At 39.9% G+C, this 72,089-nt stretch overlaps 4 protein-coding genes and 1 non-coding gene across 8 annotated transcripts; 2 read left to right on the top strand and 3 right to left on the bottom strand.

Annotated features, from left to right (window-relative positions):
• Positions 1-10,050: 10,050 nt before the first annotated feature.
• Positions 10,051-10,132, bottom strand: TRNAS-GCU. Its single transcript has one exon. It is a non-coding gene; the product is annotated as a tRNA-Ser (tRNA).
• A 65-nt stretch (positions 10,133-10,197) lies between these two features.
• Positions 10,198-23,837, top strand: LOC121970655 (E3 ubiquitin-protein ligase RING1-like). Of its 2 annotated transcripts, XR_006108997.1 has the most exons (3): positions 10,198-11,277; positions 11,413-11,456; positions 23,629-23,837. XR_006108997.1 is itself a non-coding variant. In XM_042521491.1 (2 exons), exon 1 carries the CDS (start codon positions 10,288-10,290, stop codon positions 11,233-11,235), a length of 948 nt encoding a protein of 315 aa, XP_042377425.1. In that variant the 5' UTR covers positions 10,202-10,287; the 3' UTR covers positions 11,236-11,277; positions 23,629-23,837. The 2 variants fall into 2 exon arrangements, 1 of the variants encoding a protein (XP_042377425.1); XM_042521491.1 differs by lacking the exon at positions 11,413-11,456 and having other exon boundaries at positions 10,202-11,277.
• Positions 23,838-24,763: 926 nt separating this feature from the next.
• Positions 24,764-26,322, top strand: LOC121970656 (activator of 90 kDa heat shock protein ATPase homolog 1-like). Its single transcript, XM_042521492.1, has 3 exons — positions 24,764-25,743; positions 25,835-25,914; positions 26,003-26,322. The coding sequence occupies exons 1-3, from the start codon at positions 24,829-24,831 to the stop codon at positions 26,094-26,096; spliced, it is 1,089 nt and encodes a 362-aa protein (XP_042377426.1). The 5' UTR covers positions 24,764-24,828; the 3' UTR covers positions 26,097-26,322.
• Positions 26,323-28,680: 2,358 nt separating this feature from the next.
• On the bottom strand, positions 28,681-31,576 carry LOC121970657 (replication protein A 70 kDa DNA-binding subunit A-like). The gene is made up of 2 exons (XM_042521493.1): positions 31,176-31,576; positions 28,681-30,598 (listed from the first exon to the last, which is right to left on the bottom strand). The coding sequence occupies exons 1-2, from the start codon at positions 31,433-31,435 to the stop codon at positions 28,951-28,953; spliced, it is 1,908 nt and encodes a 635-aa protein (XP_042377427.1). The 5' UTR covers positions 31,436-31,576; the 3' UTR covers positions 28,681-28,950.
• Positions 31,577-33,672: 2,096 nt separating this feature from the next.
• On the bottom strand, positions 33,673-48,239 carry LOC121970658 (endoribonuclease Dicer homolog 2a-like). Of its 3 annotated transcripts, none has more exons than XM_042521496.1 (22): positions 48,060-48,239; positions 47,796-47,973; positions 47,608-47,700; positions 46,516-46,650; positions 45,062-45,146; positions 44,920-44,984; positions 44,620-44,760; positions 42,971-43,093; positions 42,770-42,902; positions 41,330-41,423; positions 41,065-41,254; positions 40,820-40,980; positions 38,508-38,726; positions 38,166-38,392; positions 37,002-37,276; positions 36,486-36,895; positions 36,302-36,405; positions 35,759-35,955; positions 35,430-35,639; positions 34,809-35,219; positions 34,340-34,618; positions 33,673-34,233 (listed from the first exon to the last, which is right to left on the bottom strand). In XM_042521496.1, the coding sequence occupies exons 1-22, from the start codon at positions 48,152-48,154 to the stop codon at positions 33,883-33,885; spliced, it is 4,176 nt and encodes a 1,391-aa protein (XP_042377430.1). In that variant the 5' UTR covers positions 48,155-48,239; the 3' UTR covers positions 33,673-33,882. The 3 variants fall into 3 exon arrangements, with proteins under 3 accessions (XP_042377430.1, XP_042377429.1, XP_042377431.1); XM_042521495.1 differs by having other exon boundaries at positions 47,587-47,700; XM_042521497.1 differs by lacking the exon at positions 47,608-47,700.
• Positions 48,240-72,089: the final 23,850 nt, after the last annotated feature.

Consider the following 72,089-nt stretch of genomic DNA (forward strand, 5'->3'; position numbering starts at 1 on the left):
TGCTTGTTATTATATTAGGATTAAGAGCACACACTTCCATAATAACTGAGGTCTTTGTTCCTTTATAAAGTCAGTATAAAAGGAACAACCTCAAATGGTCCTACTCAATACACTCTAAGTGTACTAGTGTAATTATATAGTTAAGATAAACTAATACCTAATTACACTACGACCTTCCAATGGTTTGTTCCTTTCCTTCTTGGTCGTGAGCTACTGTTTATAATTTATAAGGAACCGATAACATGATCTTCTGTGTGTGACACCACACACCATGTTATCTACAATATAAATTAATTGAGCAACTACATTTATCATAAATGTAGACATTTGACCAATGTGATTCTTATTTCTAGATAAATGTTTATACCAAAAGCTAGGCTTTTAGTATATAATCTAACACGGGGTGCCCGGAACTATCCGAGGCGCCCGGACCAGCCCAGGGCGCCCGGAGCAGTCCGGGGTGCCCGGAGCAGTCCGGGGCGCCCTGAGCAGCCTGGGGCGCCTGGAACCTGAATTTTGACCAGATCGAGCTTTGACTCGATCTGAACGTTGGGGGATAAAATTTATCCCCCCAGGGCGCCCGGAAACCTTCCAAGCGCCTCGACCAAGGCTATAAATATAGCCTTGGTCCAGAAGCTTTGAATCAACTCAAAAATTTACATTCCAAACACTTGTGCGCGTCTGTTCTAGTTTAGCTTCTGTCTTTTGTGCTTTCACTGCTGTAAGAGGCTTCTCCGCCTGAAGGAGATAGTTTAGTGCACGTTCATTTCTTGGATTAACAACCTCCTTGGTTGTAACCAAGTCAAGTTCTGAGTCTCTTCTTTCTGCTTTTTATTTATTGCTAATTTACTTTATGCAAGTGTTCTGTTGAAAGTTCGAGAAGGGTCTTTGTTGTTTTTTTACAGGCTATTCAACCCCCCCTTCTAGCCGGCCCAACGGTCCTACAAGTGGTGTCAGAGACAAGACGCTTCAGGAGGACTAACCGCTGAACGAAGCAACGAGATGGCCGGATCTAACATCCACCCGCCAAAATTCGAGGGGGACTTTGCAAGCTGGAAGAAGCACATGGAGGTATTTTTCGGTACCGATTTTGATTTATTACTAACAATGGAACTCGGTTTTGAAGCTCCCGAGGGAAAAGCAAAAAATCAATGGACAAAGAAAGAGCAGGCCGAGTACGTGGCAAACAAGCAAGCAGAATTCCATCTACTAAGCGTACTTCCGCGACAAGAAGTCTGTTGGTTGCTACTCGGAAAGCCTAGAGGTTCCACTGTACAAAAATTTTGTACAAAGGTCTGAACCTTTTCCTAGCTACCATGTGTTCTTTTAAATTAAATTTTGGATCGCCTGCGGAACTTAACACGTTTGATCCAAAACTTAATCTATTTGTTCTTTTAGGTTTTGACTTGGATCTCCTGCGGAACTTAACACGTTCGACCCAAGTCACCTTAAGTTATTAACTCCATTAAATATTAATTTCCATAATTGGTTCCCAGTACTGACGTGGCGAGGCACATGGCCTTCTTGGATATGGGAGCAACCACCACCGACTAGACAAAACCTTTTATAGAAAGCTAATATTTAATTTCCTAAAATAACTTTAGGTTAATCGAAAAGAACAATCAAATCACAAGGACAAGAAAAACAAAAGAACACTATATCGAAAACAAATTCGAAACTCTAGAATCGTATGCCTCTTGTATTTAATATTATTTCCAAAAATAACTAGTATGATGCGGAAAGAAAAATACTAGTTATACCTTTTAGAAAAACCTCTTGATCTTCTACCGTATTCCTCTTCTAACCTCGGACGTTGTGTGGGCAACGATCTTCCGAGATGAGAAACCACCAATCACCTTCTTCTTCCTTGCAAGTTTCGGCCATCAAAACATCTTCTAGGATGAAGAGGTTCGGCCACCACCACCATGCTCCAAGGGATGCTAGAAACGAGGCTTGCTTTCTCTCCTTCTTCTCCTTCCTTGATCCGGCCACTAACAAAAGCTCCACCAAGAGGTAAGTTTCGGCCAACAAGAGGAGAGGAGAGAAATAGGGCCGGTCACACCACCAAGGAAAAAAGAGGGAGAGAAATAGAATAGAGTCGTTAGCCTTGAAGCCTCCTCTACCCCCTCTTTTATAATCCTTGATCCTGGCGAATAAGGAAAATTTAATAAAAATTTCCTTAATTCTTTTTCCATTGAAAAGGAAAATTTATTTAATTAAAAACAATTTTTCTTTTCAATTTTGCAATGGCCGGCCACACCATAAAATCTCCAAGCAAATAAAATTTTAAACACCAATTAAAACTTCCTAATTTGTCTCCAGAAATTTATAAAATTTCTCCAATAATTTAATCCCTTCATGATTGGTTTATAAAAAGGAAATTTAATAAATTAAAATCTTTCTTTTAAACATGTGGATAAAAAGAAAGTCATCTCTAAAAATTAAAATCTCTTTTAATCTACAAATAAGGAAAGATATCAAATCTTTTCTCAATCTTTTGTAGAAACTAATAAAAGAGAATTATTAATTTTTAAACTTTCTTTTAAATCATGAACATGGTTAAAAAGGAAAGTTTTCTTAAAATTTAAAATCCTCCTTTAATCAACAAATAAGGAAAGATTTCAAATTTTAAACTCTCTTTTAAACATGTAGATGATTTACAAATAAGGAAAGTTTTTACCAAAAATTAAAACCATCCTTTTAAACTACAAATAAGGAAAGAGATTAATCTCTTCTCTTAATCTTTTATAGAAAGATGTAAAAGGAAATTTTTAATTTTTAAACTCTCTTTTAAAATCATGATATCCACATAAGAAATAATTTTAATAAAAATCCTTTTAAATATTCTAGTGGCCGGCCACCTAAGCTTGGGACCCAAGCTTTGGCCGGCCACCTACATGGCTCATCCACTTGGTCTTGGCCGGCCCTAGCTTGGGTTCCAAGCTAGCTTGGCCGGCCCCATTGAATGGGTAAGAAGGTGGGTATGCGGTGGGTATAAATCTCTATATACTAGAGGCTACGATAGGGACCGAGAGGAGGAATTGGTTTTGGTCTCCCGATGAAATCAAGCATCCCGTGTTCGCCCCGAACACACAACTTAATTTCATCAATAATAATTCATTCCACTAAAGAACTATTATTGAACTACCGCACCAATCCCAAATTACATTTTGGGCTCCTTCTTATTATGAGTGTGTTAGTCTCCCTGTGTTTAAGATAACAAATGTCCACTAATTAAGTAAGTTACTGACAACTCACTTAATTAATATCTAGCTCCAAGAGTAGTACCACTCAACTTCATCGTCATGTCGGACTAAGTCCACCTGCAGGGTTTAACATGACAATCCTTATGAGCTCCTCTTGGGGACATTCTCAACCTAGATCACTATGACACGCTTCCTTCTATAATCAACAACACACACTATAAGTGATATCATTTCCCAACTTATCGGGCTTATTGATTTATCGAACTAAATCTCACCCATTGATAAATTAAAGAAATAAATATCAAATATATGTGCTTGTTATTATATTAGGATTAAGAGCACACACTTCCATAATAACTGAGGTCTTTGTTCCTTCATAAAGTCAGTACAAAAGGAACGACCTCAAATGGTCCTACTCAATACACTCTAAGTGTACTAGTGTAATTATATAGTTAAGATAAACTAATACCTAATTACACTACGACCTTCCAATGGTTTGTTCCTTTCCATCTTGGTCATGAGCTACTGTTTATAATTTATAAGGTACTGATAACATGATCTTCTGTGTGTGACACCACACACCATGTTATCTACAATATAAATTAATTGAACAACTACATTTATCATAAATGTAGACATTTGACCAATGTGATTCTTATAAATGTTTATACCAAAAGCTAGGTTTTTAGTATACACTCTAACAAAGTCAACCGTGTCGGCACCTACAACTCGGCAAAGGAGCTTTGGGAGAAGTTCCTTGAACTACACGAAGGAACATCCGAAGCCAAGCTTACGAGACGGGACTTACTTCGTAACTAGCTCACCAACCTCCGTCTTGAAGAAGGTGAAGCAAATGCACATCTACACTCGAGGATACAGGAGCTCATCATCGGACTTTCGAATCTCGGAGAAGAGGTAAGTAACCGAGATTCGCTCAGGTACGCTTTAAATTCCTTTCCTAGAAACTCAAAATGGGCATCACTAGTAGATACCTTTTACATTTCAAAAGACCTAGAAAAATTTCTTTAGAAGAATTTTTCTCGACATTTGAAGTGCACGAATCAAGATACGCAAGTTTGAAGGAGCCCAAAAACAACGTCGCCCTCAAAACATCTAGAGACGAACTTGAGTCAGAATCTTCTCTCGACGACGAGGAAATGGTAATGATGGTAAGATGATTTAAGGAGTTATACAATTCTAGAAAAACTAACCATCCACAGGCATGTCAAGGACAACTGCCCCAAGCTGAAGAACAAAGACAAGGAAAAGGGTAAGAAGCTTATCCAAAAACGAAAGGCCCTGAAGGCGACGTGGGATGATACGTCGTCCGAATCGGAAGTCGAAGCATTCTCCGGACTCGCACTGATGGCGAGTCATCAAGACGACGACTGCGATTCAAGCTCTTCCGAAATGAGCATCGAGAGCATCGATGAAGGGGGAGACACGCCGGAAGAAAGTAGCAGCTCAGGGGGAGAAACAGACAACGAGATCGACAAGGTAAGTCAGGTACGATCTCTTCCTCCCGATAAAATGTTTAAGTTCGTTAAACTTTTAACAAAAGATTGCTGCAAATTAGAAAGTGAAAATAAAAATTTAAAAGTAATTCTAGCTAAGTCTTGTCCCTTAGAAGAATTAGATAAATTAAAACTAGCAAATGAAAAATTGAAACTTGAAAATGATAATTTGAAAATTCAAGTAGATAACTTGAAAAACTATGCATGTTCATCTAAAACCAATGTTAGAAGATTTAATAATTTAAATTGGTATTATAGATATCACCAGGGATAAATTAGGAATATCTCTAAAAAATATGTCCCTAAGAAATTTTTAATCAACCCAGTAGGCTGGAACCTTTATTGGGTTCCTAAATCTTGCTTAATCTAAATATTAATAAAAGTTAGCGCTTTCAGTGAGAAAATTATACAATGAATTTCTTTATGAGGCTTTGTCTAAGGAAGTGGTTGTTGCTCCAATAACCAAGAAGGCCTAGTGCCTCGCCAGGACCTGGAAGCCAAAATATTGAAATAAATGTTTAATTAACTTACTAATAAAGCATTAATACAAGAATTAATTAGTACTTTAAAAAGGTTATTCAAAACATTTTATTTTAGAAATTTACTTACTTATAATTTTTTTTCCCTAAGTCTTTTTTTTTTGTGCTTAAAAATTCTCAAAAATTTAAGTTAGGATTTTTTTTTAGGTTTTTTCTTACTTAGAAAAATTCTCAAAAATCATTTCTTCCTAAGTTAAAAACTTTTTCCTGAAACTAGAAATCTCAGCTTAAATTACTTAGAAAAATTTTCTAAATTTCTTAAAAACTTAGAAATTTTTTTTAGAAATATTTTTTCTAAGTTTTTAAACCCTTAGATTGTGTTGGTGCAGCGGGGATCGGCAAGAGGGGGGTGAATTGCCTGCAAGTAAAAACTAAACCCTCCTCAACCAATTTAAACTCAAATAGATGCAATAGCTACAAGATTAAACAGAACTAAAGTATGAACAGAAAAGGAAGACTCAGCTATTTTAACCTGGTTACAACCAAGAGAGTTGTTAATCTAGAGCGATGAAAGGTGCAGCAAGAAACTCTTTCTCTGAAGGCGGAGAAGCCTTTTACACTTTGAAGAGCACAGAACTATTGCTTAACTAGAGAGTACAAGAGTTGAATTTCGTTCATTTTTTCGTTGTATCTAAAGCTGCCCGAGACCCTCTTTATATAGGGGTTCTCGAGCTTATCAGATCACCTGATCCTTCGGGATCAGGTTTGACTCGAGAGGGATCAGTCGACCGAACCTGATGTATCTGCCCATTCTTCCGTCCAGGTACAGCTTCTGTGGATCGAGCTTAGGTTCGGTCGACCGATCCTTTTGTTCGGTCGACTGATCGACCAACGGTCTCCAGCTGAGTTGGCCCGATCAAACTGCTTGACTTGGTCTCTGGATAAACTTGGGTTCGGTCGACCGATCAGCATGTTTAGTCGATCGATAAGCTCTACCAACGTTCAGCCTCTGGCGTGGCATCTGACATATCTGCTAAGGTTGGTGTCTGATAAAGAGGGGTTCGGTCGACTGATCAAGGGGTTCGGTCGACCGAACCGTTGACAAGCCAACTTCCTGTTGACTTGCTTCGGTTCAGCTCCATGGGTGATTGCGGCCTACCGGAATAGGGCTCACCCGACCCTAATTCCCGGCCTTCTCCTCGAGCAGGCTTCCGTCCGGCTTCTCGTCCCTCGAACACCGGGCACGTTCTTCTCGCTCCACCGGAGTACTCTTCCGCAGCTCTCCCGTCCTTCAGATGCACCGAGCCTGTCAGCTCCCTTCCCGTGTCGTCCTTCTCGCCAGCTGCGTCTTCCACTCGACTTCCTGCCCTCCTAAGTTCCTGCACACTTAGACACAGGGATCAGACAAACATGACCTAACCTAAACTTGGTTGATCACATCAAAACTACCACGGGGTTCAACAGATTATTTTTTCTTGGAACCCCATTTTTTTGTGATCAAAGGGGGAGAAGGGAAAGTATAAGTCTAGGGGGAGGTAGATAAATTTTTTTTTCTTTTCTATCTTTTTGCACTTAAATTACAAATTAAGTTAATTTACTTAATTTTATTTTATGTCTATTTTAACCCTAGCTTAACTTGGATTGATCACACCAAAAAGGGGGAGATTGTTGGAACCCCAAGGTTGTTTTGGTGTGATCAACAAGTTAAGTTAGGTCCTGTGTGTATTTAACCTTGTGTCTAAGTGTGCAGGAGCTTAGGAGCACAGGTAGTTGAGTGGAAGACACAGCTAGCATGAAGGACGGCAGTCCGAGGGACGAGGTGCTACGGAAGAGTACACCGGCAGACGAGAAGGAAGCGTGCGCTGGTTCCGAGGGACGAAAGCCGGAGCGGAAGATTGCTCGGGGAGAAAGAGACACAACTAGCGAGAATGACGACACGCGGTGCGTCCGAGGGACGAAGACTGCGGATGAGTACGCCGGTAGACTAGAAGGAAACACGCAGCGATTCCGAGGAACGAGAAGCCGGAGGGAAGCCCGAGAAGACCGGAACTTGGGTTCGGGTGAGCCCTATTCCGGATAGCATAGATCACCCAATCAAGCGGATCCAGAGAAGAGGACCGGGACGAAAGTCAACCAGAGTTGACTCAGCATCCGGGGCGCCCAGAATTGTCTGGGGTGCCCGGACCAGCCCAGGGCGCCCGGAGCAATCCGGGGCGCCCTGAGCAGCCCGGGGCACCCGGAACCTGAATTTTGACTAGATCGAGCTTTGACTCGATCTGAATGTTGGGGGATAAAATTTATCCCCCCCAAGGCGCCCGGAAACCTTCCAGGCGCCTTGACCAAGGCTATAAATATAGCTTTGGTCCGGAAGCTTTGAATCAACTCAGAAATTTACATTCCAAACACTTATGCGCGTCTGTTCTAGTTTAGCTTCTGTCTTTTGTGCTTTCACTGCTGTAAGAGGCTTCTCCGCCTGAAGGAGATAGTTTAGTGCACGTTCATTCCTTGGATTAACAACCTCCTTGGTTGTAACCAAGTCAAGTTGTGAGCCTCTTCTTTCTGCTTTTTATTTACTGCTAATTTACTTTATGCAAGTGTTCTGTTGAAAATTCGAGAAGGATCTTTGTTATTTTTTTACAGGCTATTCAACCCCCCCTTCTAGCCGGCCCAACGGTCCTACAATAAACACATATGTTTATCTCAATACATCCATCAACCTTCATTACAAAAGAAAAAAACAACAACTTAGTATCATCTCTAACATCGAGAGCTTTCAATTGTTGTTGTATCTCGTCTAACATCCCTGCAATCTTTAAACAATGGGTACGATGCTCATTTACTAACTCTAACTATGCATCCATAAGTTTAGCTAGCATCATAGATTGATTGAGTTTACTAGAACTCGAAGCAGCAATTGAGCTTGATGCAAATGTTGAGCTCGAAGGTTTCTTCTCAACACCAGTAAAGGTGATAGCTTGTTTCTCTTTGTATGTAATAAAGACTATTACTACTTATCACTAGTTTTACAAGACTTGTGTACAACTCCGCTAAATTTGTTAACTTCAATTTGTGTTTCTTCCCAAGTGCTATAAATGTCAAGCTTCCATCCAACAAACAAAACATATGTCTTACCCTATAATTACAACAAAAGTTTCCCAACTTATTTCTAAAATACAATAACTAATCAAAAGTCAAAATTGAAATAAAATGTCTCACCCTATCCAAACTTATTTACTCGGCTTCCTTCTTCTCCTACTCAATTTTGATGATCACAATGTGTTTTCTAGTCCACTTGTATAAGGGAAAAAAATCACGTGAGAAGAATATGCTCATTTCGTTAATTATAAACAACGGAGTTAATGGAAAGGATATATTTAGACACATTTAAAAAGATAAGGAACATATTCAACCCTTGAAATTCTTTAGGGATATAATTGGGACACAATTGAAATAATAGGAATTTAATGAATGATATCGTATATTGATAATCATATCTCTTCAATTGAAGAAGATAAAAATACAAACACATTCATAAAATTACAATTTAAACACCAAAAGTAATTTTATTCAAGCTAGCAGAATTGACACCATAAAAATTGGAACAATTTACCCATTCATACTATAAAGTACAAATCCTAAAAATTTTGGAGCATTAAAATGCTTAAATTGGGTACATTACTCAATTTATTGATAATCATTATAAAAACTCACATATCTCATTCATTTCTTGAATTGAAAAAGATACAATACAAACTCGTTCATAAAATTATAGTTTGAACACTGAAACCTAATTTTATTCAACCTAACAAAATTGACAATTCCTAGGAACTAAAGTTTCAATTTTTTACACCATTTTACAAAAACATACACTAACAATAATCTTAATTTTATTCTACAAACAATAATAATAAATCAGTCAAAATTTAGGGTACCTTCTACTCGAATACGTCTGTTTTTGCCTTTGAAATACAATGCAAACCACTTCTTCACGTTAGTTCTTTGGTTGCTCCAATTACCATCTTCTTCTTCAAACCTGACATTCGTCGATGATTCTTGAGTTGAAGGTGAAAGTCGGGTTCTATACTTAAAAGTAAAAGTCGGGTTCTACAGTCTCTCTGATTTTTGCCATCAACGTTGAAGGAATTGTTTTGGACGGTCGAGGTGGAAGTCAGGGAGGGAGTATACACTGGAAGTCAAGGGAATATAAAATGAGTCGAAGGAGTATAAAATGAAAAAAGAGGACAATTTGATAAATTGAAACAGATTAGAGAGTTAAAGAATAGAAAAAGATTTAGTCAGAGAGTGAGACGCATTTTGTCTGACCTGAAGACTGACGAATGAGCTAAAATTGCAGTTAGGAATTTAAAGATAATTTATCATAATTATAAATACATGTACTATAGATTCCGTTAAGTACTTAGCCGTGAGGGGCACAGGATCCTACTTAGTTACCTACTATGATATATTTTAAATTTAAGATTATTAATCTTAAATTAGCATAATTATTTAAATTAATTCCAATCATTTGGACCTTTGCAAGATTTTAAATACATTCCACACGAGTACCTATCAGTAATACTTGTTTTGATTATAATTAATTTTAAAATTTTACAATGTATTAGTTTTAACATAAAATCTATACTCAAATTTAACTACATCAAATTGAAAATTGAGTATATAAGTAAATTTACATAAAATCTAATTATCTAAATTGTTAATTTTAAAAGATTTATTATGATTCTATTGTCCTTTAAATCTTTATACATTTTAAATTCTTTTATTTTTCAATCATACTTTTTCCGATGTTTTTCATTAAGTTGAACAGTTGTGGAAAAAATAAATAAAAAACTTCGTCGCCTGAGAGATTCGAACTCTCGCGGGGAAACCCCATGTACTTAGCAGGCACACGCCTTAACCACTCGGCCAAAGCGACGCTGTTGTTTCTTTTGCATCAAAATAATACAAGTGTAGTGATTTGTAGCTCTTCCACTCTGTTTCCGTCTTCTTTTTACCAAATCCACGAGACCAAAATAACAAAGGCGACGACGAAGAGAAGAAGAAATTGGGACGGAGAGCGGAACCGCCGCCATGTCTTTCGCCACTGTCTCTCCGGCTACCATCGACGGCGACGCTCCTCTCTGCTCCTCCGTCATATATTGGTGCCACGAGTGCGACATGAGCGTCACCCTCCTCCCCTCCCAATCCCCACTCATCTGTCCCGACTGCTCCCGCTCTGATTTCCTCGAGGAAATGGAGTCTACACCCACCCATCTCCCCTCTTCATCCTCGGCCCTTTCTCCCCCTCCCCAATCCCTCACCGACTCCGACGATGACGATGACGACGACGACGCCGGATCCGCCTCCGATCCAGACGACCGCCACCGCCTTCCCTCCTCTCGTGCCGATCGCGTTCGCCTCCTCATCGGCCGACTCTCTGAAGGCAGCGGCGATGGCGACGACTCTCTCCCTCTTTTCCCGCCTCCCGCTCCTGCTCGCTCCGGACCCTATCCTGCCTCCGCCGCATCAATCGAAGCTCTCCCTATCGTCTGCATCTCCGATGCTCATGCGACCTCCTTTCCCTCTTGCGCGGTTTGTAAGGAAGATTTCGCCCTCCACTCTTCCGCCCGTCGCCTCCCCTGCTCGCACCTCTACCACTCCGATTGCATCGTCCCTTGGCTTTCCCTTCACAATTCCTGCCCCATCTGCCGCGCGCCGCTCCCCTCTCAATCTTCTGGTGGCGCCATTTATGGAGACGATGACGCGCTTTCAGCGGCGCTCAGTGGGGCCGATGATGACACGACGGTGCTGACTGCTGCGCTGTGGCAAGTGAGGAGGCAGCACCGGCTTTCGTTCCCGGTTCAGCCTGCTGCATCAGCAGCCATGAACGCTGTCCTCTTTCAGATGGAAGAGGTGGATGATGCGCTAGTTGATAGTGTGGAGACGACGTCATTGGAAGGGCGTGGAACATCCATAGGAAGTGGGACGGATGGTGACGACACTATCATCTTGCCTGAGATTAGGGAGAATTGTCTTTAGCACGTATCCTTGACAGCGATTATTGTTGCATAAATCCTTGAGGTATGATTGTTTTGTTACATTCTCATTGTTATGATCATATTTTTCTCACAAAGGAAAGTGTTTCTATGCAGTGCAGCTCAATTTTGCATGCTTACTATCTGTTATTTTGATTTTGTGCAATATTGTTGTTGTCAGTTCAAGATGATCACAGGGCTTGTTAAACTGAGAATAATATCTTGGTATGCCATGATTCATTTACTACATCCAATGATTATTTTACAAATTCTTGTTGGATTGTTTAGGTACATGCTTAGTCTAGTCCTGTAGCAAATGTACAACAAGCTTCACTTGTCCTCACAGAATATTGATATAGCACTTTTAGACAAGTGTTGGTGAATCCATTGTGAAGTTGAAGATTTTTAGTATTTTAGATTATGTTTATAGTAATCAAAATTTTAAATGGTTAGCGATTCAGTTTCAATTCTCTCACTTTTTGAACAATGAGTAAAAATTGACTCAGTGTTTGACAAGTTTCTATATATGATGCTTGATGACTGCATCTTATGCTTGCACCTTATTTATTAGTGTAAAATTCTAATGCGACCCAGCATCATATTGAAATGATCAAGTAGTTACTTCATTAATTAGATGATCCACAAGTTGTGTTCAAAATATTGCCTTAACATAAGTTTAGGAATCAAAACTTTGTAGAGAATAACTATAATAGCCAATGCTTGTGCTAATGGCATTAATTTCATGAGTGAAGGCTCATCTGCCTAAAACAAGTAAGCATTACTTGAATGCTTGTTCTAAGAAAGAATTCTTCAAATTGTGGTCTTTATAACTGAAGAATCAAATGACTTAAGAGGCGGGCGTCTGATTGTCATGGTTGATCATTTGTATATTATGCTGTGTTGGCATTCAATTTGAATACAATAAGATCACTTTGTGCGTAATTTCATCTTTCATATTTTAGTATAGAGCGAAAAATGTTTCTGGACTGAGTTTATTGGTCCCCTATATATCCGGCTTTTTCACTCATCCGTATTTAGTGAATCACCCTACCAATATTTGTTTGCTTGCTACTAGCAGTTAGACCCAACCCCGGGCCGGATCCGGCTTGGACTCGGCCCGGGCTCGTAACTGGGTCAATGTGACCCGGTTTGCCTGGCCAAATCGGAACTAGCTTGGCAGGTTGCCGGGCCGCTTTTTGTTCCAAGGGGTCAAAAATCGACGAACCGCCGGTTCGGATCGCTGGTTCGGCCTATCAGTTCACCCCTAATTGTTTTTTTGCCCATTGAAAACCAGTGGTTCCCAGCCGTTGAGGAGGAGGTAGGGGTTTTTTTAGGTATTTTTTTTTAACGGCTAAGATCATTTGACCGTTTTTTGATCAATGGCTATGATTTAGTGTTCGTTACTATCCAAATTCTATAAATAGAGAGTTCATTTCATCATTTTCACGCACATCTTTTCTACTCTTAATCACAATTTCGCATTTTCTATACGCTTTTGTCTCCATTTCTACGCACTTTCGTTTCCAATTTTCAATTACTATGGAAGGAGGCCATGAAGGTGCATCATCTTGAGCTCGGAAGCAAAAGAAAATAGTGAATCCGCGGAAGGACCCCAATGTTCAATCCACCTACGATGAGATCGAGCACCTTTCGAATTCGACACCCGAAACACAACAATTACTTCTAAGATTTGGAAAACTCTTCCTCTAAAGTCTTCTATTTTCACTAAACATTTTGAGAAGGTCACTCTTTCGTCGGGAGAATTGCGTGCAAAATGTAAGCCATGCAATGCTTCTTACAAATTCTAAGCTGGCAACAGCTATGGGTAGTTTAGACATGTAGAAACGAAGCACAAGACGGAATATGGACTCGACCATTCTTAAACACAATTATCTAGATTTTATTCAACTAGCAGTAGTACTAATTCCGGTTTATTTTTGTATTCGGATAATAAATTAAGAGAATCATTAGCTAAATTTATTTTCGTAGAACATCTTTCTTTTAGTTTTAGATCTAAATGCACATTTGAAGATTTTTGTAAATAATCTCTTAATCCATGTGTTAAATGTGTTCCTAGGATTACACTTACTTGTACAATTAAAAAATTAGTAAAACAAGGAAAAAAGAATTTAATTGATGAATTTAGTAAATTAGATAATAAAGTTTCTTTATATTCCGATATTTGGAGTGACACATTCGTATATGGGTTTGACTTGCCATTGGATCGATAACTTTTGGAACTTTGAAAAAAAGATTGTTAGCTTATAAAGTTTTTGATGAATCATATAATGCTTATAACAGTGCACAATTATTATGCTTAATTTTAGAAAAAGATGGATTAACTCATAAAATATTTTCAATATTATTAAATAATGTTAGTTCCAATACCGCTTGAATAGATCTTCTAAAATTTGTTTGTCAACCTATTATTGGTGGTTTATTTTTTCATATTTGTTGTGTATGCCATATTTTAAATTTATGTGTTCAAGATTGATTAAACATTTTAGAAAATTATATTAAACCCATTAGAATTGCAATTTTTTATTTATGGTCGCATCCATCTATAATGAAACAATGGAGTAGGTTTTGTAAAACTAATGGAATGAGACTTAAAAAATTTTCACGTGATCTACCAACATGTTGGAATTCAACTTACCAATTATTACAAGATTCATTTCAATATAAAGAATTATTATGTTCATTTTATGCACAAAATACTAATATTATTATATGTTGGGACCGAAATGTAGCTATAGGGGGGGGGTGAATAGCTCGTCGCGTGCTCGTGGTCGGCGTTGCTTGTTTCTTCAAGGATATGCAGCGGAAATACAAGAAACAACTACAACAATGCTAACCAAATGGATTTTACTTGGTATCCATCTCACAAGAGGTGACTAGTCCAAGGATCCACGCACACACACACGCACCTCCACTAATAAACACTCCTTTTCGGTAACTACCGAAGGCGGAGAAACCCTACAAGACTCTCAATACAGAAAGAAAGGAAAGGGAACAAAAGTATAAGCAAAGCTTACAATGAATACAAGAGACCCTAACCCTAGCTTTCTTCTTCTTTCTTTTGATCCGCCTCTTGACTTGGAAGAGCCTCCAAGAACCTTCAAGAACTGGCGATCTAGAGCTTAGAAAGAGCTGTGGAGTCGCTGTCGAGGATCTGGAGTGAACAGTGCGAAGTCTACCGAAGGAATCGAACGCCTGCAGCTAAATACGACGCCAACGGTCGGATCCCGATTGATTGGATTGCTCCCAATCAATCGGGGAGGCTTTGGATCGATCGGTTGATCGATCCAGAGCGCCTTTGAGCTCTCTGGAATGGCTTGGATCGATCGGCTGATCGATCCAGCCTTTATTGCGCGAAATTGCACCTCCCAATCGATCCACTTATCGATTGGGAGCTCTGGATCGATCGGCTGATCGATCCAGAGGCATTCTGTGCGCGAGACATTTCTTCCCAATCGATCACCTGATCGATTGGGAGGAGCTCTGTCGTAGGGACTCACCCGATCGATCGGCTGATCGATTGGGAATCATCCAATCGATCGTCTGATCGATCCAGATGCTGGTTTTTGCCCAAAACCAAGTCCTAAGTCCCCAATCCAACATCCGGTCAATCCATGACCTGTTGGTACATTATGCCTAGCATCTGGTCACCCTTGACCTGCTAGAACTCCCTTACCAAGCGTCCGGTCAATCCCTTTGACCCACTTGAACTTCCACCAGATGTTTGGTCAACCTTGACCCATCTGGATTTCCTCGTGCCAAGTATCCGGTCAATCCCTTTGACCTACTTGGACTTCCCAACACCAGATGTCCGATCATCCTTGATCCATCTGGATTTTTCTTGCCTGGCTTCACTCACCAGGACTTCCCTTCTGCCTAGCTTCACTCACTAGGACTTTCACCTGACTTCACTCACCAGGATTTCCAGTCTACCTAGCTTCACTCATTAGGTCTTTTCTCCTGGCTTCACTCACCAGGTCTTTTCTCCTCTGCCTAGCTTCACTCACTAGGACTTTCACCTGGTTTCACTCACCAGGATTTCCAGTCTACCTAGCTTCACTCACTAGGTCTTCTCTCCTGGCTTCACTCACCAGGTCTTTTCTCCTCTGCCTAGCTTCATTCACTAGGGCTTTCATCTGGCTTCACTCACCAGGATTTCCAGTGTGCCTAACTTCACTCACTAGGTCTTTTCACCTGCAATCTTTATGTATTGTCAAACATCGAAACCACAACATCAAGACTCGAGCTTGACTCAATTCAAGCTCAGTCAACACGGTCAACCTTGACTTGGGGAATATTGCACCAACAATCTCCCCCTTTTTGTGTTTGATAATACATTCTTTAAGTTAGGCTAATCCCATAGCCTCAACCTCCTTCATGTCACTAGGTAATGAAGACATAAGTTAAACCTTACATTCTCCCACTAAGAAGGCAAACTCTCTCTTAGATAATGAAGGTCTAACTTAAACCCTACATTCTCCCCCTATTGGCACACATCACAAACATTCCCCATCTTTGGGCACACATCAAAACAAACTCTTCCCCTGAAGAGTTACTCACCGTTGTTCACAACTTCACTCGTTGTGATCAACTCGATAATGAAAGTCTCATACCTTTCATTTTTCTCTAACCCTACATTCTTCCCCCAATGTAGGCAAATGCCTAACGTTGAGCATTTTTAACTTAAACAATGGAGATATCCACTCTCCATTGTAAACAAATGCTCAACCTTGAGCATTTCTACGACAGAAGGTTAACCACCTTCCAAGGTGTATGAAAAATAATTTTCACGTCCTTAAAGAGTAATTCCCCCTAAAGACATGGTCGTACCTTCTGTCATTGCACCAACAATGTCTTGAAATCCCTAAACCTTTAGGAAACCCAAATTTAAAAGTTTTGAAGTTCAAAAATTCAATATTGAAACCAAACCTCAACCTAAACTTCAATTTAGTCTTCCTCAACCAATCCATCCTTGTTTTCAACATGAAAACACCCTTTTTATGTATACAAATGTATTTTGATGGGTTTGGAATGGTTACCTAGACTAATCATGGTTCAAAAATGCTGAAATCAGGCTTTCCCAGTCAAAATTAGCAGCTTCGATCGATTGGAGTTAGGTCCCAATCGATCGGACCATGCTGAATCGATCCACTGATCGATTCAGATAGTGTGGATCGATCGGTGGGTCGATCCAGCGAGCTTTTGCTCGCGGGATTTGCCTTCTCAATCGATCGCCCAATCGATTGAGGCACTCCAATCGATCGGGTGATCGATTGGAGTTCTGATAGTTGCTGAAATTCCATTTCAGTCAACTTCAGAAACCCCTAGAAAATTTTACAAAAATCCAAAAATTGTGAAAATTTGTGTAGACATTATTTAGGACATATATTATCATGGAAAAATAGTTTTATAAGAAAATACTTCATATTTTCAAAGATTGACACAAACTTGAAAACTTGTAAAAACTTTAGTGTTTTCTTCAAGTTTGTGCTCAATTATCCAATCATGATTACTATCAAAAGATAGTCTTCACCAAGGTTTTCCAAAAACATTTTAAAATGATTTTCAAAACCAATATCCAACCTTGTTCCTTGGGCTCAATGCACATGACTTGTACATTAGCTTTCCCAATGATTGGAAAACACATAATTATGTGTTTTGATGATTTTAAAACTCAAAAGAATGCACTAAATCAACATCTTGAGTTTTGTTCATCATCCTAACATCTCACTTGTATCTAATGTGCACTAAAACACATACATTTTTGAATTATAGACATCCACTAAGAATGCTACTTGTTAATTAATGCCATTAGTCCTTAATAAACAAGGAATTAAAATGATGCATGATGATGTTATGACATACATCAAAAAGAAATAATTTTCAAAAGAAAATTTCCTATAACTACATGATGTATGGATGACGTGACATGGTATTTTTGTGTTTTTCATAATAAGGCATGAGTGCAAACACAAATAAATAAATATGATGTCATAGCATATGATGGGCAAGTTAGCATAGATAAAATACCTAGATTACCTACCTAAGTATCCTTAACCCTTAGCTAGCTTAAAAATTTAAACCCTAGATTGCCCACTATTTCCCAAGAAAATGTCAAAAATCAAATTTGACATTTCTTTTGCTTTTCTTAATTTGTGCCAATTTACATTAAGCATATTCCTTTAAGTTTAGCACAATTTACTCTTTTAAAGAGTAATCAATTGACTTAAGGCCTAAATTGCCTTTAACTTCCTAAGAACAAACCAAAATCCCAACTTGGTAGTTCTTATGATTTTCTCAAATTATGTCATTTAAAATTTCATCTAATTTATCAAAATATGACACATTTTACTCTTCCCAAGAGTAAACCCTTTATCCTTTTCATTTTCAAAGGTTAATAATAACCTTGAAAATGCTCCTTGAGTGTCAACTTCATCATGATTGGGTTAACTACCCTTCCACTTAGAGTTGACACTCTCTAACCCATCTATGGGGTAGAGAAGATGCTCCTAGGAACCCAAAACCTATTGGCGCTCCTTGGATGCTCTAGGTACTCACTAGGGATAACTTCCCTAGATACCTTCCTAGTGACCCTGTTTGGCTTCTTAGAAGCTTTGGTCATATTTTCTAGGTCAACTCTAGGGATTGCTTCCCCTATGACCTTCTTTGTGACTTTCTTAGACTTCTTAGAAGTCTTAGTCACATTTGTTGTTGCAAAGATACTTCTAGGGCTAACTTCCCTTGTATCCTTGACTTGACCCTTAGACTTAGAGTTAGTTCCATAGCTATATGGAACCCTATGATAGGAAATTACATCCTTCTTGGCCTTTGATTTGTATCCCAAACCTCTATGGCCATTGGATGACTTTGATACTCCTAGCCCTAGATTTTTACTCTTAGACCCTTGTGTTTCATTTTTGATTTTTCTAAGGGTCTTCTCTAATTTATCAAGTCTTGACCTCAAGACTTGATTTTCCTTCCATAATTCCTCAACCATAGATTTTTCACTAAAATCATGACTTTTCTTTTTCTTAAGCAAATACTTAGAATCCTTAGGGTTCTTGCCTAAATTTCTATCTACCTTTCTAAACCTAGGGTGAGAGATTTTAGCATGAAAAGCTACATGATTTTCCTTAACTTTATCATGCCTCCTCTTTTCATGGTAAATAGCATTGAAATGATATAAGTTAGAACTAGCATGCTTTTTACCATAATTCAAAGGGGTAGGCTCAATAAAAGTTACCTTTCTTTTTACCTTGGAGGCTCCCCCTTGAGTTGAGCTTCCTCCTTGAGCCTTGACCGCCGTCTTCCTCTTAGGGCATTGACTTCGGTAATGCCCCTTTTGATTGCAAGAGAAGCACACAATGCGCTCCTTGCTCTTTTTTGTTGTGGGGACGGTCTCCTTGGGCTTCTCCTTGCCCTTTGGTGCCACTTGGCTCTTTTTCTTGGCCAATTTAGGGCATTTGCTCTTATAATGCCCATGCTCCCTACACTCAAAACATATGATATGATTTTTATTTTTAATTGAAACATTTATACCTTCCTGTGTAGGGATGATATCTTCTCCTTTTGATCCGGAGGTAGAAGCTTCCTCTTGTTTCGAACTTGATACTCCTCCAATAGATTTGTCTTGACTTGTGGAGGTGGAAGCTTCTTCATCCTCTTCTTCTTTTGACCCAAATGTGGAGGCTTCTTCATCCTCATCTTGTACATGGAACAAGGAGTATGCTCCCTCCTTGCCTTCTTCATTGCATTCCTTTGAAGATGAAGCTTCTTGGACTTCCTCTTCTTCGAAAGTTGAGCAACTCTCAACTTCGGAATTCTCCTCCTCTTGGTCTTGCTCCAATGAGTTACCCTCTTTGGATTTTTCTTAGATTGGTACAGTGGAGAGGGTCTCATGAATAGTTGCCAACTTGCTCCAAAGCTCCTTAGCATCCTTGAATTCTCCAATTTGAGCCAAAATGTGGCTAGGCAATAAGTTGTCCAAAAGCTTGGTCACTTTATCATTTGCCTCGTTCCTTTGAATCTGCTCTTTGCTCTATTTGCTTTTCATGAGAACTTTTCCCTTGGAGTTCTTTGGAGCTTCGAAACCTTCCATGAGAGCAAACCATTGCTCTATCTCCACCATTAAGAAATTCTCGATCCTTGATTTCCAAAGATCGAAGCTTGTTGAAACGTATGGTGGAGCCACCCTTGTGTCAAATCCAAGTCCATCTTGAAATTGCATCTTAAAGTTGAGCTTCTTAAACTTCCTTGACTTTGATGAATTTGCTCCAACTTCTTCACCCTCTAACTTTGCTTGTTTTGTTTGTCCCTTCCGGCGATGATTCCGGTGAAGAGCGACCTTGCTCTGATACCACTTGTTGGGACCGAAATGTAGCTGGGGGGGGGTGAATAGCTCGTCGCGTGCTCGTGGTCGGCGTTGCTTGTTTCTTCAAGGATATGCAGTGGAAATACAAGAAACAACTACAACAACGCTAATAAATGGATTTTACTTGGTATCCACCTCACAAGAGGTGACTAGTCCAAGGATCCACGCACACACACACACCTCCACTAATAAACACTCCTTTTCGGTAACTACCGAAGGCGGAGAAGCCCTACAAGACTCTCAATATAGAAAGAAAGAAAAGGGAACAAAAGTATAAGCAAAGTTTACAATGAATACAAGAAACCCTAACTTTCTTCTTCTTTCTTTTGATCCGCCTCTTGACTTGGAAGAGCCTCCTAGAACCTTCAAGAACTGGCGATCTGGAGCTTAGAGAGAGCTGTGGAGTCGCTGTTGAGGATCTGGAGTGAACAGTGCGAAGTCTACCGAAGGAATCGAACGCCTGCAGCTAAATACAACGCCAACGGTCGGATCCCGATCGATTGGATTGCTCCCAATCGATCGGGGAGGCTTTGGATCGATCGGCTGATCGATCCAGAGCGCCTCTGTGCTCTTTGGAATGGCCTGGATCGATCGGCTGATCGATCCAGCCTTTATTGCTCAAAATCGCACCTCCCAATCGATCCACTGATCGATTGGGGGCTCTGGATCGATCGGCTGATCGATCCAGAGGCGTTCTGTGCGCGAGACATTTCTTCCCAATCGATCACCTGATCGATTGGGAGGAGCTCTGTCGCAAGGACTCACCCGATCGATCGGCTGATCGATTGGGAATCATCCAATCGATCGGCTGATCGATCCAGATGCTGGTTTTTGTCCAAAACCAAGTCCTAAGTCCCCAACCCAACATCCGATCAATCCATGACCTGTTGGTACATTATGCCTAGCATCTGGTCACCCTTGACCTGCTAGAACTCCCTTACCAAGCGTCCGGTCAATCCCTTTGACCCACTTGAACTTCTACTAGATGTCTGGTCAACTTTGACCCATCTGGATTTCCTCGTGCCAAGTATCCGGTCAATCCCTTTGACCTACTTGGACTTCCCAACACCAGATGTCCGATCATCCTTGATCCATCTGGATTTTCCTTGCCTGACTTCACTCACCAGGACTTCCCTTCTGCCTAGCTTCACTCACTAGGACTTTCACCTGGCTTCACTCACCAGGATTTCCAATCTGCCTAGCTTCACTCACTAGGTCTTTTCTCCTGGCTTCACTCACCAGGTCTTTTCTCCTCTGCCTAGCTTCACTCACTAGGACTTTCACATGACTTCACTCACCAGGATTTCCAGTCTGCCTAACTTCACTCACTAGGTCTTCTCTCCTGGCTTCACTCACCAGGTCTTTTCTCCTCTGCCTAGCTTCACTCACTAGGGCTTTCACTTGGCTTCACTCACCAGGATTTCCAGTCTGCCTAGCTTCACTCACTAGGTTTTTTCACCTGCGATCTTTATGTATTGTCAAACATCGAAACCACAACATCAAGACTCGAGCTTGACTCAATTCAAGCTCAGTCAACACGGTCAACCTTGACTTAGGGAATATTGCACCAACATTATATATTTATTTTCATAACAATGGAATATTTGTATTAGTATTTGTGAAATTTTCAAAGTATTTAATGATGCAACCAAACAACTTTCCGGTGTTTATTGTCCCACTGCTCAATTAGTTTTAGAAAAGTTTTCTAATATAGTATTAATTTTAAATGAATATATTAATAATGAATCTTTATCTTCCTACATATTAGCAATGAAAACTAAATGGGAAAAATATTTTTATTTTATTCCTAAAATTTATTTAATTGTATTTGTTTTAAATCCTAGATTTAAATTAGAAGTTTTATGAGAAATGATAACTTTATATTATGATGATTTAATTCTAATTAAAGATTTTTCTTCTCTTGATCCAGTTAATATTATATATAATGTTAGAATTTATTTATATGATATTTATAATCAATATTTTACAAAATATGAACACAAACTAATATTTTTGAAATACAACAAACTACTAGTAATAATTTAAAACTTCAAAAACACAACTTTTTTTTTATTAAAAGAACAGGTAAAATATCCACGAGGATCCTCAAGTTCTATACAGGAATTTGAGAATTATTTTACAACTTCTTTTGATTTTAATGAAGCAGATAGCGAAAATTTTGATATCTTAAAGTGGTGGTCACATAAGACCCAAAGCTTTCTCATCCTTTCCGTAATCGCCAAAGAAATTTTAGCTTGTCCAGTGTCAATTATTGCTGTGGAGCATACGTTCAGTGCTGATGGCAACATATTAGATGATCTCCTGACTCATTGAAGCCCAAGCATTGCCCGACGATTGAACCAGAGCCGAGAAAAGCATCCAAGGAATGCAATTTTCAGATGACGAAGTTGAAGATTTTGATATCGAAGAAATGAATACAACAGGAACGAGAAATGGAAGTGAGTGACAACGTCACTTTCAAATGTAAAACAATGAAAATGTAAAAGAACTATGTGGGTTTTGATTCCCCTATGCCTTAAGGGGATACATAGGCAACTTAAATGAGTGCAAGCCCTTTTTTTAAATAAATTTAAAATTTAAAATTTTTTAATATAATAATCTTGAGCTGTGGCGAAGTGACGAACCGTGAAACGACAGTTTCGTGACCCGTAATCGTCTTGGGCGGTTAAGGTTAAGGGTTAACCTGCCAAGAACCATCAAACCGACCGTTTTGACCATGACCCGTAATCGTCTTGGTCGGTTGAGGTTAAGGGTCGACTTGCCAGGAACCAACGAATCGGTGGTTCCGAACGTCGAACGCATCGAACCGTGGTCAGGTCTAGTAGCAGTGATGCATCATAATATTTCTGGCAGGGTCTCACATGGAATATTATCATCTCAAGTCCAATGATGGTTTCAATCTTGTTAACTCATGTTAGCTCTTGTTAGCCTTTGAGTTGGTGGGGTGTCCACTTTTGTCTATTGTTTTCTATTGTAGACCATCAACTTTTGTTGCCTGTCATAATTCTACACATCTCTAGATGTTCTGCTTGCCAATTATTCATATGATTGCTATCTTCTCTCCAAGCACCATTGAAACCTGTCAAAGGACTTCACAAAGTAACTAGAGCTATACAGTGGTCTGACCACTATCATCCCTGCTTCCTGAGCATTCATAAAACCTATTTCAATTATTTCAAAATTTTCTAGATTCGAAATGTTCACTACACTTCCCAATGGTGGTTTTCTTTATTTACCTTTGAGAATTGTTCTGCTTCCTCTTCACTAGCCAAAAGATCTCCACGATTATGGATTTTTGCACAATCTGCATGAAGCCACTGGACTGTAGCCATCTTCCTTCCAAATGGTTGAATCTTCCATTTGGAAAAGAAGCTCTTGCATATGAGCATTCACAATGGTAATGCCTTGTGTTTTCCCCAGACAAGTTTATGTTATATATACAAACAAACTGATGAATGTGATCCTACACAAATCATGTTGCTCTCATCAGGTGGTTAGGCCAGTTAAAGAGCCAGAACAAAGTTAAAATGCTATACATTTGAGAGCTGGATTCTTTATTGAAATCACTGATCCTATTTCTTGTACCTTTTGATCGAACCATGTCCTCATCTCATCTGTAAATCTGCTACATCTGATGATGTGGGAATGCTAGATGGGTCATTCGCATATGCATCAGAAAAAGTAATAGGCAATTTGGAATTTAATGCAATCATTTCACATGTCTCTTAATGTGCTTGTTAATCTTTTTCAACTTCTTTCATGGTTGCATGAATGCAAGGAGACTGGATAGGGATAGCAGCAAGAATTATAAATGATAAGCAATTCACATGTGTTGTATGTTCCTTTCGCCTTCTTATTTCCTAAACTACTATAAATCTCATGTGTAAATACACAATTTTTGATAAGTCTGCATTTTACCACAGTGATTTATCTATATTTTCTGTGAATTAATTTTCAGTTCTCACCCTGATTACCTGTACAATGCAGTCTTCTTTACTTCATCAACCAACAAGTACTGGAAACTTCAATATTTGGAATATGTACACGCTCGTGTTGTATCTTAATGACGCAGAGGCCAAAGAAGAAGACGTTCGCAGTAATTTCTGATACAATCATTACTGTAATCTGCCTAATAATGTTTTTTTGCTATTTAGTTATTGAATTCGTCCCAAGTTATAAACTCATTTATAAGCTTATATTCTCCCTGTATGGTTGTGAATCTGTGTTTACAAGCTCGCAAACAAACTTGCCTTGTTTGTTTCCTTGTCTAGAATCTCTAGATTGTCGCAAAAAAAAAAAAACATCAGAAACTATAACCTGTCGCTCCCCTTCCAGATTAATCGATTATTGTCATTTAGTTGCTCGAGCTCATCTTTATCGACAGGGTAAAAATGACTTTGTATCCTTTCAACTTTCCTTCCACTTCATTTATGCCTGCCTTTTTTAATTTTGAAGGAATAATAAAATGATCTAAAATTTGAAGATTTAGTTTTTAGTTTTTGTCGTTGGTTGTTGTTGATAAAATAATTTAAAATGCTTCTATAGAACAAGCAAAAGAAAAAACAAAGATTGACATTGTCATATAAAATCGTAATTCAGATGGTAGAATAAGACGAAATGCATAATATATAAATTAAAGTTCATTATATCTCTACATTTATTGTCAGATATAATCTGTAACCGTCCGTCTTAGATTAAAAAATATTTTTTAAAGTTTTTTTTTTGGAAGTTTTTTTTTTTTTTATCTATTAGGGTTTTTCTCGTTCCTTTCTTTAAAATTATAGTTTTGAAAATCTATTTGTTAATGGTCTACTGAATCAATGGTTTAAAAGACGATTCAAATCAACAAAATATATTCGATATAGGCAAATTATATTTGTGTCACTAAAAAATTATATATAAAAATATAAAAGCAATTATATATCTTTTAAAGTAAATTATATATAATTAAAAATAATAATTATTTAAAATTAAATTACTTTTAGAAATTAGTTTAATTTATATAATAAATGAGTTAATTTATGACGTAGCTTGCCAATGAATTTGCGCTATACTGTTCTAGAACGTTCCAATCGGAGGGCTCTAGAAACACCAATCCTCCGCATAAATATACCCGGTCTCGAGATCCTTCTCCAGATCTCCATCGAGCGATTGGTGGGCTTTCCTTCAACCCTAATTCTACGACCCATGGCGAAATACGGCGAGGGCGACAAGCGGTGGATCGTCGAGGAGCGCGCCGACGGCACCAACGTCCACAACTGGCACTGGACGGAGCGCAACTGCCTCGAGTGGTCCCGATCCTTCCTCTCCTCCCACCTCTCCGGCCTCACAATCCTTGACGGGGAGGGTGGGCTTACCATCCGCACCAAGGCCCTCGACAAACTAGACGGTGACGCCTACGTCAATATCCGCAAGGGCAAGATCATCCCCGGGTACGAGCTCTCCCTTTCCCTCGGCTGGGAGGGTGAGGCCTGCGACGCCGCCGATGGCAGCGCACCTCCGCTCCTCAAGGTATCCGGCACCGTTGAAGTTCCCTACCTCGCGGATGAGAACGCTGGGGAGGACCCTGAGGTTAGAATCACGCTCCGGGACGATGATGGCCCGATTGGGCGCCGGATCAAGGACGCCTTCCTGGCTAAGGGCAAGCCGGTGATCTTGGAGAAACTTAGGATTTTTGTGGAGACGATGAGCAAGGGCGGCCCTGCAAAGGACGAGCTTGAGGCGAAGAAACCTCTCTCGGTGACTGCCAAGAACATCCCATCGACAGCTCCAGCAGCTGCAGCAAAAACTCCGGCGGCCGCCGCTGTGAATAATGCAGTGGTTGCACCGCCCAAGGAAAAGAAGAAGAATAAGGAAGGTTTCAAAAACATATCTTTGACGGAGAAATTCTATTGTAGGGCGAGGAATATTTATGAGATCCTGATGGATGAGAATCGGTGGAAGGGATTTACACAGAGCAACGCAAGGATCAGTAAGGAAGTTGGTGGGCAATTCAGCCTCTTCGATGGATCAATCACTGGTGTCAATGAGGAGTTGCAGGAATCTAAGCTGATCGTTCAGAAGTGGAGATTTGGAAGTTGGCCAGATGGACTTTATTCCACAGTTAGTGAATCCTTGATACTCCCTTTCTTCGATGTATCTGTTTGCTTGCGTTTGATTTCTGTAGCTGATTGTATACATTTCGTTCTTGCAGGTGAGGCTGACTTTTGAAGAACCTGAACAGGGTGTTACCATTGTGAAATTGACTCAGACAGACATTCCGGAGGAAGATAAGTAAGCTTATTTTCTCAAATGAACCACCATTTTTTGTTTTCTACAGTCTTCTCTATCTTTGACATTGCATATTTGATCTTGTTTGAAGATACGGGAACGCAACAGTTGTGGAGAACACAGAAAGAGGATGGAGGGATCTCATCTTTCACAAGATACGTGGTGTATTTGGTTTCGGAATGTAGAAATAGCACTTTTCCTTCTGCTAGCAAGTTGCAATGTTGTTATTTCTTGACGCATTCTCATTTTATCACAAATTGATGCATGGTCTTAATATGATTAGTTGTTATTTCACTCGGAGATGGTATCTAAACATGAGACAATATTTTTACTTGTTGCTCAGCGTCAATGTACCCTCGGTATGATATGAGAAACATATTCTACACTGTAACATGTTAAACTTCCACTGCATTTTGATTTGTGGTTTAAGTATTCTATTGCTTTTGTAGCCTAATTCTTGCAAGTGATCTTTTTATGATAATTCCATGTTTGAATTTGGTACGAAATCATGTTCCTCATGTGAATTATGATTTCCAGTTTGTATTATGAGATGCCTAGATAACCAATTAGAATTATTGAGATAAGTAGAGAGGCATTCACTCCTCTACAACAGAAGTGTTTTGAAGCCGACAGAATGTGTTCCTAATAGTCCATTCATTATCTCTAAACATGTGGCTAACTTTAAATGAATGCAAATCTTGTAAGGGTGGATAAGCTCTCTATCTATAAATGCCACCCTTTTTACGTTGCTAAGATAAATTTATTGATATTCACAAAGTTTGATTATATCGGATTAATTATAATCAGTAAAATTTTGAATAGTACAGTATTTGTATGTTACGGTTTCTTTAGTGATATTATTTTCTTTTTTGCTCCCAAACTTCAGGAGATCTTTTAGGGGTTCGATAGAAATGTGATTGACTTTAGGAGGACATAAAGTGCTGTAGCTCATACTATAGAAGTATGTTGTTGATCTTGATAGTTGATTTGTGATTGATCACATTGTCATCGCGAACAAGAAACTAGTTGTTTTGTATCAGAGATGGCATTGCCTGTGTATACATTATTCTTGTGTCCATTGTATCATGATATTTTAAGATAATTCATTAAAATATCTCTAATGTTTCAATCAATTGTCTTAATTATATCCTTAAAAAGTTTTCGGGGCTATCTTGTTAATATATCTCAAATAACAGAATGAGTATGTGTTTCGTTGTCCCCTTCGCCGTTCCATTATAATACGTGTCTCCGAGATAATGTGTAAATAGAAAATCAATACCCAAAAATTTATGAGCATCATCTACAAAGTAATTAAATAACAAATATATAACTAAAATATTGAAAATGATAGAAAATATCAGACTGGGTGAATTCCAATATACATTTACTTCATCCAGTCATCACAACTCCAAAAATGTATAGCAACAAAAAAAAATTGTTAAAAATAAGATTTGAGGAACAAATAACAAATAATTTGCTACCTGTACAATACAAAATGTTGGAATTTAGGAATAAATAATAAATAATTTACTACCTTTACAATACAAAATGTTAGGATTTTGAATCCAAATTAAAATGAATTCAATGCCCTCAAATTTAATAATCAAATTATTCATTGTTTGACAAAAGTTTTCTAAGTTGAACAAAAAAAAACAGCTCTCAATCTAGCAGATGAGCAAAAGAAGAGAAAGATGAGCACAAAGAGTTGAGTAAATTTTCCAACTTGTTCACTCCAATTTGGGGAATCAACAAAAAAATAAGAAGAAGTTCATTTACGGCGGTTGAATGACATCATTGCAGCTCTCGGCATCATCGAGGAAAGTCGGAGACTTGTAGAGAAATCAAGAAGGGATTTGAGAATTAGGGCTCACATAGATAATTCGTGTGGCGATAGACTTTTAATTGAGTTTGTAAACCTGAGAAGCACATACTCATTATATTAATTATAAGCGATGAAGTTAATAAAAAGAATATATTTGAGATATATTTTTGATACATGCAGTCCTTTAAAAAGATAAGGGACATATTTAAAAAAGATAAGGAGCACATTCTTTAAGGATATAATTGAAATACTATTGAAACACGATTAAAAATTCTTTAAGGATATTATTTTTTGGAGCAAAAAGTGATAACAACCTATATCTAGTCGGGAGAGGTGATAATGCTCATCTCATACAATCCCGTATCATCAATCTTCCAGTTGAATATAGATAAATAAATTACGAAGAATATTTTATCTTAACATAAAAATTCTTTATACTTATTAAAAATTATAATTACTGATTGTGTCAATCCGGCGAGGCATCCTCATACGCTCTTTAACTGTATATTGTGTTGTCAGAGTGACACAATTGAGGAATAATTAAATTTTTTTAATCGTAAACTGTGTTGTGCCATTGCAAAGAATAAGGCAACTTGACCGAAGGTTATTTCGATTTTCCTCTTGTTCTCTAATCTTTATTACTTGAGCTTTTGTTATAGTGTTTAAAGCTTATCAGGCTCCTTTCCCTCCTTATTGGCAGTAGACGAGCCAACACTTATGGTTATAAAATTGAGAAAAAGGCAACGAAATTTCTTAAACAATTCGAAATCACTTCAAAAATGGATAATAAATTTGACTAATAATGAGTGAGACCGATAAGATTTGAGGTTTGTTATGCGTGGTAGGAAGAGTTGATACCTGTGATCTCAAATTGTTAAATTGAGGCAAACTAAATCAATCTTACATTCTACTCTAAAATTTCTTAAAAGTTTATTGACAAATACGAGTACAACAGAAGGTCACGTTCGACATTAACTTAATTGCAGGTGAACTCTGAAAAAAATGTCATAATAAAACACAGATTTTGAGTACCATAATAAATGCCCCTAAAACATTCACTTTGGATTATTGAATAAAATTTTACATATACAAGACCACAATGAAGAGCAGTTTCTGCTGAGGATCCTCTAGAAAACTCAATGATGTAAAGAATACCTTTCAACTGCCAATAAAGAATCGTATGATTAATGTTCGATCAGACTAAGAACCAATGATCTCTATGTGCTGAGCTTTCCTATCAAATCAAGTAGGTATTTGCACTCCGTGGAAGGATTAACTTTGTCTGCCTTCACCACTGTTACTTTCACTTGCTGCTCATCCCCATAATGCTCTTCCTTGATTTTGAGCCTGAAGACGTACTGCTTAAAGAGGCATTGTTGAATGACATCCCCAAACCTCTGATCGTTGTGTTCGCGGTGCTTCAGCTCATAGAGCTCCCTCGCTGAGCAACCAATGATCTCCACTCCAGACTCCTGGAAGGCTGTTACCCAAGTTACTCCCGTATGGTCCTGCATTTGTAACTGAAGAAGATAACGGTAATCACATTCATCGAATTCTTTAGCACATCGATCGCAAGACCACCTTCCGCTAGGAACCTTCATCACTTTCTTATTGCACAGTCTGTCACCGATCATTAAAGGGCAAGCTGTGTAACAGAAATTATCCGTCTTTATGAATGAGATGCTGGCTTTAACTGTCACCCAATCGGGTTTATTTCCTCTTCCCAAACCCTCACCTTTGATCTGTGATACAGTCTTTCGGCAATCATTCGAAGGGAGACCGGGCATCATATCTCTCGAAATTGAGTTGCTGGAAGCATCCTTTCCCTCTCCATCAAACCATTCTCTCAAGATATGAGTCTCAGGAAGAATAGGATCGATAAAGAGTTGGGTAGAAGAAATCGTGCCAACTGACTTACCACTGAAGTCGCTTACTTTTCCTGCCTTAACAGCTAATACAGGAAATAAACCAGAATCAAGTTTCTCTTCTATTTGTCTACCTTCTCGGTTGCAAAACTCCCCCCATAGAGTTATCTCAACACTAAGAGAAGATAGATCCTTCAAGTTAAGAATTCTTCGTTGTGTTTCCATACCATTCTTCCTTAGTATAGGCACTGAAGGGTTAATAGATGTAACAATACCAATAACATCAGCAATTGAATTGTTCTCTGCATTCTCTATATCACTTATTTTTCTGAAATTAAATTGTTGTGTTGGAATTGAACCATCTTCGTCTGGACAGAGCTGCAAAGTAGTTGTTGCCTCTAAAAATATTTCCCAATGATTATTGAGGTGGTTAAAATTTTTCTGTGCGGGTTTTAGACTTCCTTTGGATAGTAGGTAAACCTTTCCAACCTCTATAGATTCGTAGAATCGATCGACCACAGCATTGAAACAAGTTGCACGAATCTCTCCTCCATCTGAATCAAGAAGGTCAAAGGAGAATACTTTACCATCTCCCTTAGCATTATTATATCGGCGGACCTCTCCTTTTGCTGTCACCCGTGCTTTGATCGCCCATCGACCTTGATAAGGATTCAAAGCAGCTATCGGAATTATCCTAGCAGGCGCTTCATTTTTCATAATTGCCCCATGGCTCTTGTAGTTGGGAGGTGGCTGGTATGAGGATTGGAGGTGTGCATTTGAACTCGAGCTTTTGTTGCAAGACTTCATAACAGAGCTGGAAACAAGCTTTGCAGGTGAGGAAGAATTTGTAGCCTGATTGAAAGACTGATCCCCGGAATACCCTATACTGAGACTATTCGAAAACTCGGGATTGTCTGATACGATCTCCGGAGGCAGCTTAGGATTCCCAATTGTCTCAGAGTCTCTAATTAAAATCTTCATGTCCGCGATAACAATAATTCTGTACAATAACACACTTATGTTTTTAGATATGAAAAATCTCATAGAAGTAAGATGCAGAATCATGAAATCTTCAGTACAGATGTATATGACAATAGGGTTTTGCATACTACTAATGTAATCTATGGATAGAGGAATAGATAGAGTTGAACATAGTAAAATAAAATCGAAATATTTCTTTGAAACTACTCGTTCACAAATTTCCTGAAAAGCTAATGATACGGTGTTCTTTCAAATTCTTCAGTTGGAAAGTTACCGAAAAGCTAATTACAAGTTGTTCTCTTCATTGGAACAATAGGATCGTTGTGCTTCTGCAATGTCGATGAGATGAAATAGAATCAAAATCTACCCTTTTGATTAGAGGTTGATTCAATCATCAGAAAAAGAATTTAGGCCTAAATTTTTCATAAAGTTCTCAAAGAATCAAGAATGAGGGTTTCATGAATTAGTAACTGCGTCGAGTCTCTAAAAATCCACTATGGAAATGATAAAATCATGCAGAAGGACATCGATTTCATCCAAAATAAAAGAAGCATTTTTTTAGAGTATGCGATCGAAGAAGTGATTATTGGACAAACCTCCGGTTCTTCACGGTGCTGCAGACATACTCCAAGAGCCTGACGACGGAGCCAACCCCCACCGCGCCGCTCTCAGCGACCTCGTTGAGTTGAGCAGCCAACAGAGCTTGCTGCGCCGCCGAACCATCGGAAACCACCGCCCGGTACCGCTCCTTCGCCCCCGTCACCTGCTTCAAATCCAGCAACTGGACGACCGGTTTCAGGTCGAGCTTACCGCGATTAACTTTCGCGATCGCGTTTACCGTCAACCTCACAGCCATTCCGCACTCAAGCTCCCGCCCAACCGCAATACTATATCCTTGACGTTCCGATCGGTCATAACACACAAGATCCTACGAAAGAAATGCGCTTTTTCCGATCGGAGAGCGTAGACAATTGGGAATTAGGGTTAGCGACTCTCCAGAAAGTCAGACCTCTTCAAGTTATAAGAAAAATAAATAAATAAAATAAAAAAACATAAAATTTAGTTCCAGAATTGACCTTTTAACTTTTGTTTTCCTTTTCTTATATTTATAAAATCAAGTATACCTGAATTAAATTCCTCTCTTTCTCGATTATTTAGATGGTCTAAAATCATATATTTTTTGTTTAAGATTTAAATGATAGCATTTTTGGAAAAACAAAAACTTATGATTTATTTAAGCTCAAAACTAGATTCTTTAAACACTTAAATGAAGTATTTAAGAACCAATATTTGCTTAGTCTAGTGATATCGATATGTTTGCTGTCGCCGGATTAGAATTAGCTCATCTTTAATATAGGAACATCTTGAAGTTAAAAGACTATAGAAAATCCTATCGAAGGCGCCTTTATTAGAGTTGCATTCGTCGCAACATAAACAAAAGTAACAAGCACAAGATGAAGAAATGGTATCGCAAAATTGCTATATCAATGAAAGAAATTATTAGTGTAATTAGCAACCAAAGTTTTAATATTTGATAATATAATTAAGTCTTGTTAGCTTGATTAAAGATAAGTCAAGATTAGAAAGGATAAGTCATAATCAAAGGTAAGGCAGGTGAGAAGTCTACTAAATAACTAATCCTAACTGGAGGTTAGAGGTTAGGCAAGGATAAGTTCTAACCGCAAGTTAGGCAAGTGAAAATCTATTGAGTGACTAGTCATAACTGAACGTTATATAAGGAAAAGTCCTGGTGAGTGAAGTCAGGTAGTTAAAGCCTTAATGAGTGAAATTAAATAGTGGAAACCCTGATGAGTGAAGTTAGACAGTGAAAGTCCTAGTGAGTGAAACTAGATGATGGAAGTCCTAGTAAGTGAAGATAGCTCTAGTAAGTGAAGTTAAATCCTAGAGAGAGAAACTAGGGGTCAACGGATCAATGAATCTTGAAAGTTACTAACACTACTTTACCTTACTGTTTTATATCTAATGTGCTGACTCAGTATTGCAAGTAAATCTTAATCGATCAAGCTAATCAAACACTAAGCAGGACTAGAGAAAGTCCAAACAAATCTGAAGGACCAAATGTTGGCAGGTAAGGTCAGATAAACAATTAGAGGACAGTGATGTAGTGAGGACGAGTCCCAGTGAGACTGTAAGTGCTGATCCAATTTAAATCAATTTTGAAAATCTAAGTTGATACCAAAATTAGATCCTAGTCTTCGTAAGACATTATCTAAATTATAAATCTTATTTTATTATGTGCTAACTTTATTTTACCGATTATTTTTTTATTATTGAACTAACGTATCTTATAGAAGTTAAATATAAAAAATAAGCCTTGAATAAACAATGCTAAAGATGTCTCGAATAATTGGAGACGTCGTGCCTCAGTTAAAGCACTAGAGGCATCTCGAATGAATAGAGGTGCTCCAGAGTGGATAAGCTGCAAGGATAAAATTCTAACGTTGGAAGTGCCTTGGGTTACTAGAGACGCCTCGAGTTGAAACGCTGGAGGTGTCTTCATATGATTAGAAGCACCTTCAAATGGATAAGCAATGAAACATTTAGACAAGATCAAATTTGATGGAGGTGCTTGGTAGACATTGGAGGTCCTATATAAGAAAGATTTGACCAACTTTTTGTATATATCTTTTCTACAAGCTTCAACAATCATTTTGTTGACTGTCTTTGTACTACTGTACTACAACTCTAATACACCCAACTAGTAGAGACGAACAAACACCAACACTCAAGCTCAATCATTTTTCGTCTTCCTGTTGGGTAACACTTTTAAATTATATTTGATTACTCTACCAAAAATTTACTAATAAAGAATTTTAATAAATTACTCTTTGAATATTAATATCCAAAGGAAAGGACATGAGTCTCAAGTAAGAGCCGTCGATCCGCACCAAATAAATACCCGTATATTATTTTCTTTTTTTGCTTTTTCTTACATAATTATTTTTCAATTGTGCACTTGTATTAAAAAGAAAAAGAGAGTTTTAAATACACGTGATTCAACTCACCCTTTCCCGTGCATTGATGCTATTCCTACCGAAATCAATATTACAAAATCATAAACTAGAGAAGCAATGAGGAAATGTGTAACTTACTTGCCGATAAGATAAGAAGTATCTCCTCTGTAGTTTCTTGCTCGCACCCAGTACAAAGTGGTGCATAAGAACGTGTAATGCAAACTGAGGTAAAAATTTAGGCTAGCCTTATCAAGGATCGTGAGATCGCCCCCCAAGTAACAAATAGATTCGGGACTCGTATGCTTAGGAATGAACAATTTACACGAATTCACAATTCTGATGCTGCTCGAGATTTAAGATCCCTCAGCAGAGTCTTGGCTGCCATTCTCTGTGCAGTCTTCTTATTGGGCGCTGTGATCGTTGCGGTATGAGTTGCCCCTTCAGTTTTTACTTCTGCAGTCATGTTGATTGTGCGGTTTTGAATGGTCATTTTGTATGTCAATTGGTAGTGCTTAGTAGAACAAAAGTGCTGTAATTCGTTTACAGGATTCGGCTCGACTGTTTCTGGGCTGACCATCGGTTCTAGCAGCGGCTTCATACTGTCCCATACAACTTCTTTGTTATATCCGGAGTCGACAAAGATAGCTCCGGCGATGGATTCTATGACATCTCCCAACACCTTTATAAAATTAATTAAGCATTGAAGCACGATACATCTGAATTACTCGCAAAACACTAGTGAACTTGCGTAACTTGAATGAAAGGAAACAAAAATGATTTTGTACCTTAGGTGGATCTGCACCAGCATCTGAGACATCCGATGAAGCTGCAAGATTGTTTGCACAAAATTCAAGGTAACATGTCATCCTTTTATGCAACTCCGGTGAAGCATGAAGAATGTGCTTGTTCAGTTCGGCTCTAATAGCTGCTCGAGCATAGCAGTCGTTACTGACATTTGCCGATCTAAGATCAGTCAACATTTGAGGAGACAATCCAGGATATTTGTTGTAAAGGTACCAAGTCATGAGAACGTCCAAAACCGCATCACCGAGAAACTCGAGCCTCTGCATTAAGTAGAAGGGAGAACACTGAGAGTTCCAACAGACAAGTGAGACATCGACATGAACTAAATATGTACAGCTAATGTGCAAGAATTAGAAATAGAAAAGAGTTAAAATGTTCTCTCTCACAGGGTTTCCGGGAACAACCCGGTGATGATTGGACATCAGGAAGCATGATACGAATAATACAAACCTGATAGCATCCAGGAACATCAGGAATCTGATACGAAGCATGAGTTAATGCTTCAAGCAAAAGTGCGGGATTTCGGAATGAATAATTTAGTACCGACTGAAGGTCTTTTGTATTTATGTACATTTCATACTTCAGCAAATCTTTCCTTTCAGGGGCAGTTTCCTGATGGAATTCCATCTTTATACCCAGCCACTCGATAAATTTCAATGCTGCCTTTTCTCCGGCAGCAGTAAGGAATACTCCTATCAGTGCTTCTACGGTATCAGCAATGACCTTGCCCTTGATGATTCTTGTACGACTAGTGTACGTACAACCTGAATCTGGTAACAAGGTGGTCTCTTCAAAATGATCCGCACAACTACCGGGGATAAACCATTCTTGAGGATCAAATTGCCTGTTACGAATAAACCCCTGCCAATACAACAAATCACAAAGGTGATCATTTGGGTTATAATTTAAACATAAGCATACGAAAACCTCTACGTCTAAAACACAACCGCTAAGCAATGCCCAAATATCAAGAACATAACGAGAAAGGATTACTGTAATTTGACACTATCACTCCAAAAGCAATTCAAATCAGAAGAATCAATTGTAGTGAAAGGAAAAAATAAAGCTTACTGGGAAGTGGCGATCACATCCAAACCTGCAAAGCGCAACATTTGACACTAATTTATCCTTCTTAGCACTTAATATGCCTTCATGATGATGCTTATAAGCCCTGAAAAGATTTTGATTCACGGCATACTTCAGAAAAGAATCTCCAAGTGTTTCCAGGGACTCTAGGGAAAATTCTTCTTGACATTTATCCGTGGTGATTGCTTCCAGAACCTACAGAAGTCCCTTTTAGCCGATTTTGCTCAAGCGGTTTTATGCAGGAAACTAATTAATGTTTCAAAATTAAATATCCTACAAGTCAAAATCCAAATATAAGAGACATCAAAATTTACCTCGGAAAGTGGAACATCAATGTTTTGCATGGAATCAGTGAGGATGCATTTCTTTAGTCCGGAAGCAAGTAGCAAACACTGGATACGATGCATGATTGATGGAGCAAAGGAGAAAGTGTATACAGTATTGGCTGAGATAGGAGACATAATGATGGTACAAAGTTCAGGAGGCAATTCAACAGCTGCATCACTATTAACTGGAGAAAATAACAGCGGCAATATTAGAGACAAATTTGAGGAAAAATATATATCATAAACTCAATGACACGAGCTATATAAATCATTTTCCATCATTGACAGAGTAGGATAATCTACCAAACTAAGTTATGATTTAACAATAGTAAATTTCTTTCAACTTTTTTTTATAGCAATTCTTAGTTCTTCCTTGACCGCCTCAGTTAACTTACGTTAAAACATAAATATTGCTAGCAAAGATACATGAATTTTGGTGTTTGCATGTGCAAATACAAACTGAAAACTGAAGATAAGTAAATAATTATTTGCACATAAATGACAGAATGCTAATTTGAAAAACCACAATACCCTTCTCCGTCCGAAAAGAACGTTTCTGAAGGTAGTTTTCAGCTTTAAAAAGATGTCTACCCGAAAGTAGAGGTTGATTTTCACAAGTCAACACAACATCATGCCTGCAATTTTACAAAAAGTAGCAAACTAAAATAAAACATGAATAAAGAATTACATTACATTTCAAGGATAATAAAGCTACCTTGACTGAAAATATTCTTTATATGAAAGAACTCTTCCATCTTTCAGCATAAATGTGGAATTTATATTCAAGTCAGAAAGAAACCCATTAACACAATAAAATTTACCACTATGAGGTGTATAAACGATACAGTGCTGAAGCATACAACTGCAAGTGTGCCCACTCATAGTTTGTACTAAAGAATATGATCCTTTTGAAACACAAGAATGTGCAGTATCCTTGACAATCCCCATGTGGAAAAAAGATGATTTAACACATTGCCAATCAACTCTTCCACCAACTAATGGAACAAGTAGATAAGCAATAGCTGTAGAGATCTGATTCTTATGCAGGGAATCCATTAGCTTACTATAATCACAATGAAGTAGAATATTAAATATACTAATCTGGAATGATTTAGCCATCATAACCTGAAAAATACAAAGATAAGCTACAAAAGCTTTAAAACACAAGCCTAGCAAATTTAATAATAAAAACATTAGTTTTTTCCTCCAAATAATATGCCTTGCATAGTACCTGCTCGCGACTAAGGTGCACAATTCCATGATAGTTTAATTGAACTGATACAGGACCCCTTGAATTTTTCAAACCAAAAGAATAAGAAAGAAAATTAGATCCCAAATCAGTTTTGACAATGAGCATCATATCATTGAAGGCAAAATCATAGTTGTAATGCTGGTCAATGGTTATCTTGTAGCAATGGTACAAACCAAGACAACAAAATGACGACCATGAATCCACGAAGTCACTAGGAAAATAATCAGCTTGCTCTTTATTATAAGGTTCAACCTCTGTAGAAAAATAAAACAGTCAAGTTAGAAATACATTGAGTATGAATTATGAATACGATGTCAAATAAAGAAATCGTAGAATTTGGAAAAGGAAGTATTCTATTTTCCTTAACATTGGGATGATCATTACATGTGTATATAGGACCCTAAACCTAAAATTCTAACATGGTATCAAAACTCACCACTATATACTAAATGCTCCCCGAACTTGCTAGATACCATCTTGCTACATGAACTAGAAAAGCTCTCAAAAAGACAACATTGATGAAAGAAAAACATAACATTCACACCCAAAAAACAAAACTAAAGGTGTCAATGAAGCACGCAAACAATGATACTTTTGACCTTGATAGGCAAAATCATGGAGATAGTTGTTGGAGCACATAGACGATGATCCTTCAACCTTCACTAACACAAACATTGTCAACTTTATATTCAACCTCAAATCAGTACATTGACAAAGGGAGAGGAGAAAGACAAGGATGAAGAAAGGTCTCAAGAAAGAAAATTTATAGATAAAAAGATAATTTGCTAAAATTTACCAATATAAAAACAAGACATTTTCTCTTTTAGTGCCCATTGATTTTTAGATGACCCATATGCAACACAGAATAGAATAAGATGAGATCCTAAGTGACAAATATCTCGAGTGAGCTTCTCCTAACGATGCATCAAAAGCAGATGATAAATTGAAGGAAAGAGGAGAAAATCACTCAATAGAAGCTTTAGACTTAACGTGTCAAATCAACAACACGCAAATATAAGAGTAAGATACAGGAAATGCTAAAGAACAAAGAAACAAAACAAAAATTGTTTAGGGTTTGAGGTAGAAAGGGAAGTCAAATACTAATCATTTAAAGTGCAATAGATAATCATTTTTAGTTACTACCACTGAGTTGGGTGTCCTCAATTTCAACATCAGATGCTGGCAATAGATAATCATTTAAAGCACCTACTGCATGCAATTTTTTGCATGCTTCAAGGCACAAAAGCTGCTTCAGCATGCTGCTACTACACTCTGCATGGACAACCTGTATGGGGCTGCTTTTGGGAAGACACAAAGTGCACTTGTCAGAATCTTTTTCAAATTCAAATCTCGGATGAGGTCTAAAGTACCTGGGAAAGAAAAGGATAATTTGGTCACCGCGGCTTCTTGCTTGTTATCATAATATTATCTTCAAGATATTAAAGGAAGAATCAAGACTAAACTTGGAAAAAGAAAGGAGCTTACTCATCAGAAGGAAGCCTGGAGCAGTAGAAATATATTAAAGCTACACTAGAATTCATAGTCACAATAGCTCCAGTAGATTCAACACCGTATATTTCATCCAGAAACATGTTAGTTTGTAGGGATTTACATGGAATGGAAGCTTGTTTTCTTGATTCCTCTCTCATCACATCACCACTTTCAAGAAAGTTAACCACTTTTGACATTGTAGCTATATCACCACTGTAACAAAATAATATATCAGAAATGTTCACTAACAAGCGATAAAAGATAATAATCAAGAATGACTGTCCTATACCTATGACTGTTCAGAAAAGTAATCACAGAAAAGATAAATTGTAAATCCTAATACTTTAAGAAAAATAGAAAAGTTTCATCTAATAAACAGTAACATTTAGGAATTTTGAAAGTAACAACTGGTGTGGGAAAAAAAATAATGATTAAGAGTGGTTGTCCTATAACTATAAATCACCGTTCAGAAATGAAATCACAGTAAAGATAAATTGTAAATCCCAATGCTTTAAGAAAAACAGAAAAGTTTAATCTAATAAACAGTAACATTTGGAACTTTGAAAGCATCGACTGGTGTACGCAATGACATGACACGTGAGATAGTCAAGATTTGTTATTATTCTTTAGTCATTTTCAGCTTCCATGCTTTGACCCCATTGGTTTAGTACGTTGGAATTTCACAATAAACTTTTGTTGTGACTTAACTACAACCAATGCTCAATATCTAACAATCTTGGCTAGTCTTAAACAACCAAACCATAGAACAGATACATACCATCCAGTGTCTGCCAATCAAGCTTCGTCCTATTAGGGTTGTACAGATACTACAACATATGTGTTGGAATGGAATAAAAGTTAGTGTGCTCTCCATATTCCAACATATACTTTGGAATTGAAGTTACTATGCTCTCCATATATCAAACGTATATATTGGATAAAAGTTAGTGTGCTCTCCATACACAAAAGCATGGTTTAAAATTTCGACCCGTGCCGAGGTTTCGGTCTCAGGCCGGAACGATACGGTTTCGGTATCGTATCGTGCCGTGCCGATATAGTTTCGGTATTTTTTATTTATCTATAATAATGATAAGATAAATATGTTTATTGTGTATATAAAAATAAGTTGTATATTGATTTATTATAAGTTCTCAATTATTGAATAATTTAATATTGTTAGAAAAAATAATTAAAATAATTTTATTTAAATAGAATTGATATATCAATAATTGAAATTAAAATGGAAGTATCTATAATAATAATAATAATAATAATAATAATAATAATAATACAAGATATTATTTTATATTAATAATAATTATATAAATTAACTATTTATTCATTTAATTAATTATTAATTAAATAATATATATTTTAAATAGTAAAAAATATCAAGTAAAAAATTAAAAAAAAAACAGAATACAAATATAATTTATTAGAATTTTTAAATTTTTTAAAGATTTTTTTTACATTTTTTTAAAAATTTAAATGAAATTTAAAATAATAAAAATATATTAGAATATAAATAAGAATTATTATATATTTTTTAAAATTTTTAAATGAAATTTAAAATATTATTTTTTCAGTATATTAATTAATAAAATTTATTTAATTTATTTTACTTTTAAATATATTTTTTATATATTTTATTAGGATAATTTAACTAGGTTTATAAAAGCCTCTTTTAAATATCACACATCCTCCTTAGGAATTGTTTAAATTAAAAAAAAAAAAAAAAAAATTATTAAAAAGAAAAAAAAAAAAAAAAAAAAACGGCGTACACGAGATCGCGCCCGCCCGCGATCGATCTCGCGGGGGGCCGTCCGGCGATGCTGGAAGCGTCGCCGGACGCCTCCGGCGGCGCCGGAAGGGTCGCCGGAAGCGTCCGGCGACCCTGCCGGACGATTTCGGCGCCGCCGAAGGCGTCGCGCACGACGCCTTCGCTGCCGAATGTGCCGCGGGACGCCGCCGGAGGCGTCCCGCGTCTCCTCCAGCGCCGAAGGAGGCGTCCCGCGTCTCCTCCGGCGCCACCGAGACGGGGACGCCTCCCGTGCCGGTTTCGGCCGCCCGGCGGAACGGTAAAAACCGTCCGTGCCGGGCGGCACGGAACGGCACTTCAAACCTTGCACAAAAGTGGCACCTCATTCAAATGTTGAACTTTTTAATTATCAAAGATGTATAAATGTCGCTGTACCTTCTGTGCACCAAATCAACATTATTCTAAACCTAAAAGAAATAAATTTAACTAGCCCACTTAAGGACACTGGACGTTCAACATCAAGGTATAATCAGGATAAACAGATTACCGTCTAATAAGTATTAGATAATCTGATCCCTTCATCCTCGCACGCCCACGAGACTGTATAAAACTGCATGAAGAAGCAGCTGGATCAAAGCGTATAACCAAATTGCAACCATGAACATCCAAACCCTCCTCAAGAATCTGAGTGGCAACAATTACATTTACCTGTAAACATGAGATAGTTACAACTCTGCACAATATAACAGATCCTTCACTTGAAAACATCATACCAAAAAAATATTTACAGACTTTGCCATGATGGAATGAATCAACAATTTTTGTTTGTTCTTTCCTACTCTGTGAATGCAAGAGCTTTTTGGACCCTGCCATGTATTCAGTTCTTCCAGAAAATCCTTTAATATCTCCTAAAAGGGAATGAATCACAATTGCTGTAATAATTCTTTCAACAAATATGATACATCTCAATTCTTGCAAATCCCTGAAGGAAAAGTTAATAAATAAGAAGGAAATCTAATAACTTCAGATGAAAGTTTCAACATTCATGTCTTGTTACCTATATTCCAAAAGAGATTTGACAAGACATTCCACCTTTGAAGACAAAAGACCAGAATCAACATTTTCTTTTAAGTCATCACCAATATATATTTCTGCAAGGATAAATAGTGAACATGCTGGAATTAGTTCTATCTATGTTATTACAATATTCCATGTAGATTAATGTGTTTTGGAACAAAAAAAATAGAAAACTAGAAATTCCGCCAAAAGTATCAAACCAGACTAAATAAACCAACTGTTTCCTTATGTCAAACCTGGAAGAATGCATGATTTGAATTGGCAAATATGCATCAGATCAGCATATAATACACATTATGTTATATTTAATTAAGGCAACACTAGATGTCATTTTCACTACAGATGAAAAAGAAATATGTTACTCCACCAAAACCCACAGACACCTGGTCATCATGTAGTGGTTTATACCAGCCTCTATCTCATAAAGATGGATATATAAATAATACGCAGCAAGCAAACTGGCATTAACCTAAGAATGGCCGTTGCTCCATCCAGCTCTGCCCCACACTTTTAAGAAACAGTTTTATGCATAGATAAATTTAATTATCTAAATTACTTTAGTAGTTAAATTTTAGTCATAGCTGCTATTAGATCACAGTTTAAAATATCATGTGCTCAGCATGGTCAAAGCACATCCTCAAGATGACTGGCCCACGAAACGTGGTGAAACACAAAACAATCTTTAACATCTTCCTCGAGAACTTCATTGAGATGTGTTAGAGGAAGAAGACGAGGGCTTCCTTCTTGAGCTTCTTCCAGCTTTTCTTAATGTTCCAGCTCTTCTTAATGTTCCAGCTCCACAGAGATACAAGCTAGCTCATCTAATGAGTTTCCTCCAGCACCTGCAGGTAACCTACCACCATCTCCTACTCTTCTCAATTTCTTTGTCCACCTACAGTCCTATTTGAACAACCAATTGACACACCAATGCAACACCAACACCATCTCATTCCAAACAAGCAATCAAACCTTGGCATGGGATTGAGAAATTGAACCTACCAAATACAATTTCCAAAAATCAAAGATTATCTCCTAATCATTATTTAAAAGATATAAACCCAAAGAAAACCTAGATCAAGTCAATTTTACATATGAATGGTTTGATGAATGTAATTCACTTGGTTGGATTAGATTGATAAAATTAATAGCTAAAAACTTTTCCCAATCAAACAATTTTATTTGCAAAAGCTAGTAGCAAGATAGAGTAAGGCATGTGGGCAAGAAAAAGCATGAGGAAGGGATAAATTGTGATCCTCCACCCTATCTTCATCCCTAGAATTTAGTGTTGATTAAATGATTAAAAAGAAAAAACGAAGAAGTGGAGATTCCAGGTCAAGAGAAAATGAGAAATGACTGATGAGGGTGGTTTATTGTAAAAATATCAAAGATGCAACTAGGAATATTACATTAAAATTTAAACCTTGTGGTAGGTAGGATGAAAGGACCTGAAACACCTCTTGAATAAAGGCTTTTATTGCATTCTCACAAGCCTCATCTACATTTTGACCCCAAAAGAATAGATAGTTTTGACCGCATGTTAATGATTTTGCTGCCTGTACCAAATAGCCATGATCTTTAAAAGAATGCTATGAACAAGAAAAAATAATATGGAAGCCTGTACCTTCAATGCTAGCCATGCTCCAAGCTCCTTTAAGCAATATACAAAAGTTGCATGCAACTTTGAAATCTTTTTAGCCATGCTTGTCTTTGTTACTGAATCTTGCTTATCGATAGCTCCTATATGCTAACAGAAGCATGTAGGGAAAAAGTTAATAGTAAAATTAGATATTCAAGAGAACCATTGTATTTGAAGATACAAGTGTGACATCTGCTTTATGATCATAATAAATAAGCAGGCTGAATTTTGTTATTTAGGTTGACCCGCATGACTTGTGTATCTTTTATCTTTACCAAAATTTTCTCATAAGACCTAGGTCTATACTCAAAGTTCAATTAAAAAAATATGATTATTTAACATGAACTGACTGGTGTATTAAACAGATTTGTCAAGTCTTGTCACTTGCATATTAGACTTAAGGGTTTGTGGGTTTTCATTATATATTATCTAAACAAAAAGTTGACAGCTGCATGTTAGACTTGCCGTGCTTGGGTTTTGTATTATCTTTTTTACACAATTTGTTAAACATGTGTGTCTGCATCAAACTAACTGGTTTATCACCAGTAACCGGGGATTGCTATCTGCTACCTCCAAGAAGATGAAATCACGCCTTGAACATACAAAAATGTTTATAGATAACTGAATCTCAATACATGTATCTCCATTGTAGTAACAAGAAAACCCCAATACGGCTCTTAATGTTTAATTAATATATACGATGATAACTAATGAAATGTTCACATGCAGCAAGTCACTTGCCATCTGAAGACTGAATGGAAATGTCATCAGTGTATGAAAAGATATGCACTTTGACACAGGGAATTCTGTTTCTTCTTCAGAATGATAAAGAGGAATCGCCTTAAAACCAACTGAAGATAAATTTGTGACATCTTTTTTCCATTGTGAGTGTTCTATTTCCCATCATTCTTCTGACTTTGAATATTTCATCTTCAATAAGATTCAGTTTTGCCATCTTTATGGTATTATGATAGGAGAAAAAAGACATTCATTTTCAAACATTGAATTGCATGCTTAAACATATGGATTGAATTAAAATGACAAGTTGAAGGGCTCTTAAAAAGGGCTTCATCCAAGAATCAAATCTTAATGTTATTGATCTTATTGACTCCTAAGGAAGATGGTGCATGAAAAATGTAGTTTGTGAAACATGCATGAAGAAATATGTCCGTTAATAATAGTCTTTTCAAACCTAAACTTGATGGTGTCTTAAACCTGATGGTAGGATTTGGTAAAGGCGTGATTAGATTAGGTTTAGAAGCTCTGATAATGTAATTGATTTATACAAAGGATAGTGGGAATGGCTGGTCATGTTAATTGAGCTAGCATATATCCCCAGAAAACATTCATGGGCCAATTTTAGGAATGTTTTTGAACTATATTTGAACTACATCTCAAATGTAGCCACACTGACAAGATGACCAACTAGATCGCTTGCAACTTAATAGTTGTATGCAAATTTATATATATATATATATATAACACTTTTTTACAATTGGAGTACTCTTGCTCTGATAGTTATTAGCACAAGGCATTTGATCCATGTAAATTCCAATCCAACTAAAATTTTACAAGCTCTAGGACAAACATTTTACGAACACATGAAGATGATAGTGAAAGGAGGAATCAAGTACCTTGGCCTTCAAAATTTTCAAACGTTCCACCATAGGAATAAATTGTTGATGAGCTGAGTCTATATGTTCATATTGCTTGATCTTTGGAGTAGGAAATGAGATGTACGCAGATAATATTGATTCACTATCAACAGTGTACACCTTCAATACAATGATTGCACAAGGTCAGCTTTCCTAAAAAAATAATTATTGTTTCAAAGGACAACTAGATTGTTAAAAGAAAAGTGATCCAAAATTGTATAATCTTGTGTAATATATAGTTTTCTGATTGTATTTGTAAGAATAATTCTTATTACCTACCTTGGAATTCATAAGATTCTCAAGTTCCTGAATTTGGCGTCTATAAACGACATGTGAATTTGAACCTACAGAAAACATAACAGTCAATCATAGATGTTAATGTTAGAATCCTAGCCGCTCCAGGTCAACCAGCATGGCCTACCATTGGAATACACAAGTGATGCAGTCATGCCAAATATTCTAGGAAGCTCACAAGATAAACTTTCTAAATGTCGATGGTAGAACTCCTACAAACAAAACAGTTAATTCTGTATAGAAATGATGAGCAAGTAGCATACCAATCAAAGAACATAGGAAGTTATCAAGATTATAATGCTTTGCGCAGTGGACACAAAAACATGTGGTTGCTCATATTTGCAAAATAATTTCTAGATTGGGAGTCCAAGAAAGACAACTAAAAGCCAAAATAGGACCAATGGAAAAAGAACAAACCACCAAACTTAAAGACTCATTTTAACTCTTTGTCATTTACATAGGAAGAAATAAAAGATTAAAACAGGTGCCCACAAAATTATTCTCCCTGAGAAATCATATATTTCTAATCCTGCAGGTGAATCAGGTGATGCTCACCCACATCAATAACAAGACCCAAATTGGATGGTGGGCCAATGTCCTAGCAATAGCAATACCATTACAATCAGAGTCAAGTTTCTAGACAGTAAATTTGGGAATGATGTGCATAGATAGACATGATGCTTCTATCTCTTAATACCATAGGATTTGATAATTTAACTAGCAGTGGTGACCCTGTGTATGCCAGGAGAATTCCATCACATTTTTCTATGCTTCATCTGTTAGCTAAAGGTTAAAAGCCATTAGTAGTTCCTACAGACATGAATGAGAAATAATGTATCCAGTAAATGCATGCTCCAATCACTAGCTGGTAAGTTAGGATGCTGGTTGATTCTAGTTCATAACAGAACAAACTATGCTGAGAAAAAAATTAAATAATTGATAATTTAGCCAGCAATCCTTCCAAAAGTAAATTTAGAGAGCCATTCCCAGCATGATCCAATAATTCAGCAAGAATAGTTCTCTCAGTTAACTTTCCAAATGGGTCGAAGAGAGAGATCTATTGAGGTTATCATGCCAATTTCCTCATGAAACAATCTGAATTCCAGGCAGTTTCTATTAAGAATAAGCAACTAACACTACCATTTTCCAAAGAAAATGTCATGACATGTTAGGTTGATAGCCCTGCACTACTGTTGTCTTATTTGTGCAGCATGTTATTGGCAATTAGCAACTGGTATAGATGGAATTGAAATTACATAATATCCACAGCTATTTGGCATTTTGCAACGATCTCAAACATATGAATAAAATGGTTCTTCATTGAGTTCAATTTAGCCCAGTGGCATATTCAAATCAAAGCACGATACTTTAAGCTTGGCACTATCATAAAACTTATCCAACAAACACTGTAAGGCCAAATGCAAAGTCATATATTGGAGGCCTTTCTTCTATAGTTATGACCATGAAAATGCTACCATAACACATTCTAACACTGAGCAGAACTAATAAGATATTTTCACACAAAATGCTAGTTATGCACTAGATGTAAAATAAAATTTAAAAAAAGGATAAAAAGATTACCGTCATTATGCAAGCATAAGGATGTCGTCCTCGGGCATGATGACATTCATCAAAAATTATTAGCTTAATATCAGACAATTTGAAGAAGGTATGTCGCAAGTTATCAAGCAAAATTTGAGGTGTCATCACAAATACCTGGGAAACAAGTTCATCAGAGAAAAACCATGAAGGCAACAGTTTGTGTGTGGGAAAGAACACAGTCATCAAATCAGTTAAAAAATGCAATATCCCATAAAACTACAACATTTGAAGTGTGAGCTAATTGGAAATAATTTGGTACATCAAATATGCAATTATTTTGTATGTAGCATCCAATAGCATGGATGATATCCAGAACCCGCATTAGACAATGATCACATAGTGGAGGTTTACTTGCCACTGAATATTATGACCAAAAGTAGAATGTCACACCAATGCAAATTGGGTTAGTTCTTTGGCGGCTGTTGATTTGCAATCTGCTATTGCACGTGTATCAGTGTTAATATAGTCATTGAAGGAGTAAAAAAGGAAAGAAAAAATATTCTCGCTTGACCTAGTATACAAGCTGAATGAGAGTAGTGGATCCAGAAACCTTTCTGGATGAAGTTCTTCTTGTCCTTATTATATTTGTAGCCAGGAAACCTTTCTGTCCTAAGTGCTAATATAGCTACGGCATAGATTGCTAATAACATAATTCAACCTGACCAGGTGAAGAACTTAGGATAGATCAAAATTCCACAAAAGAGAAGCTAGCAAAAAAGTAAATTCTATTTCTTCTAACTGTCTAAATAATAAGTTGAAATACTTACTAAGGGGCTGGATAATGAAAATTTTCTTCTCTCGATAGCAAGACGGTATTAAAGATTACTTCTGCACAATCTTGAGGGGGAATGTAGTAAAAAAAATCCATTTTATAAATAGTAAAGTACTCTGGGAAAAAGGTAGAATCAATTGAACCCAAAATTGCATGTTCTTTCTAATGTCGTTGAGTTGAGATTAATCCATCAGCCATACATACATACTAACACGAAAGAATAAGAAGCATAGGACAGCAAGACCAGATAGCGTCATAACAGCAAAAGGAAAGTGAACCTCAAACTTCTCCAGGTTCACCTTCCATGTGTCTGCGTCCCAAAAATCAACACCCATCTCACCCCAGAATTTACCAACTTTAAGAGCAGTGTGCATCTCAATGACTTTGGCTTGCTGCCGTAGCAAAAAAAAAAAATTGAAAACGCAACCAATATAACCAAGCAAAAGAGAACAAAGATAGCCAAGGAAAGAGTACGAGGAGCACGTACTTGGGTGACCAAAACGACGGTCGGGACGAGGAAGACGGCGATGTGCCGCGAGGGCTTCCGAATCGCGAAGGCGTAGGAACGAAGTAACATGACGGCGATGAGCGTCTTCCCGGAACCGGTCTCCAGGAAGACGATCGTGTTCTCCTTCTTCGCTTTCTCCAGCGCCTCCAGCTGATAGCTGCGGTGATCAAAGGAACAGACGGATGACTCCAGGACACAACAAAACAGAGGAAGATGGAGAAGGCAGGAGAAACGGGAACCTACCTGCGGGCGAAAGTCTCGGGGTCAGGCGGCGGGTCGGTGCCGTTCGACTCTGCTACTTGTGCTGCTCCCCGAGCGCTACAGCTCCCGGCTTCCATAGCAGAGCCGTCACACCCTCGCTAGCTCCGAGGAGTCGAGCGAACGAATAATCGGCGGACTGACGTTCCACTTCTCTCAATTATAATACTGTCTCCTGTCTCGGGCCAAGAGCTGATCAGGACACAAAATCTACTCCTCCCATTTCGCCATCAATAATTGCTCTGGTAATCAATCTCGGCCGTCAATATTTTTTTATTTTTAAAAGAATGTGATAAATCTATTAAAAATGTTAAAGTATAAAAAATAGCGATTAATTTTTTTAAAAAAAATTATATATTAAAATATTTGTTTACTTTAGTCATTTTAAAATTTACCTTTAAAAATAAAAATATATTTTTCCCTGACACCTTTTAGATTTATTCGAAGATGAATAATATAAAAACATAAAAGAAAAATCAAAAGGTGCTTTAATTATGAGAATCTTCAAAAGGTGTTTTTTTTAAAAAAAAAAAAAAAGTCCAGCTCTATTATATTTTTCTATCAAATATAACTTTATTTCAATATTATTAGAATATCTATGAAAATAATTACTATAATATGTAAAAAATAATAATTTAATTTAATTTAAAAAGTATATAATATTTTTATATAAAAAGTATTAATTCAGTTAAAATTATTTAAACTTAATTAAAATTATTTTAGCATAATCAAAATTATTATAATATTATTGTAGCAGTTATTTAAGTGTTTAAATGAGTGCTACGCAATCAATTATTGGTCCTTAGTTTTTATACGTTTTAATAATATTATTATGATCATTTTCAACGTATTAAAATGATTTTAATTAAATTTAAATATTTTTAATCAATTTAATAAAGAATTATTCATATTAAAAATATTCTATAAATCAAGTTGAATTGACGCGTGATAGGGTTTAGGTACAACAGCGCTAAAGACAAGAGTATTTTTAGAAAAAAAAAAACTATATTTTACTAAATAGCGCGGGAGGTTTCCCTATTTCATCCAGCGTTCGTCATATTCAAATTATGTAGTATCTTTTCCAAAATACCTCAACTTTTTCCATCTAAATCTATCAACCAATTTCGAAATTGACTGACTGATTGACAAAAAAACCTCTCAATTATTTATATTTTTAAAAATCTTTTTAATATATTTATACTATCGAATTTGAATTAGATTGTGTAAATTAAGAGCACATCCTTAAATTTTTATTCAGCCCAGAATTCACTATTATCAATTTATACTATCAAATTTAAATATAAGCAAGAGCGGATCTAGAATTTTAGATTTGGGAGGGCGGGGTTGATACATCTCTCAACTGTGCGATGATTTACTGCATGAAGATATTGTAGGAATTATCTATTAATTGTACAAAATAATTAAATATTTATAGCGATCTCCCACATATCTACAATCGACGACGGTAAAATTTACTGTCGGAAGAACGATCACAAAATCGAAAAGCTCTTCACAATTCTATGAACCAAATCTCACTGTCTCAGATGTTCTTTTTCCTCTCTCGTTGTCTCTTTCTCCTCCATGAATGATCCTTGGACGCACCCCTTATAAAGAGAAAATTACTCAGGGGGGTATAAAGGACAATTTACTCCTAAAAAGTGGGCAGCATGGGTTTCTCCCACATTCCCATTTCCTACATCTCTCACTCGTCCAATGTAAGTCACTAAGACCAGTTTATCTAGGTTAGTCACTAAAATCAATTAGTCACAAAGACCTAATAAGTCACATAGACTGTTTGAGAGTTTAGTCACAAAGACCATATTAGAACATCCAATCCATACTTAGAGAAAACGGTTCGTGCGATAGCAAGCATACTGAACAATAGTTGCTAAGAAGATTGGTACACCTTACATAGTCGCTCTTTGAGCGATCAATGCTAATAAAGTTGTTATACTTTACTTAGCTGTTCTTCCAAATACATTAGAGACACACTCTTCATGGCATGTAGCATCTCTCTCTTGGTGGCACATAGCCTTTATCTAGAATTCATCCAATCTCCCTATGGCACATAGTCATTATCTTGGAGATATTCATGTTTTGCTATTCACCCAGATTATGTCAAGAGCACGTCCCACATTCAAATATTCACTATCATTTCTATACATAACATAAATGGGTCGACTAGTGAATAACATCAAAAAATGTAAATATATTTAATTTTCCTTTTTAGCTAGAATCTATTCATTCTAATCAGACGCTTTTCTAGTTATGTTCCATAGACCGAATCATACATAGTCATAGGATACATGGTAAAGTAGCAGACACCAATTAAAACTTTAAGTAAACAGTTAAATAGTTACTAAGGGCAAAAACTAAGATTAACTTATAATCTCAAATGTCTCATATAATAGAGAAACTGAGATTCATTCTCCTACTACCTTTATTGTCGCAATAGCATATGTGGTATGAATCACATGCTACGATGTTATTCTCTTTATTAAAAAGAGCGCATGTTGTCTTCAAATTTAACATCGTTCAAATTTCAATCTAGACATACCTAATGTCTAACCCTGAATTCATCATATGAATTATAATCTGGCTTTCAACAGGTTCAGTAAGTGGTGAGTTCATTTATTTTGATCATTATTAACACATAAATGATCTCAACTTGATACAATTATCAAGGTGATCTTAACTTATGGATCTGTCTCTGTTCTCAACTATGTAAATTGTCACATAAGTAACGGTCTTACCTCTATTTGTACTCAACAAATAGAGATGATTGTACATATGAGTGGATCAATCGCTACTTGTCACATACTCACCGAGATTTTATATGAATATAACAAAAACAATATATACACTGAATAAATTATGGCAAGTCACATAATCAAATCACAAAGTCCGATTGTTATTTCAATATTATTACATTCTACAAAGTCCCAAAGACTTTACATATTCTTTAAATGACTCTTTTGTCATTAGCTTAGTAAAAGGATCTATAAGCATAGCACGGGTAAAGATATACGCAAGAATTACTTTTCTTTTAGCCACAATATCCCTCATAAAGTTATATTTTATAGCTATATGTTTGCCTTTGCTATGATATTTGGGATCCTTGAAAAAAACTATTGTAGCTTGACTATCACAGTAGATAGTTACTGGACTCTCACTGTTCTCAGCAATTTTCAGATGCTTTAGGAACCTTCTCAACATACTGCTTCTTGCACGACCACTGAACTTGCCACATATTCAGCTTCCATAGTCGACAAAGCTACATGATCCTGTCCGAATGTTGAATCAGCGGACGCTGGGCACGGGGCGCTCTCCGACTGCTGACGTGGATCTTCGACTGGTGGCACAAAGCTCCGGCGAACCTGCACAGAAGTCGGGCCGGGAAGGGGTTCCCGGCGGCGACCCTCCGACGCTCAAGTCAGGCGAAGCTCAAGAAAGAAACAGTGGCTTCAAAACTCGTGGAATGCGTACCTCCGGCGAAGAATGAGGGCCTTTATATAGGGCAGCGAAGAAGTGAGTGTACACCTACCGAGGTGTACACGTGTCCATGGCCCATACCCCAGTAAGGACTTGTCAGCGAGCTTCCCTAACCCATACTGCTACAGTCTCAGCATGTCCTCGATGGGACAGCGGAATCCCCTGTCACAAGATTTGGAGCATGGCCCACACGTGAAACATACCTGCTATCAGAAAAAGACGTTCCTTGTCCTTTTCCCCTTTGCTCCAGATCTGGCTTCCGGGCGGACAGCTCCCTCAACATCCGGGCGGACATATGCGGTGGTTTACTTGGGGAGATCTTCCATCACGTGCCGAAGGTCAGCTCGGTCCATGACCTTTTCAACTGAGCGTCGGAACCTTGATTTGACAGGGCACCTTCAACCATAAGTGCGAGCCGGCCGGACCCATCCGGTATTCTCCGGACGGCAGTCCGGTCGGGCCGGCCGTCTACGGTCGTCCGTCGGTCGGACCACACTCTCCCGGGTGGACAGCTGCTCCGTGACTTCCACATGGCGTTGACTGGGGTCCCCTCTTACTACCGGATCACTTGCCTCCCCTTCAAGTCTAGTCGAAGGAGGCGAATAGTCCGACTGACTGGACTAAGAATCTGGCCGAGCGGCTCCTCCGTGCTGGCATCCTCCGCTCGGCCAACCATAGAGGTAGCCTTACGCGAATCAACAATGGCATTCGCCGGATCCCCTCGTGTTCTGCGCCAATCTTCGACATTAAGGTTGAGCATGCTTTCATTAAATGCTCCGAATGATTGAATGCCACGTGGAGCACTGCCATCGGCGTACGGCGGCGGTGGCATGGTGTTTTGATGTGATTGAAGCGATTCGAAATGGACGACTCGATGCATGCTTTGATTCCCGTGACCTGGATCCAACGGTGGAGGCCGCCCGGCCTTCACCCTATAAATTCTTCGTTTCCTTCTCTCCCTCACTTGCCTCCGCGATTTCGACCATTGCCCCCTGCGCTTTGGAGCTCCGGCGATCCTGCTTCTGCTCTCCGACGCTCTCCGGCGCCTTTTTCTTGATCCCTTTCCCCGCAGCAAGGTTTTATATCTTTCCTTCCTCCTTTCTGGTGTTTCCTCCGCATTTCTTTCTCAGTTTCGATCCTTGAAACCTCCTTTCGTTTGCTGTTATTTTTCTCCTGCCTTTTTGCCTTTTGATTCCTTCCGATCGGCCCATGGCTAGCTCTTCCAATCCCGAAGATCAGTCGCTTGGCCCATGGTACACCACCATGCAGTCCCGATTCGAACAGCGGGACTTCGATATTTTGACAGACAATTTCAAAATCCCAGAGGATTTCAAAATTCGCTTAGCTGGTCCTTCCGCTCGGCCTCACAGGCCGCCGCGCAGAGCTTTCTGTGTCTTCTGAGACAAGTTTACCGCCGGTCTTCATTTTCCTGTACACCCTTTCATCATAGATGTCTATAATTTTTTCGGTGTGCCGCTCGGCAGTTTAGTACCCAATACCTTCCGTCTCCTCTGCGGTGTTGTCGTTTTGTTTAAGAATCACAACATCCCCCTCCGACCGGAGGTCTTCTTTTATTTCTATTACCCCAAGCAAGCCGAGCCGGGCACCTTCATGTTCCAAGCTCGGCCCGGCTTGGTCTCTTTCAACAAACTTCCTACTTCCAATAAACATTGGAAGGATTATTTTTTCTACATCCGTATGCCCGATCAGGTCACCTTCCCAATAAAGTGGCAAGTCAGCCTACCCCCCACTCCCGAGTTGAAGAAGTTCAAGACCCGACCGGACTATCTCCACGCTGCAAATATACTGGCCGGTCTGCGACTTGACATCAACAAACTTCTCCACGAGGGAGTGATGTACATCTTCGGGCTGAGTCCTATACGGACTCCTCTTCCGACCGGCTTCGGTAAGAACTTTGCTTGGGCATTTGCTTTAATTGCTAACTGATTTCTTTTCTTTCTCCTGCAGTGGACATCGTCATGGATTCGGTCATGGCCGGTGTTTTGAAGAGAAAGGCGGCGACGCTAGAGGCCGCGGCGGCCAAGGAGATGGAAGCGCTGGGTATCCAGCCGGTCGGATCCCATGAAGGAGAGAGCGGAACTCAAGCTGAGTCGGCCGCTTAAGCTTCCCAACAAAATGTGGCTAGCGGCGCCACCCCCTCAAGAGAACGAACTGCCCCCGAGGAAGGTTCCGCTCGGGAGGAGGAGCAGCCCTTACAAAAGAGGCGTCGAGTGGAGACTCCCCTGCGCTCGGCTACCTCAGCTGTCCAACCCTCCGAGCGGGTCACTGCAACTGCTCGGGGCAAGGCGCCAAAGACCGAAACCATCTCGTCCGACCGGACGCCTTCGGATTGGGACGAGTCCGCTGCTCCAGTGGAGGCTATTCCAATCAGCACCCTTCCGCCCGCTCGTCACTCAATCCAACGCTCGACCATTCATTCGCAGTTTTCTGCGCCGGCTTCTGATCCCCTTCCAACTGCCGGTCGGACGACCCCCGGTCACGGTCGCACGATTCGGGTCACTCTTCACTTACCGACTGAAGAGCTGCTTCCAAAAGCCAACCGCCCATCCGCGCCCGAACACACCATCACCTTGAAAGGGCCCCTAGCTGAGATGTGGGCCGATGCTCGGGCACACACAGCGCTGATCCCCCTCGGAAACTTGGCCAATAGCCACATGCAGGAGGCCACGGGGGTAAGTTTGCTAGTAAAGTTTTGTATGCATTCTTTCCGATCGGCCTCTAATAACTATAATTTTCTTTTGCCAGAGATGGGTGGAGGAAATTGCGGTTTCCAACCGCTTGGCCTTGGTGGATGAAGAGCTACGACAACTGAAGGCCGCAGTTGGTCCGTCCGGCCTTCAGGGCCCATCCTATTCCGAGCTGCAAAAAGAACTGAAGAAAGCTCAAACTCTGCTGGCGGCCGAGCAGAAGAAGACAGCCGACCAGGCCCATGCCCTAGCCGAGTCCGAGCGACAAGTCAAGTCGCTTGACACAAAAATAACCCTGGCCACCACTCGGAAGAATACAGCTATCTCCGATCTGGAGAAGAAGAACGTTGAGGCTCGGGGCCTGGAGCTGAAGATAAAGGAATTGACAGAGCAGCTCGACAGGGAGAAGGCGGGCCGCTCGGCCTACGCGGCTAAGATTCAGAATCTGAATGAGGCCCTTACTAGCTCCCAGGCGGCGTTCAAAGAATATCAAGATGTCGAGCCGAGTCGAGTTGCTGCCTTAAGACAGAGCTACATCCACTCGCCCGAATTCTCGGAGAAAATATGCGAGCGGATGTACACAGCCTTCGACTTGGCTATGACCACCACCACCACTTATCTGAAGTCTAAGGGTCTTCTTCCGGAGTCTACTACTATTCCGGCCGACGATCAGGTGGCGCTTCTGAATAACATTCCCAGGGACCTTTATGATTATATTGAGTAGCTTTCAGTAATTCGGCCACTCGCCAGGATATCATCCTTTTTTGTAATTGGGTCGCTCGGCCTAAAGCTTTAACTTTAATGCAATGTTTTTCTTACATTTGCTGTCTTTTTACATAACCAAAGTATGTGTTCATCCGCTCTCCCATTATCACCCCTCTGGTATTCGAGAGGGATTTTTACCAAGTGCCTGGCATTGCCCTATCGTTCGGCTAAACATGTAATACTTCGCCTACTTAATTTTCCGCTCTGATAGCAGAGATCCTTCGCTATGTATCGAGCAAGTACTTTTTGGCTCTAGGCCGAGCGGAACGTAGAGACGATTTAATGATATTGAGGGTGAGTTTATGGAGCGATTGTATTCTCTTTATAGGCATTCCCCGCTCGGAGGGTTTATAGACGCTGGCTCGTCTCTCGATATTTAACGTCGGAGCTCGACGGTCTTCCGCTCGGACGTTTATAGACGTCGGCCCGTCTCTCGATATTTAACGTCGGAGCTCGACGGTCTTCCGCTCGGACGTTTATAGACGCCGGCTCGTCTCTCGATTTTTAACGTCGGAGCTCGACGGTCTTCCGCTCGGAGGGTTTATAGACACCGGCTCGTCTCTCGATTTTTAACGTCGGAGCTCGATGGTCTTCCGCTCGGACGTTTATAGACGCCGGCTCGTCTCTCGATATTTAACGTCAGAGCTCGACGGTCTTCCGCTCGGACGTTTATAGACGCCGGCTCGTCTCTCGATATTTAACGTCGGAGCTCGACGGCCTTCCGCTCGGACGTTTATAGACGCCGGCTCGTCTCTCGATTTTTAACGTCGGACCTCGACGGTTCTTCCGACCGGAAGGTTTATAGTCGCTGGTGCGACTCTCGATGTTTAACGTCGGAGCTCGACGGTCTTCCGCTCGGAGGGTTTATAGACGCCGGCTCATCTCTCGATTTTTAACGTCGGAGCTCGACGGCCTTCCGCTCGGACGTTTATAGACGCCGATTCGTCTCTCGATTTTTAACGTCGGAGCTCGACGGTCTTCCGCTCGGAGGATTTATAGACGCCGGCTCGTCTCTCGATTTTTAACATCGTAGTTCGACGGTCTTCCGCTCAGACGTTTATAGACGCCGGCTCGTCTCTCGATTTTTAACGTCGGAGCTCGACGGTCTTCCGCTCGGACGTTTATAGACGCCAGCTCGTCTCTCGATTTTTAACGTCGGAGCTCGACGGTCTTCATGGCTAATTTTTAACACAGCCGCTCGGCAGGAATGATAGCCATCCTTTTAATTCATTTCTGCTTCCTGCATTACAAGGACATGGGCAACTAGAATATACATAAATATGTGTTACACCAGTGCACCTTTCATCCGGCACGATAAGGCTGGAGATGATTCGCACTCCATGGCCGATTCAGCTGACGCCCGTCTTCATCCTCCAAATAATAAGCGCCCGAGCGGAGCTTTTCAATAACCTTGAAGGGGCCCGCCCACGGTGCCTCTAGCTTGCCGACGTCGCCGACCGGCTTGACTTTCTTCCAGACGAGATCGCCGACCTGGAATGATCTGGGGATTACGCGGCGGTTGTAGTTTTGCTTCATCCGATGCCGGTACGCCATCAGCCGAACGGACGCCTTGGCTCTTTCTTCTTCGACCAAATCCAGCTCCATGTTCCTCCGCTCGGCGTTGTCCTCATCGTAATTTTAGATCCGAGCGGACTCGACGCCGACTTCAATAGGAATGACCGCTTCGCCGCCATACACCAAGTGGAAAGGCATGACGCCCGTCCCTTCCTTTGGAGTCGTTCGGATGGCCCATAAGACGCCTGGCACTTCATCTACCCAACTTCCTCCCAAGTGATCGAGTCGAGCGCGCAGAATGCGAATAATTTCCCGATTGGCTACCTCGGCTTGACCGTTACTTTGGGGATAGGCCACGGACGTGAAGTGTTGCTCGATGTCATAGCTTTGGCACCAATCTTCAAGCAATTTTCCTGTGAATTGCCGCCCATTGTCGGAAACCAATCGGCGAGGGATGCCGAACCGACAGATGATGTGTTGCCAGATGAATTTTTTGACCATCTGTTCGGTGATCTTTGCTAGCGGCTCAGCCTCCACCCACTTGGAAAAATAATCGACCGCCACTAGCAAAAACTTCCTCTGCCCGGTCGCCATCGGAAATGGACCAACAATATCCATTCCCCATTGATCGAACGGACATGAAACGGTTGATGCCTTCATTTCCTCTGCCGGTCGGTGGTAGAAGTTATGGTACTTCTGGCACGAAAGGCACGTCGACACGGTCCGAGCGGCGTCCGCTTGTAAAGTCGGCCAAAAGTACCCAGCTAGTAGGATCTTCTTAGCTAGTGATCGTCCGCTCGGATGCCCTCTGCACGATCCTTGATGTACTTCTTGGAGAATGTAAGTCGAGTCCTCCGAGCTCACGCATTTCAACAGCAGGCGTGAGAAAGCCTTTTTGTAAAGCTGATCTCCGATGAGTGTGAACCGACCGGCTCTCCTCCTTAGCAGCTGGGCTTCACTCTCATTGGATGGTGTGGCGCCCGAGCGGAGGAACCCTATGATGGGTGTCCGCCAGTCGCTTGGAAACGTGAGGCCTTCCATCCGGTCGACGTGTGCCACCAACAGTACTTTTTCAATTGGCTGCTGAATGGCGACCGGCGTGATTGAGCTCGCGAGTTTGGCTAACTGATCGGCTGCTTGATTTTCTGCTCTGGGTATCTTCTGAACAATAACTTCTCTAAAATTGGCTTTAAGTTTCTCAAACGCTTCAGCATAGAGCTTAAGCCGGGCATTGTTAATTTCAAAAGTGTCAGAGAGCTGCTGCGCGGCCAACTGCGAATCCGAATGAAGTATTATCCGACCGGCGCCAACATGCCGAGCTGCCTGCAAACCGGCTATGAGGGCCTCATACTCTGCTTCATTGTTGGTAGCTTTATAATCCAGTCGGACGGATAAGTGCATCTTTTCTTCTTGAGGGGAGAGCAACAATATTCCAATCCCGCTTCCGAGCCGAGTGGACGACCCATCCACATATACTCTCCACATAGCTTCCGGCTCCAGCTTTTGCACCTCAGTCACAAAATCGGCCAAGGATTGCGCTTTGATTGCCGAGCGGGGCTGGTATTGGATGTCAAATTCACTTAACTCCGTCGTCCATTTAATAAGCCACCCGGACGCTTCTGGATTCAGCAATACACGCCCGAGCGGGCTATTGGTTTTGACAATGATAGTATGCGCCAGGAAATATGGACGAAGGCGCCGAGCGGCGAGGACCAGAGCGAAAGCTAGCTTTTCGAGCCCAGTGTAGCGAGATTCAGCATCTTTTAAAATGTGACTAAGGAAATACACAGGCTCCTCTCCGCTCGCCCTCACCAGTGCTGAGCCGATTGCCTGCTCGGTCGAGGATAGATAAATACAAAGTGGCTCACCAATAGTCGGCTTGGCTAATACCGGGAGCGAATTCAGATATGCCTTTAAATCTTCGAACGCCCGGTCGCATTCTTCGTCCCAGTGAAATTTTGTAGCCTTGCGTAAGATCTTGAAAAAAGGAAGGCTCCGGTCGGCGGTTTTGGAGATGAATCTGGACAGAGCGGTTATCCGACCGGTCAAACGCTGCACTTCCCTTGTATTTCTTGGAGGCGGCATATCTTGTAGAGCTTTCACCTTGCTGGGATTTGCTTCGATGCCCCGCTCGGTCACTATGTACCCCAAGAAACGCCCTCCTTTTGCTCCGAACAGGCACTTCTGGGGATTTAGCTTGACTCCATATTTGCGTAGCGTTCGGAAAGTTTCTTCCATGTCCTTGAAGAGATCAGCCGCTCGGACGGACTTAATGAGAATGTCGTCCACATAAACTTCTAGATTCCGCCCGATCTGCTCTCTGAATACTTTATTCATCAAGCGCTGATATGTGGCAGCAATATGTGCCGTCGGCCATCACGAAGCTGACTTTTTCTTGATCTTCACGGGCGAGCGGCACTTGGTGATAGCGCTGTTAGGCGTCGAGCATACAGATTAATTCACAGCCGGCCGTAGAGTCCACCAGCTGATCTATCCGAGGCAGAGGATAAAAGTCTTTCAGGCAAGCTTTGTTGAGATCCCGAAAATCTATGCATACTCTCCACTTGTTGCCCGGCTTGGAGACTAATACTACGTTCGCCAGCCAGCTCGGGAACTGCACCTCGCGGATATGGCCGGCCTCCAAGAGTTTCTCCACCTCCGCTCGGATGATGGCATTCTGCTCGGCACTGAAATCTCTTTTTCTCTGCTTCACAGGCTGAGCGTCCGGTCAGATGTGGAGCTCATGCTGCTCTACACTTGGTGAAATTCTGGGCAGCTCATGTGTCGACCAGACGAAGACATCATGGTTTCTTCTGAGGCATTGGACCAGCTCCTCTTTCTGCTTCACCTCCAGATCGGACGCGATGAATGTTGTAGCCTCCGATCGGGTGGGGTGTATCTGTACTTCCTCCTTTTCTTCATAAACTAAAGAGGGAGGCTTTTCAGTTATAGCATTCACCTCGATCCGTGGCGATTTCCGAGCGGAATTGGCTTCTGCTCGGACCATCTCGATGTAGCATCGTCGAGCGGCCAGTTGGTCTCCCCGTACCTCTCCTACTTTGTCTTCGACGGGAAACTTGATCTTCTGGTGGAAGGTTAAGACGGCTGCCCGGAACTCGCTGAGCGCCGGTCGTCCCAAAATGACGTTGTAGGACGAGGGAGAGTCCACCACCACGAAGTTCACTGTCCTCGTCCTCTTGAGCGGCTCTTCTCCCAGTGAGATGGCTAGCTGGATTTGCCCGACCGGTAGGACTTCGTTGCCCGTGAACCCGTAGAGGGTGGTTGTCATGGGCAGCAGCTCGGCACGGTCAATTTGCAGCTGATCGAATGCTTTCTTGAAGATGATGTTGACCGAGCTCCCTGTATCAATAAAAACGCGGTGGATAGTATAATTCGCTATTACCGCTTTGATGAGCAGAGCGTCGTCGTGGGGCACTTCAACTCCTTCCAAGTCCCCTGGACCGAAACTGATTTCTGGTCCGCTCGCCCGCTCTCGGCTACAGCCGACTGCATGGATCTGGAGCTGCCGGACGCTCGCCTTTCTTGCTCGGTTGGAGTCTCCTCCGGTCGGCCCACCAGCAATGATATTGATCTCGCCTCGGGAAGTATTGCTTCTATTTTCTTCCTCCCGAGCGGATGGTCGAGACCTTTCTCTTGACGCTCGGCGATTCTCCTACCTTGGAGAGCGATGCCGATCGGGAGTCTGTTGCTGTCGCCTATCAGCTCGCGCCCGATCGGCTTCATGAGTTCTCTGTTGCCGGTCGACTAAGGGAGACCGTCGGCCGCCATTCCGGGGAACGGGATGAGCCACAAAGGGAAGACTGCGATAATCCCTCGTGTTGTGTGTGTCCGTCCGGTGGAAAGAGCAAAACATCGGGGTCCATTTCTTTTTTGGCTTGGGCCGGGCGGCAGCTACTTCTTGCACGTGAGACCTGGTATGGGGGGAGCGGATTACTTCGGCCCTCGGTCCTCTGGGCGGCTGATGAGCGGCGTGCTGTTTCCGCTCGGCCGGAGGAGCCCGCTCAATTGGAGTTTCTTTTTTCCTGGCCGCTTGCGCTTCCTCCACGTTGATGTATTCGTTGGCCCGGTGTAGCATATGGTCATAATCTCGAGGAGGCTTCCGAACGAGCGAGCGGAAGAAGTCGCCGTCCACGAGGCCTTGCGTAAAGGCATTCATCATAGTTTCTGAGGTGGCCGTTGGAATGTCCATCACCACTTTGTTGAACCGCTGGATGTAAGCTCGGAGCGATTCACGGGCTTCTTGCTTGATGGCGAACAGGCTCACGTTAGTTTTCTGGTAGCGCCGACTGCTCGCAAAATGGTGGAGGAAGGTCGTTCGGAAGTCCTTGAAGCTTGTGATGGATCCGTCCGGCAGCCTCCGAAACCACCGTTGAGTCGATCCCGAGAGAGTAGTAAGAAAAACTCGGCATTTCACTCCATCGGTGTATTGATGGAGCGTAGCTGTATTATCAAACTTACCCAGATGATCATCCGGGTCGGTTGTCCCATTATACTCGCCGATCGTCGGAGGCACGTAGTGCTTCGGCAAGGGGTATCTTAGAATGACCTCCGAAAATTGGCGGTTAATTCGCTCGGGCGATGCATCCGCTCGGGGGCCTTTTCCTTTTCTGTCATCCCATCTAAGCCTTTCATCAGAAGAAGATCCCCGATCTCTGTTAGTTGCTGCGGCCTCGGGGGTGCGGAATAGGGCCCGATGAAATGCAACGGTGGCCTGTGGTGCCTCCACTCGGCCACCAGACGCTGACGTTGCTTGCTGCTCCGGCCGATCGGCTGTGGTTTTCTGTTTTTGCTCCACAAGCTTGGCGGCCCTTATCTCGATCAAGGCGTCGAGTTCCTCCGTCGAAAGCATCACCGTGTGTTGTCGTCCAGCCTCGTCCATTGTTTCCGTTCGGATGCAGGAGCGTTCCCACAGACGGCGCCAATTTGATCCTGTCCGAATGTTGAATCAGCGGATGCTGGGCACAGGGCGCTCTCCGACTGCTGACGTGGATCTTCGACTGGTGGCACAAAGCTCCGGCGAACCTGCATAGAAGTCGGGCCGGGAAGGGGTTCCCGGCGGTGACCCTCCGACGCTCAAGTCAGGCGAAGCTCAAGAAAGAAACAGTGGCTTCAAAACTCGTAGAATGCGTACCTCCGGCGAAGAATGAGGGCCTTTATATAGGGCAGCGAAGAAGTGAGTGTACACCTACCGAGGTGTACACGTGTCCATGGCCCATACCCGAGTAAGGACTTGTCAGTGAGCTTCCCTAACCCATACTGCTACAGTCTCAGCATGTCCTCGATGGGACAGCGGAATCTCCTGTCACAAGATTTGGAGCATGACCCACACGTGAAACATACCTGCTATCAGAAAAAGACGTTCCTTGTCCTTTCCCCCTTTACTCCAGATCTAGCTTCCGGGCGGACAACTCCCTCAACATCCGGGCGGACATATGCGGTGGTTTACTTGGGGAGATCTTCCATCACGTGCTTTGCGGAGACTATTAGCAGTGTTACCTTATGGCTTTGGCCGAGCGTGAAGTCCGCTCGGCCCCGCAACCTTTTCCACTGAGCGTCGGAACCCTGATTTCGACAGGGCGCCTTTAACCATCAGCCGAATATCGTCCGGTCGGCCGGCCGATCGGACCCATCCCTCTCCGGACGTTCGATTCCACCGGGCGCCCGGCCGGCCGTCCGGTCGGACCCAGCCCTCTCCGGATGGACAACTGCCACTGTGACTTCCACGTGGCGTTGACTCCACAGGGCGGGGTCCCCTGTTCTTACTACCGGATCACTACACAAGCTTGTTTCTTGTTATTCTAGATATGACGCCACCATTCAGCAAGAATGCATAGCCTGATGTGGATTTTCTATCGTCCAGGTCCCCAGCCCAATCTGCATCTGATTTCAAACTCATATATGATCCTTGAAAACAAAGAAAATAATCTGTTGTCATCTTCAAATATCTGAATATCATTTTTACTACCTTTTAGTATCTCGGTCCTGGGTTTGACTGAAAGTGACTGACTAAGTCAACAACATAGCTGATATCAGGATGAGTACACAACATAGTGTACATCAAACTACCATAGCACTAACATATGATTTTTTTTTATTCATTTCAGCTATTTCCTCTGGAGTTTTGGGACACATACTATGCTCAAAATAATACCTTTCGTAATAAATATATGTTCTGTGTTGCAATTAGACATGCTGAAATGATGTAACATCTTATTTATATAAGACTCTTGTGACAAACACAAAAGTTTTTTAGAACGATCTCTAATGATCTTCACCCCTAAGATGTACTCAGCTTCTCCCATAACCGTTGTATCAAATTATGATGACAGCCACTTCTTGACTTTATTCACATACCTAATGTCATTTCCAGCTATCAGCATATCACCAACATATAATGATAAAATGATATATTTTCCTTTTTCTCTTTTTAAGAAAACGCAATGATCCTCATTGATCATTTCAAAACCATAAGATAAAAAGACTTCGACTAAATCTTATGTTACATTGTTTTGACGCTTGCTTTAGCCCATATATAAACTTTTTAAATCTATATACTTTCTCCTATTGGCCTTCAACAATAAAACCTTCTGGCTGAACCATATAGATTTTCTCGTCAAGCTCACCATTAAGGAAAGCGATTTATACATTTATTTGATGTAATTCCAAGTCAAAGTGTGTCACAAAGGTCAAAATAACTCGTATTGGTATAAATTTTACTACGGGAGAAAATATCTCTTCAAAGTCAATACCCTCTATTTGGGTATATCCTTTTGCAACTAAATGAATTTTGTATCTGTTAATTGATCCATTTGTTGGTCCCTTTGGAGGCCGGCAAGAGGGGAGGGGTGAATTGCCCTACAAATTAAAACACGAACCTTTCTCGGATATTCAACTAACTTAAAAGAACTTGTAATTAAAAAGGCAGAGACTAATTAAAACAGAAAATCGACACAGAGGACTTACTTGGTTTGCAATCAGGGGATTGCTAATCCAAGGAATGTAAGCGCACTATCTGATTCTCCTCTGGGCGGAGTAGCCTCTTACAGCGTTGAACGTACAAGAAGAAAAGTAAAGCACACAGAAGTTGATTACAAGTTCGTCGTTCTGATTAATTGATTTGCTTCTGGACCAAGGCTATATTTATAGCCTTGGTCGGGGCGCCTGGAAGGGTTCCGGGCGCCCTGGGGGGATAAAACTTTATCCCCCCAACGTTCAGATCGAGTTTGACTCGATTTGGAGGGGTCCGGGCGCCCCGGATGGTTCCGGGCGCCCCGGATGGTTCCGGGCGCCCCGGAGGGGTCCGGGCGCCCCGGATGGTTCCGGGCGCCCCGGACCCCAAAAGTCAACTCTGGTTGACTTTTTCCATCTTGTCACTCCGCTTCGGTTCAGCTCGTCTCGGTCCGGGTCTTCTGTTCCGGCTCCACTAGCTTGGGTGATCTCGACCATCCGGAATAGGGCTCACCCGAACCCATGTTCCGGCCTTCTCCTCGAGCAGCCTTCCTTCCCGGTTTCTCGTCCCTCGAACGCCGCGCACGTTCTTCTCGTCCACCGGTGTACTCTTCCGCGGACACCTCGTCCCTCGGACGCACCGAGCCCGTCGGCTCTCTCCCGTGCCGTCCTTCTCGCTAGTCGCGTCTTCCGCTCGACTTCCTGTGTTCCTAAGTTCCTGCACACTTAGACACAAGGGTTAAACAACGCAGGACCTAACTTAACTTGTTTGATCACATCAAAACACCTCGGGGTTCCAACACCATTAACTTTCCTCTTTATTTTGAGAATCCACTAATTCTCAATAGTCTTTTGGCCTTGAGAAAGATCAACTAAGTCCCAAACATGATTCTGATTCATTGACTCCATTTCTTCATCCATTGCAGCTTTCCACTTTTCTCTAACTCTATATCTCAATGCTTCCTCAATGGATTGAGGTTCATTATTGTTAACTGGAAGTATTATCAATGTCTCATTCTCAAAATCAACATATTCTTAGGTTTAATTTTACGAACACTTCTTCGTAAGATGGGCTATTGAGAAGTCAGCTCATGACTTGACATATCACTCCCACTTGTTTGACTAGATTTAGGCATCCCTTTTGACACTACTGTTGTTGATAATATCTCATCGTCCTCAAATAGAGCTTTCAGATATTTACAAGTTGTTTCGTCCTGATACAACTTAGGTCTGTTTGCTATTTATTTTAATTCCTCATATAATTGTGCTATATCTTTACTTTTCCTATGAATATTCATTACAATATTAAAGATATTATCGAATAATTTTTTCTCAACATGCATCACATTTAAATTATGTTGAATGAGTAAATATTTCTAATATGACAGTTCTCAAAATATGCTTCTTTTCTTCCAAACACACTTGTTCACTTTAACAATGTATTTATTTATATCATCAGAACCATCCTGATATACTAGTAGAAATCCATAACTGTCAATTTCATCAAAAACTTCTTCACCTAATACTATAACAAATATGACTTTCTGCAGCGTGCATTGCACGTTGCACAACTACAAGCTATTAAAAGTCATAAAACATCGACAACGTACGTCACGGCTACGGTTAAGAGCAATCGCAACTCGCGGCACACACTGCGATTAAGAGTATTCGTAGCACGCATCTTGCGTTTCAATTAAGAACATTTGCAGCGCACATTGCACGTCGTGATTAAGAGCATTCGTAGCACACGACACACACTGCGGTTAAGAGCAATCAACAGCATTCATAGCGCGCGCTGCACATTGCGAATGCTTTTAATTGCAGCATGTGATGCGCATTGCGATTACGATCATTTAAATATCACATTTAGATACCACACAAATTATAATACTATATACATATACCACATACAATTATAATACCACACATAAATTATAATACAACATACATACAATTATAAAATCAAATTTTAAACAATTATAATATCACATTCAACCATAAACATTATTTAAGTAAAACAATCCAAACTAGCAACAAAAAAATTATTTAGTAACATAATTTCTTTCCTGAAGGAGTATATGACTTTAAAATTAGTAAAATCTATATCAGTCATATAAAACTATAAACTTAGATAATGAAGCAACTGTACTTCCTATTGCATCATCGAGAAAAAGTATTTCATTATTTAGTCGAATTAGGTCCACCTTCTCCGCAAAAACTCTATTAACCCAAACTTTTCAACAAGATCTACTAAGAAGAACGTGATGCACTTTTACTTTGGATATATGAATGCAATTTGACCTTCTGCAACAACCCCATCAACGCATTAATGAAGTAACTTCCACGACTATCGCTACCAACATCATTCACAATACTGCTATCAATATCACCACTAGCAATCTAAATTTACAAACAAATTGTGTCGAGTAATATAACCATAAGATAATTTTACTAACAAATAACGAAGGAACAAGGTAAATCAGGTAATTATGTGATAAATAAATAATGTGTTGAGTTTTGTGTGTTTTTTTTTAAATTTAATTCAAAGTATTTTTCTTGTTTTTAGTTGTTATGGTAATGCATATATGAATACATTTAGTCCCACATTGCTAAGCTAAGAAGGTTGGAAGATCTTATATATGGATCCCTTCCATCCTTACTTAGCAAAGTTAAGGGGATCTACAAGCATGCGCAGGCCGAGCCCAAATCAGGTGGTTTCGAGGGGTTCGAGCAGGAAATCCATAAATCAGGTGCGACGCACACGATCATCGCGCGTAGGGAGGGGGGGGTGCAAATCCCCATCTTGTGGGCCTCACGCTTGCAGGCGGCCTAGTTTGTTTTTGCCAGTCCTTGGTTTGGTTTGGTTCTGTCCCGTGTGTGAGGGAACCGACGCACCTGGCCAGGTTTGGTTATGTCCCGTGCATGAGGAAGCGACGCACTTCGAACCAAAGCGTCGCTGGCAAAGCAGTATCCCGCGTGTGAGGGAATCGATGCTTTTGTTCGCTGACGAAACAGTGCTTACTGCTTCAAAGTGAATAAATGTTGCGCCTCTGCTCCTCGTTCGGTATCTCTCGAAAACAGTCTACTCTTCTCCTTCTTCCCTCTCTGTGTGTGTACGCTTTTGTCCTAAGGCTTCGTTCCGCGATCTGAGGTTGAGTCCGAGTGCGACGTTCGTCTTGGAGTGCACCTACGGACGACGCGAGTGGTTGTTGGATCTTGGGAGAATTTTGCCGGAGAGCCTCTGCACCGTTGGCGGCAATAAATTCTCTAAAGATAGTCGGCACGCCGACGCTTCAACCGGAGATAACAATTTCTCGACCTTACTCTTTTATTTACAAGTTTATTGCATGCTTGCTATTTTGGTGCAAATATATTATCTTGTTAAGTGCTCTCTTACAACAACAATTTTAGAGAATTTGTTGTAAGCATCAATAGACATGATGAATAATAGGGTGGCGGGGTCTGATGAGGCTAGCACCAGACCCGAGAGATTTTTCAGGCAAAACTTTAGACGTTGGCAACAACGGATAAAATTTTGGCTTACTACGCTAGGGCTATTCTCCGTTATAGAAACAGATCCTCCTTCACCTGTTGAAGAGGAATCTACCTAAAGTGCTGCCTTACAGAGGTTTAAGCAAAGAGATTATCTCTGCCATGGGAGGATCCTGTCTGCCCTCTCAGACGCACTATTTGATGTGTACTGCTCAACGTCTTCGGCTAAAGAGCTGTGAAAATCTTTGGATAAACAATATAATTCCGAAGATTTTGGTTTAGAAAAGTACACTGTAGCAAAATTTCTAAACTTCAAAATGGTTGAAGGCAAATCTATGATTGAGTAGACATATGAATTCTAAGTTCAAATTCATGATCTTGTTGAAGGAGATATGTCATTACCCGAAAAATTTCAGGTCTTGTCTATCATCGAAAAATTGCCTCCAAGTTGAGAAGATTTTGGCATGACTCTTAAACATAGGAGAGGTAAAATCTCTTTAGAAGATTTGATGATTGTCTTAAATATCGAAGAAGAACATCGGAAACAACATAAAGATGATGATAAAAGAATGCCTATGGATTTTATTTCAAAGGCAAACGTAGTAGTCTCATCTGACAAGAAAAAATTCAAAAATCAAAAAATGAAGAACAAGATGAAACCCAAACCAAAGATTCAAAAGAAAAATGGAACCAAGCTGTGCTGGGCATGTGGATAAGTTGGACATTATGCCAAATTCTGCCCTAAGCAAAAGGACAAGAAGAAAAACCAGAGCAATATGTCCAACACCAAGGCACAAGCAAATGTTGTGACTACTAGTGACGACACCAGCAATAGGTTTGTTACCTTCAAACCTGAATTAAACTTGATCTATCAACCCAATGAATGGTTAGTTGATACAGGTGCTAATGTGCACTGTTGTGCTGATCGCCTGCATTCCTTACTTATCAGGTAATTGAAGGCATTTCCGTGACCATGGGGAACCATTCTGCAGCCAAGGTATTTGAGATAGGACAAGTTGACCTGAGGTTCACCTCTGGAAAAGTTCTGTCACTGCATGAGGTGCATAATGTTCCAGCAGACCGTCGGAATTTGATTAGCGGGTCAAAGTTAGTCCGCACTAGTTATGAGTTGAACTTTAAATGTAATAAAGTTGTAATATTACATTTAGGAACATTTATTGGAAAAGGTTACATTAATGAAGGTTTATTTAAACTCAATGTAGAAAATGCTACCTTAAATAAATCTACTGATATTGGTTGTTCATATAACATTGAGCCTTATGATATATGACATGACAGATTAGGACATGTCAATTTTAATACCGTAAAAAGGATGATGAATCTAGACATGATTCCTAAGCATGATATAAATGATAAGAAAAAATGTGAAGTTTGTGTGCAATATAAACAACCCCGTAAACCCATCAAATCAGTTGATAGAAATTCTGATATTTTAGAATTAATTCATACTGACTGTTGTGAGTTTAACGGTGTAATAACAAGAGACCATAAAAGGTATTTCATTACCTTCATTGATGATCACTCTCGTTATTGTTATGTTTATTTGCTGAAAACTAAAGATGAAGCTTTAGATAAATTTATGGTTTTTAAATCTGAAGCTGAGAATCAAACAAATAAAACTATTAAGAGGTTAAGGTCTGATAGGGGTGGAGAGTTTACCTCGAACCTATTTCAAAAATTTTGTCAAAATGCAGGTATAATTCACGAGGTAACTGCTCCATATAGTCATCAATTCAACGGTATAGCAGAACGAAAAAATCGAACCCTTGAAGATATGATTAATTCCATGTTAGGTAGTTCTGGGTTACCCAACTTCATGTGGGGGGAAGCTCTATGCACTGCATGTCATGTGTTAAATAGAGTCCCCATGAGATCAAGGGATAAAAATCCATATGAGCTTTGGAAAGGCCGGAGGACAAGTTTGAAATACCTTAAAGTGTGGGGGTGCCTTGCAAAGGTACTAGTACCTAAACATAGAAGGAAAAAACTTGGTCCAAAGACCGTAGATGGTATTTTCTTGGGTTATGCTCAAAATAGTATTGCATATAGATTTCTGATTATTAAATCTGAAATTTCTGGAACAGATGCAAATACTATTATAGAACTTCGCGATGCTATATTTTTTGAGGATATATTTCCTATGAAGACGAGAACACCTCAGTCTATATCTGGTATTCCTACTAGAGATAATCCTGCTGCCGTAGAGGTCTCATTATCCGTAGTAGGTACACCTTTCTCAAGTCACTCTAGACTAGATGAATCTAGTGAGTATACAGAACCGAGAAGGAGCAAGAGGCAACGTGTGTCTACGGATTTAAGCCAGGATTTTATCACCTATAATATAGAATGTGACCCTGTGACATATAGAGATGTTATGGCTTCTCCTGAAGCTAAGCACTGGAAAGAGGCCATTAAAAGTGAAATGGACTCTATTATCTCTAATGTCACTTGGGAGTTGGTAGATTTACCTCCTGGGTGTACCACTATAGGATGTAAATGAGTGTTTAAGAGAAAACTAAAACCTGATGGGTCAGTAGATAAATTCAAAGTCCGCCTAGTTGCTAAGGGATTCAAACAGAAAGAAGGGATTTGACTATTTTGACACTTATTCTCCTGTTACCAGAATTGCTACAATCCGAGTGTTAATAGCATTGGAATCCATATATCATCTTAAGGTCCATCAAATGGATGTCAAAACGGCATTCCTTAATGGAGATCTTGAAGAAGAGATATATATGAATAAGCCTGAGGGACATGTAATTTCTGGAAATGAGAATAAAGTCTGTAGGTTAGTCAAATCTCTTTATGGTTTGAAGCAACCCCCAAAGCAGTGGCACGAAAAATTTGATAGAGCTATGTTATCATTTGACTTTGAAATGAATGACTCTGATAAATGTGTGTATGCTAAAATGAAAGGTGATAATTGTATTATCTTATGTTTATATGTAGATGATATTCTACTTTTTTGTTCTAATCTTTCTATTATTAATGAGACTAAGGTCCTCTTAAGTGGTAAGTTTGAATGAAGGATATGGGTTGTGTTGACATGATTTTATGGCTGAAGTTGACTCGTTCAACTGATGGGATAGCAATTTCTCAGTCACTTTATGTTGAGAGAGTATTAGAGAAATATGGCTATAGTCAAGTTAAATCTGTCGTCACACCTTATGATCCTTCAAAAACTCTCCACAAGAATAAGAGTGATGTGGCAGTGTCTCAATTTAGCAAAATTTGTCGTCACACCCTACTCACAAATAATAGGTAGTCTAATGTATTTATCAAATTATTCTAGACCTGATATTTCTTTTGCTATAATGAAATTGAGCATGTTTACCAGTTGTCCAGACAGAACGCATTGGGATGCATTAGACAGAGTACTCAGATACCTAAAATGCACTATATCCTTGGGCTTGTGGTATGGTAGATTCCCTGCAGTCCTGGAGGGATATAGTGATGCTAGTTGGATAGCTGACACTGCTGAGTGTAAAAGCATTACTGGTTATCTCTTTACACTTGGAGGCGGTGCAGTTGCTTGGAGGTCTGTTAAACAGACGATTATAACCCGTTCTACATCTGAGGCAGAATTGTGTGCTTTGGATACCACAGTAATTGAAGTTGATTGGCTTAAGGGTCTTCTTTCTAAAATTCCCTTGATGATAAAGTCAATACCTTCTATTTTAGTACACTGTGATAATGAAACAACAATAGCTTAGATTAGAAGCTCCAAGTATAACCAGAAACAGAAGAGACATGTACGAATAAGATTAAAGTCTATTCGTGAGTTAGTGTCTCTTGGAGTGGTGTCATTGGACTTTGTAAGTTCAAAGGACAATATTGTTGATCCACTCACTAAAGGACTTGATTCTGAGAAAATCAAGAGATCCAGTAAGGGAATGGGACTGAGGCCTATCCTGGTTTCATCTATAGCGGCAACCTAACCTATCTGATTGGAGATCCCAAGAAGTAGGTTCAATGTGGTATAAACAAGTTATAAGGGTGAACCGTAAGCATCAAATTGATTGAGATGTAATCTCATAGTCTCTTCTCTGGATAGATGTTTGACTGCTAGTAAGGATGAGCTTAGGAGCTCTTAATGAGTTCAAGGTCTTAATGACAGAATGCTCGCAGTACATCCTTGGAGAACTCACCTATGTAAGTGTAACTGTGGGGCCGCAGTGTGGGGGGTCTAGGCAACTCTCCTTAGCACTTATAAAACAAGATTCGGTGACATGGTCGTAATGCACCAATCCAGAAGGATTCAATCGTCGCCCGTGATGAGTTGTTACCAATTGATTTTCACATATAAAAGGTTTAAGTTCAAGACTGAGTTCACTTCAAACCTATGTGAATAAGATTAGTGTACTTAGGTGAAAATTCAAACCGGAAAGTATTTTCACTAAAAGCTCATTGCAACCAAGCCTCAGGACAAGTCTCTGTTTTCAACCAAAATAATTTGAATTAGTGGGGGATTGTTGAGTTTTGTGTTTTTTTTTAAATTTAATTTAAAGTATTTTTCTTGTTTTTAGTTGTTATGGTAATGCATATGTGAATGCATTTAGTCCCACATTGCTAAGCTAAGAAGGTTAGAAGACCTTATATATGGATCTCTTCCATCCTTGCTTAGCAAAGTTAAGGGGATCTACACGCATGCGCGGGCCGAGCCCAAATCAGGTGGTTTCGGGGGGTTCAAGCCGGAAATCCATAAATCGGGTGCGACGCACACGATCATCGCGCGCAGGGGGGGTGCAAATCCCCAGCTCATGGGCCTCACGCTTGCAGGCGGCCTGATTTGTTTTTTTTTCAGTCCTTGGTTTGGTTTGGTTTGGTTCTGTCCCGCGTGTGAGGGAACCGACGCACCTGGCACTTCGAACCAACGCTTTGGTTCGCTAGCAAAGCAGTATCCCGCGTGTGAGGGAATCAACGCTTTTGTTCGTTGGCGAAACAGTGCTTACTGCTTCAAAGTGAATAAATGCTGCGCCTCTGTTCCTCGTTCGGTATCTCTCGAAAACAGTCTGCTCTTCTCCTTCTTCCCTCTCTGTGTGCGTACGATTTT

This window comes from Zingiber officinale, chromosome 4A (genome assembly GCF_018446385.1).
Source record: "Zingiber officinale cultivar Zhangliang chromosome 4A, Zo_v1.1, whole genome shotgun sequence".
In the NCBI taxonomy this organism is placed as follows: Eukaryota; Viridiplantae; Streptophyta; class Magnoliopsida; order Zingiberales; family Zingiberaceae; genus Zingiber; species Zingiber officinale.

Coding starts and splice junctions, on each gene's coding strand:
- LOC121970655 (XM_042521491.1), top strand. CDS start 10,288: ATGTCTTTCGCCACTGTCTCTCCGGCTACCATCGACGGCGACGCTCCT.
- LOC121970656 (XM_042521492.1), top strand. CDS start 24,829: ATGGCGAAATACGGCGAGGGCGACAAGCGGTGGATCGTCGAGGAGCGC. Junction 25,744..25,834: donor CAGATGGACTTTATTCCACA/GTTAGTGAATCC, acceptor TCGTTCTTGCAG/GTGAGGCTGACTTTTGAAGA. Junction 25,915..26,002: donor GACATTCCGGAGGAAGATAA/GTAAGCTTATTT, acceptor TCTTGTTTGAAG/ATACGGGAACGCAACAGTTG.
- LOC121970657 (XM_042521493.1), bottom strand. CDS start 31,435: ATGGCTGTGAGGTTGACGGTAAACGCGATCGCGAAAGTTAATCGCGGT. Junction 30,599..31,175: donor AGCACCGTGAAGAACCGGAG/GTTTGTCCAATA, acceptor GTTATTGTACAG/AATTATTGTTATCGCGGACA.
- LOC121970658 (XM_042521495.1), bottom strand. CDS start 48,154: ATGGAAGCCGGGAGCTGTAGCGCTCGGGGAGCAGCACAAGTAGCAGAG. Junction 38,393..38,507: donor TCCAGGCTTCCTTCTGATGA/GTAAGCTCCTTT, acceptor TTTCTTTCCCAG/GTACTTTAGACCTCATCCGA. Junction 37,277..38,165: donor TGAGGACACCCAACTCAGTG/GTAGTAACTAAA, acceptor ATTTTTCTACAG/AGGTTGAACCTTATAATAAA.